At 37.1% G+C, this 72,089-nt stretch overlaps 2 protein-coding genes across 3 annotated transcripts; both read left to right on the top strand.

The window, feature by feature from the left end:
- Positions 1-913: 913 nt before the first annotated feature.
- On the top strand, positions 914-37,348 carry UBE2D1 (ubiquitin conjugating enzyme E2 D1). The gene is made up of 7 exons (XM_010367510.2): positions 914-1,159; positions 27,626-27,689; positions 27,783-27,814; positions 30,223-30,300; positions 31,367-31,472; positions 34,541-34,634; positions 35,325-37,348. The coding sequence occupies exons 1-7, from the start codon at positions 1,136-1,138 to the stop codon at positions 35,368-35,370; spliced, it is 444 nt and encodes a 147-aa protein (XP_010365812.1). The 5' UTR covers positions 914-1,135; the 3' UTR covers positions 35,371-37,348.
- A 14,657-nt stretch (positions 37,349-52,005) lies between these two features.
- Positions 52,006-65,880, top strand: TFAM (transcription factor A, mitochondrial). Of its 2 annotated transcripts, none has more exons than XM_010367512.2 (7): positions 52,006-52,256; positions 52,823-52,941; positions 54,885-54,955; positions 55,365-55,514; positions 57,447-57,542; positions 61,041-61,097; positions 61,613-65,880. In XM_010367512.2, exons 1-7 carry the CDS (start codon positions 52,156-52,158, stop codon positions 61,763-61,765), a joined length of 747 nt encoding a protein of 248 aa, XP_010365814.1. In that variant the 5' UTR covers positions 52,006-52,155; the 3' UTR covers positions 61,766-65,880. The 2 variants fall into 2 exon arrangements, with proteins under 2 accessions (XP_010365814.1, XP_030796514.1); XM_030940654.1 differs by having other exon boundaries at positions 52,024-52,256; positions 52,865-52,941.
- Positions 65,881-72,089: the final 6,209 nt, after the last annotated feature.

The raw sequence follows: 72,089 nt of genomic DNA on the forward strand, positions 1-72,089 counted from the left end.
TGCAACCTCCGCCTCCTGGGATTAAGTGGTTCTCCTGCCTCAGTCTCCTGAGTAGCTGGGATTACAGGTGCCCACCACCACGCCCGAGTAATTTTTGTATTTTTATTAGAGATGGGGTTTCACCATGTTGGCCAGTCTGGTCTCAAACTCCCAACCTCAGGTGATCTGCCCGCCTCAGCCTCCCAAAGCCCTAGGATTACAGGCGTGAGCCACTGTGCCCAGCCAAGAAGCCAAGTTTTAATGGGTACACAAGTGCCCTGGAATTGGAGAGTGGGGAGTGTGAGTTGACTATTAGTCAGGGACTGTCAATGGAAGGGAAGGAGTCAACGATGGGAGTGAGAGCTCTGAACTCGGTGTTCGAAGCGGGTAATTTATGGGAGGGGCATACCTATGAGCAGACAATGCACTCAGACAGCGAAGATCTGTGCATTGGACAGAAGAGACACCTTTTTCCTCTGCAATAAGAACCAAGGAGGTAAGTAAGGGGTCTGATAGATATGAGTTTGTGCATGTGTGCTGGGTGAGTGAGACAATTCATATATTTGAGAAAAGACAGTGAAATATTTAAAGGTAAAAATAATAAAACCAGCTGTGGCACCTATTGGATAAGGAATTACTAACTGATGATTTAGAAATTCCTTTATGTGTGTTAGGAGCTCATTTGTTATCCCCATTTTACAGATGCGCAGCCCCAGGTTCAGTAACTTGCTCTAAATGAGACTGTAGAGACTAACTCCAGCACCCGGCAGCTCTCACCTTAAGCTGCCTGACTAAGGTCAGCAGTAAGTAAACTGGCAGCGTCTGGGGGCCTGCGGCCGAGGACAGGGCTGGAACTACACTTCCCAGTATGCCAGGCGGGGCGGGGCGCGGCGGGGAGCGGCGGGGAGGGCGCAGGCTCCTTCCCAGAAGCAAAAGCGGAAACAAAAGAGTCTCGCCGGCGTCCCCGCCCGCACACTCGCGCTCGGGCGCAGACGGAGCAGGGACCGGCGCCCGGAGCGAGCCAGGGAGCGGCGAACCGGGGACCCACCGCGCGGAGCCAGCTGAGCTGCCAGCGAGCCCAACTCGCGACGACCCACGCCCCCGAGCCCCGCAGCCGACCCCTGCCGGCCGGTGTCCCCACCGCGATCCCTGACCCATGGCGCTGAAGCGGATTCAGAAAGTGAGTGCCGGGGCCGGGCCTGGGGCTGCGGGGCAGCGGCTCCTGCCCACGCTGACTCGGCCAGTGGTCCCGAGAGATATGCAGGGAGAGCACGGGATGGAAGGGTGGGCCGGGGTGCGGGCAGGGAGCCGGAGGCTCGGGCCCGGCCAGCGGGCACCGGACAGGTGAGGTAGGAGCGGGGGCAGGTCCCAGGCGGCCAGAGGAGCTTGAAGGCTGGGGGCCCGTGGCGCGCTCGCGCTGGGGCCGCTCCCGGAGCCCCAGGGTAGAGAGACTCCTCCGCGTCCAGACCGCCCCGAAATCTGTGCTTCACGGTCACGGCTGGGTTTTGCCCTCCATGAGGCTAGTTTTGACCCCTGTCATGCTGTGTTTTCTCCAGGCTGTTTCTTAAGCCTGTCTCTTTTATGTTCTTGCCTACCCGGGCTCCCCGGGAGGGTACGGAAGGTGGGGTGGGCCTGCAGCCTTTCCCCGCGGAGCTGTCGGGTTGGTTCTTTCTCCTCTGCGGTTGGCTCTTGCTCAGTTGCCCGAATGGGCTGGAAAGCCCATTTGCGGCCAAGAAGCCAAGAGAAGGCTCCTGCCCCTTCTATTTTGGTGCCTCTGCTGCTGCCACTTCAGGTCACATAGCTGTAGCGAAAACATAGTTGCTGATACATAACAAGATGACCTCCTGGCTGTGATTCACGGTGAGTCAAGCCAAACAGGTTTTTTTTGCCCCTCAAGATAAACTTAGATGTAAAGTTCGAGACACAACATAAACTGTCGCAAATAAATTGTTTTGATGCTTTGACACATGGGTATAGAATGAGGAAGAAATGTATATCTTCATCCAACAACTGTTCACCCATCTCAACCCTGTGTATGGAATTGTCTTTTTTTTCACACTGTTTATTGCCACCATTTCAGAAGCGAACATCCTTCAGAACTGAGATTCGGGCATTTCTTTCTGTTCATTTTTATTTCTTGTTGGTCTGTGTACTGACCCAAGTTTTAGGTTTTACAGTTACAGTTCACACTGGGAACATTGAGAATGTGTTTGTTAAATAGGGAGTGCTTTTCACTAAGTTAAGCAACAGTGGTCAGTGTATTTTGTAGTTGTTTCAGAAGAAATTAATGCCCACATTTTTATCTACTTTTTTGACCAGGAGTCCATTATAGCAATACTAAATGTAAGAGCAGTGATAGTGACGTACACATTGTATTCCGACTCGCCACTAGTGGCATCTTTAGGTACAGAGGACAGCAACTTTTAGAGCCTGCCAGTTTTTTATTTTCAAATTCTAAATCTGTGCATCACCTGTTATTTGTTGTCCCATTTAAAGGTCGTCTTATTGTAAAACATACAGTTAACAATCAGCATCAGCATTTATTAAGTAATAATGTTTTCTTGTTTGAAGATAGTTCAGTTACACATTGTTTTATATAAATATCCTAATTTTGAAGCCTCAGTCAGCCTCTTTACCATAACTTGCATACTTATTAATGACGACGTAATATTGGTTCACATTTGGATCAGAAAATGCACATCTTCCAAGGAAGTTTTCAAATTCTATTTCCTTCTTGCCTAGTTGTGAGAATTTTTCACATGATTTTGCACATACAAGATCTTTTAAAATTATCACTGTGTTTTTTTAAGAGATGGGGATCTCAGTATGTTGCCCATGCTGGTCTTGAACTCCTGGCCTCCAGAGAGTCTGGGATTACAGGCACAAGTCACCATACCCAACTAACAATAGCGTTTAAATGCTGTGTAATTTGTCCACAGTAAGTGGATATTCAAAGAAATATGAACATTGTTTGTAAATACCATGCTTGGCAGTTCTCGTCAATCACCATGCTGAACTGGTGTATTTGATTTATATTTATAATGTGTGTGTCTAAATCTTTTCCTTTTAGTATTTATTGGTTATTAGTTTATAGAGTTGTTCAGAAAAAAAATTACTTACATAGAATTGATATCAAACATGTGACAAATTGATATTTTGGAGAAGAAATTGGGATCATATGCCATCACATCTCTGTGCGTTCATCTTTGGCTTCCCTTTCTGATATCAGGCAAGTTAACTTACACAAGTCTTCTTTCCATTAATCACACATTCAGACCATTTCCTCAAACCTTAGGGGTGATTATTTTGATTGATTCCCTATTTTTCCTCCTCCTTTATCTACCTCCTTGATTAGAAGCCAATTCTAGGTCAGTTGTGCCACCTGCCATATGAAGAGTTATACCATCATCTTCTTTGATGTCATCAGTATAGACATTCTTATTTGAATCTTTCATGTTCCAACAAATGAAGATGTATACTAACTTTTGGCCTTTATTCTTAAGCTCCTATTGAAGTGTTACTATAGTTTTCCTGTACCTAAAGTGGCAGACTGTAGAGCTGTGTGGAACCTCAGATAAGTCTGCCGTAGTGTAGTAGAGGGTACCAGCACGGGAACAGCTTCTAGGGTGGTGTCTTAGAATCACCTGAGGGACGTTTTCAGTCTGTCATCACTTCTATAAATGGAGAAGTGTTGAATCCCTCAGATGGGTTGGGGTGGAAAGAAGACTCAGAACCACTGATGTTCTGGCCTGTCCTTATTCAAGGAGGGATCCAGAGGCCTGGAATAGAGGAGTGCATTGTCCTAGGATAATCTTTTTTTGTTTGTTTGTTTGAGATGGAGTCTTGCTTTGTTTCCCAGGCTGGAGCGCAGTGGCGTGATCTCGGCTCACTGCAACCTCTGCCTCCTGGGTTCAAGCAATTCTCCTGCCTCAGCCTCTTGAGTAGCTGGGACTATACAGGCACACGCTGCCAGGCCTGGCTAATTTTTTGTATTTTAGTAGAGATGGGGTTTCACTGTGTTGGCCAGGCTGGTCTCGAACTCCTGAGCTTAGGCAGTCCACCTGCCTTGGCCTCCCAAGGTGCTAGGATTACAGGTGTGAGCCATCACACCCGGCCAATAATCTATTAATTGGCTTGGCATATTTGAGAACGTTAAGAAGTTCATGATTTCACATTTCTTCACTATGAAAAAGAAAAAGATGATTGGATTAAAATTATATGTGAAGACAGAGCATGGAGATATCAATGCTTAAAATACATTTTTATACTAGAATATACTAAATATTCTAGAATATACTAAATGATTTAATGCTCTGATTTAGTGTGCCAGTTTTGCATTCCAGCTCATACATTTACGCACCCATGCCCTATTTTTAAATACAGTGAAAGATGTTATCACAGTCATCTAAATCATTAAAAGAAAAACGTTTGAACAAAGTCTAAGGAAAGATACCTAAAACATGTCTGAAAAAAGAGGACAGTTTTTCAGCTAAGTATCTGTTTTCTAGAATTAATTTCTAAGTTGTTTCTTCTATCAATACTGTTTTCATTCCTTGATACACTTTTTTTGGGGGGGATTATTTTTTAAATTACAGATGTTAATAACCCAATACTGAATGTTTTGAAAACTAAAGTGGGAAAAAAGGAAATCCTAAAACAGTCATTATCATCATCATAGATCTTATTTGATAAAGAATATGAGGTAATGAACATCATACTAGCATTATGTGATGTGATGTGATAAGTTTGTTTCCATTTTTGTCTGTCTTTTGAAAAGTGAGGCAATAGAGTTTTGTTTTACAAATATAGCAACCCAGAGAACTATTCCTTGGTGTGTAGTTCTGCCCCCCAAATGGAACATTGGTTGTTTTTGTTTTTTAATAATCAGTGTGATCTGAAACATGTATACAGACATCTAGATTAAAATCAAATTTGATTAATGTTTTGAGCTGCTGAATTTTTTTGATTTGTAAAATTTTATGTTAAACTGTTTATGTTAGTCTAGAAAACCTTAGGATACTTAACCCAGCCCTCTATGGATGGAGGATCAAATGGAAGAAGAAGGTCTGAGGTTTTTTTTTTTTGTTTTTTGTTTTTTGTTTTTAGACAGGATCTCACTTTGTCACTCAGGCTGGAATGCAGTGGCACAATCTCGGTTTTCTGTAACCTCCATCTCTGAGGCTCAAGTGATCCTCCCACCTCAGCCTTCTGAGTAGCTGGGACTACAGGCCCATACCACCATACCCAGCCAATTTTTGTATTTTTAGTAGAGACGGGGGTTTCACCATGTTGGCCAGGCTAGTCTCGAACTCCTGACCTCAGGTGATCCACCCGCCTCAGCCTCCCAAAGTGCTGGAATTACAGCCACCTCATGCAGCCAAAGGTCTGGTTTTTATTCCTGGCCGTGTGGCTTACTAGCTTCATATAATGAGGCTTGTACATATTTTCCCATACATTTCCATACAATGGATATGTATGGATATCCATACATATGAGGCTGCTGATCTCAAAAACCAGGGTGTATGTAATGGTTACTCTGCCTTATAAGTACGTGACATATATTAATTGACTTAATTCTTAGTATGCCCAAGAGGTAGAAAAAGTGTTATTTCCATTTTACAGATGATGACACTAAGGCAGAGAAATATTGAGTAGTTTACTCATGATCGTGTTATCTAGTAAGTGACAATGCTGCAAGTCCAAAACAAACGGTTGACTTCAATTCCATATTCTTTTTTTTTTTTAATTCTAGAATCTTTTATTTAATACCTTCTCATGCCCAGTTAACACAAAAATAGTTGCAGTTAAATATCGCAAATGAAAGCCACCAAACTGCCTATCTGAAGGGAGAGTCTAGGATCTTTCTCTTCCACCTCTGTCCTTAGGAGAGAATGATAGTTTTTGGATATCGAAGAGAGCATTCACTGAGCTTACTGACCTCATCAGATATTCTATAAAGCTTTCTGTCTAATGTAGCCACTAGCCACATGGAAACAAATTGGCTATGAAAATTTAGTTTTCAACCTTGAGCTTTATGAACTCTAAATATAGATCAAATATTGCTGATGAAAATTTAGTATCCAAATTGAGATGTGCTGAAGTGTAAAATATATGCTGGAATTTGAAGACCTAGTATAAAAGTCTAAATAATTGTTACTAATGAGATATTTATAAACAGATATTTTTATATTGATTAAATTTTGAAATGACATTTTGGATAAGCCACCTAGTCAGGCTAAGACTCATTTTCTTTCTCTGTAAAATGAAGGAGTAAACGATATCAGAGTAGATGGTGAAACCTCCTTGTAGGACTTACTTGCCTTATTCTGTCTTTACGTTCAGGTTCTAGCAAGCGGACTGTGGGCAGAACATTTTCCTCCTTGTTCAGGCAGAGCAAATTTGTGGGCTTTTAAAGAGGGTAACATTGTTTCTTAAATCACTTTCCGTAATTTAATGTCAGTAATCTATTTATAGAAGAGAACAGCCACATTCCCTAAGAAAGTTTTATATGACTTTACCTTTTATTTTGCTTTTAAGCTTGGCTGCAATATTATTACTGAACCTGTGACACTTCACTTAAAATGTCAAATCCTTTAGTGGAGAGGGTGTTATTTCCTTTTCTTAATCTTTTTATACGTCAGTGATTGTGCCCCCTAGGCTAGCAAATAAAATCTGTCGATAAACTGACTGAACAATGCTATCCAATAGAAATACAATGTGAGCCACATTTTAATTTTAAATTTTCTAGTAGCCACATTCTAAAAAAGGGAAATAGAAGCAAGCAAAAGTAAATGTAATACATCTTATGTAATTCCATGTTCTTAACCACTTCAGTACATAGCTTCCCTTATCCACGTGAACTCATATCTATTATATTTAAACTGGAAGACATAGAGTCAAATGGGTTTATGGGATATAAGTGCTTTGCAAACTGGAATGTTCTATATGAATGTAAAGTGGTATTATAATTAAGACCTTGGCATATTTAATCATTTTCACTGACACATTGCTCAAATGTATTGATTGTGCTGTGTAAATCTCTGCTCCAAAGTAATGCACGCTGAGATCGTTTAATGTTGTAAACCAGTAATATAACTTTGATCATCTTTGTTTCATCGCTTTGAATTTCTCTCCTCCAAAAGGATTTTGAAACATTGGTTGTAGTTCATAAATACTCTGTCAAAAGTATCATTGCATTGTGAAGTTATTATTTGAGGTAACTGTTTTTGAATGGATAGAGTCATTTAGTTCCTGTAGTGGTTTTGAGTAGTAAACTGTTCATATTACGAGATTAAATCCAAGACTCTAGTTCTTTCTAGAAAGAATGATATAACTTAAAGAAGCACAGTATTTATGCGTTTTGGGATAAATGGTTTTCCTTGAGATGAGAGGGAGATAGTGTTCTTTCTCTAATAAGCCACTATGTAAATGTTTCTTTTAAATCTTTGTAATTAAGCTCAGTCTTTCTTTTGCCTCTGATACCGTATTTTTCTTTCTTCATCACAATAAAGGTGTAAAAAAATGAGGTAACTTATGACAGTTAAAAAGTTCTGAGATTTTTTTCTCTGTGGAAATAAATAGCCTAGAACTAAATAAGACTGTTTATGCCTATTTTAAGAAGCCAGGCACATATGAAAACCAAACCTAGCAGGATGTGGGATTGGCTCCAGGAAAGCAGAATAGCGTCCTTACTCACTTTAGTTCCCTGAAATACGCATAGAAAACATATGGGCCCTTTATTTTCATTTAATGAGTGCTACTAATAGAAATGATAAACCTAATATTTAGCCTATAAAACTAAGTTAATGATCGTCTACTAATGTAATAGCCCCTGCCTTTTTAATAGTGGATAAAGTAATTACATTGAATTAACAACAGGAATTGAGATACTTATCCTCTCTCCTCTCCTGTGAAATGCTGGAATAAATGATACTAGAATATATAATATTACCCATATTTACAGAGTTTGGAGATTGGAGGGGTGGGTCCTCAGGCTACCTTAGCACATATGTCTGAAGGCAGGACAGGTTTTATTTCTGGCCCATCTTGGTCTTGATGATCTCTGAGAAGCTAAGGTGTTTCTGTGCTTAGTTTGGTTCTGAGATGAATCTGTGAAAGTTCAGTTTCACACGTTAGGCAATAACAGGCTGTTGTGTTCCAGGAGTTGTCCTTAGTATGGGGAGGAAGCTGCTATCTAGAAACATACAGTCCAGTGCTGTCCATTCCACCATCATGCTCTGCATCCTCTTGTCTTGCCTACTTTCCGGATTTATTTCTCACTGCCCTCTGTTCATATGGTCCTGTTTGTATGGCTCATCTCCTTTAGTGACACCACAATGCTTATTTAGATTCCTGGTCTTGTTTTAGACTTAAGAAACCTCTCCAATGGGGGTGAGCTGAGGAGCTGGTTCCTTCACCTTAAGCTTCCTCAAATAATAATCTGATTGTTTTCATTGTAGGTGGCCACTCTCCTTATGTGAGCAGAGTTTGGGAGTGGTATGGTTGGATTGCTCTAGAGAAAACTAAGTGGACCTAATGAATGCTCTGGGCTCGTTGTTCTTCTCTTAAACCAGAAAATCTCTGGCTTGTGTTTTTACTTCTCCCAAATTTTGCTGTATTTTGTTTTCACTTAAAGATATTTTCTAATTTTCCTTTTTATCTCTTCTTTGACCCTTGGATTATTTAGAAGTACATTATTTATTTGCCATATGTTTGGGGATTTTACAGATAGCTTTCTGTTACCTGATTTCTAATACCATTATGGTCAGAGAACAAATTCCATTATTATATGACTCCTTTTAAATTGTGGGGACTTGTTTTGTTTTGTTTTGTTTGTTTTTCCCGAGACGGAGTTTGCTCTTGTCGCCCAAGCTAAAGTACAGTGGTGCAATCTCGGCTCACTGCAACCTCCGCCTCCTGGGTTCAAGTGATTCTCCTGCCTCAGCCTCCCAAGTAGCTGGGATTACAGGCACCCACTACCACGTCCAACTAACTTTTTGTATTTTTAGTAAAGGCTAGGTTTCACCATGTTGATCAGGCTGGTCTTGAACTTCTGACCTCAGGTGTTCCACCTGCCTTGGCCTCCCAAGTAGGGACTTGTTTTATGACCCAGCCTTTCAGGTGCTCAACAGCACTTTTGAATGAATGATGGTTAATAGTTCGTAGACTTCATTTTGGTATTTTCTGGTTGGTATCTATTGATGGTAGGTTATTTCTAAGAAATGGATGCCAAACTAAGGTGTACACCTTCCCAACATCTTTTTTTTTTCTCTTTTAGGAGTTTCCGAACAGTTTAGTGAATAATAAACATCCACTTTTTAAAATGGAATGGAAAATATTAGTGCTTTGCATATAGTAAGGGTGTTGTTTCATGAAACTTTTGTTTTGGTTGTGTATGTGTGGCCCTGTGTGTGTGTGTACTAGGTTGTAATGTAAAATATTTTTCACGTTATGAATTGCTGTAAGGAAAGCTGGAAAATCACTGTTCCATAACATAAGATCCTTAGGTAAAATTAACGTCAAAAATACATGCCATACAAACATACATATACATGCATACATATATAGGGAGAGCAAATGAATACATATACACATACATAGAGACACACAAATACATTGATACACATATACATATAATGTAAACTGTTCTAGCCTTGGCAGCATTTCCATTTGATGCAGACTGTATGCATTGTTTCCTTCTACAAGTAGCAACATTTTAGTGACTGATGTACAACCATAATATTCAAGAATAATACTGGATGATACTAACACAGAGTAGAGAATTTATTATGAAACACTTTAAGTGCCCACTATATGCCAGTTATGAGGTATAGAGCTGTAAGAAGCAATATGTAATAACAAATATTTGGTAGGTATTGGTAGGCATGTTCATGTTTTACACGCGTTTTAACAAATGGGCAGCTAGGTTTTCTGTTTTTTCTTCCATCTTTTTTTGGTTACTGTAAATAGTAAGTTTTGATAATGGAGCACTCAGAATGTTCCATTTGCATATTATGTCAAAATTCTATTTAAGTTGTGTTTAATTTCCTATCAAGTTTTTCTTGCCTCTCAGAGTATCTTTAAACACAACTCTCCTGAAACCTTATGAAGTAGTATTCATTTCTAACCTTTTATATGATATAAGCTCCTGAGAAAATACAAGAATTCCTTCTCATTCCTTCACTCATCACACTTTGTTTCTCTGGTGCATAGCTAAAAATGTGCAAGTGGCCTTAATACAGTACTGGAGCATTGTTTGCTTCAGTGTTGGTTGAAAATAATGTGCTCTAGCTGTTACAGTGTTGAGGTGAGTATTGAACTGGGGTAGTAAGAGTGCTGGAGTAGAAGTCAGATGGTCTGAACCTTCGTCCTAGTTTGGCTTTGTGACCTTGGCCAAGAGACTCATAGTCTTTATATTCCTCACCTGGAAATTTAATGGATTGAACTTGGTACTTTATATCATCCCTTCTGAATCATAATTTTAGGCAAACCTAAATAATGTTATTTGCTGTTTTTGTTTGTTTGTTTGTTTTTTGCAGCAAACAGTAGTGATCACAAAAACAAACACTGAACTTTGGCACTGTGCTCTGCAGCTATATTAGACTTAACTTAAAATTCCATTTACTTTGAAATATCAGATTTGAAATAAATGTTGACATCTCTTAATGTATAATATAAGGTCAATAAATCTTATTCTTTAAATAGCAATTATTTATGATGCAAATAAAATGTATTTCTATTATTGCACTGGTAACATAATGTGCTTCTCTAATTCAGTTTAGCTTCTCTGTATTTCACGGGTAGCTTTTGTACTTAAAAGAGTGTTTTATCCACATATTTAGACAACTGCCATACACAGCTGCACAGCTGCCCTATAGGTAATAGTTTTTTTTTTTTTTTTTTTTGAGGTGAAGTCTCGCTCTGTCGCCCAGGCTGGAGTGCAGTGGCGCGATCTTGGCTCACTGCAATCTCCACCTCCTGGGTTTAGGGGATTCTCATGCCTCAGCCTCCTGAGTAGCTGGGACTACAGGTGTGCACTACCATGCCTGGCTAATTTTTGTATTTTTAATGGAGACAGGATTTTGCCATGTTGTTCAGGCTGGTCTCGAACTCCTGACCTCAAGTAATCCACCCACCTTAGCCTCCCAAAGTACTGGGATTATAGGTGAGACCCTGGTGCCCAGCCTGTGTAATAGATTTTTAAGATTCAGTGCTGGGCACGGTGGCTCACACCTGTAATCCCAGCACTTTGAGAGACCTAGGCAGAAGAAACACTTGAGCCCAGGAGTTTGAGACCATCCTGGGCAACATAGTGAGATCACATTTATTAAAAAAAAAAAATTAAAAAAATAGCTCAGCATGGTGGCACGTGCCTGTAGTCTCAGCTACTTAGGAGGCTGAGGTGGGAGGATCACTTGAGCCCAGGAATTCAAGGTTACAGTTGATTGTAACCTTGTTACAATCTGTGATTGTGCCGCTGCACTTCAGCTTGTATGACAGCAACACCCTGTCTCAAAAGATTCAAGTTAATGCATTTATGGAACACCTTCTGATATAAGGCATATACTAAATGCAGTAAGGAGATGCTAGTTATATAGAAAAACAGCTATCACCATTATCTAAGAAATTTAGAATTAATAAGTGTAAGAAAAATCCTGTAACAACTAGATGGATTTAGGAAAGTACCAAACAGAAAATACAATGTATTTAAACAGGAAGGGAGTCAAAGATGGGAGAGGCCAATTTTATTTGGGAAAATCAGGAAAGACTGTGGAGAAGATGGAATTTGATATAGGTTGGGAAGAGTGGATAGCATTTTGAAAGACTTAGGGGAGCCAGGCTCGTAGGGGAAGCTACAGAAATGACACTAGAATACGCTTGGCTTATTTAGGAAGGAGCAGATCATCCTGGTTTTGGGAATCATTCAGAAAGAGTAGACCATAAAGCTTCATATTGTAGACAACCTTGAAGGCCCGTGCTGAGAAATACATACTTAATGCAGAAGATTGGGGAAGCCACTGAAGGTTTTTGAGTAATAGGAACTAATGCTTTTTTTTTTTAGATGGAGTCTCACTCTGTCACCCAGACTGGAGTGCAGTGGTATGATCTTTGCTCATGGCAACCTCCGCCTCCCAGGTTCAAGCGATTTTCCTTCCTCGGCCTCCCCAGTAACTGGGACTACAGGCGTGCACCACCACGCCTGGCTAATTTTTGTGTTTTTTAGTAGAGACTGGGTTTCACCATGTTGGCCAGGCTGGTCTGGAATCCCTGACCTCAAATGATCCACCCACCTCAGCCTCCCAAAGTGCTAGGATTACAGGTGTGAGCTGGAATGAACAGTTGTAGTCATAGTGCATCCTTGCCCTCATCAAACTCAAGATTGTTTACTGTTTGTCATTATAATTTTGATTAATGTCATGAAAAGGGATGCACAGAGTATTCTAGGAATATAGCAGGGACCCATTGAAGGGTTCAGGGAAAACCTCCTGAAGGCAGTGATGTTTAAGATGAGACATGAAAGTAAAAGTAAGGTAGATAAAATGAATGACTGAGGGAGAGAGTGTGTTTTGGGGAAGGGAGGTGATTAAGTATCTTCTGCCTAAAAGGAAGCCATGTTTGCAACTAAAGGCAAGATAACATTTGGAGGAATTAAAAGTCATGGCTGGTGCAGAGAGCACTGGGGAAAAGTATTGCAGATATGAGGCTAGAGAGAATTCAGATCTTGGAAGGTCTGGTAAGTCGTTTTAAGGACTTAGTCTTACTTGAAGGTGAATGGAAAACATCAAAGAGGTTTTACATGGCTCTTCAAGAAGATGATTTTGGCAGCAGTGTATAGGTAGAGAAATAGGAGGCTAGTAGGTAAGTTACGATATTGCACTTAAGTGAGATCCAAAGAGGGTCTAAGCTACGATGTTAGCAGAGGTCATTGAAAAGAGGGGTATATGACAAAAATTACAGGCTGTTTGTACCACCTGGCCCTTTTGAGTTGGTGTGATCTGTCTATGCCTAGACTTTCTTGACCTTTCGAGTCAAGTATCACAGGCTCCCTGGTCTAGGCAATCTCTTCAGATTCCTCCTTCTGTTATCCAGTCTGGTCCCAGATATTAATATTGTCTGCCTGACTGGAACCTTTGGGTTCTTATCCTAAACTACCTCTCCTCTGGCTCATATCAGACTCTTCTGCACGTTGGACCTCAGCTGTCCTATTTGATGGGCCTTCTGGGACCCTTTCAGAGGGAAGGATCTAGACAGAAGGAGAATCTGAACAATTTGGTACTTTTCAAATTGTGAGGGAGTGGGTTGTGAAGAGAGGAATTAGATGGTAACTCCAAGGTTTAGAGTTTGAATTACTGAAACGAATCAATGCATTTTTACTGTAAGACTTCATAAAACAGATTCAAATACAGCTTTTACTCAGCTGCTTTGGATTTGTCTAAAATAGATTTTTATTTATATAATTCCTCTGATGGAAATATTATATGTAGAGAGTGTGATCAAGAGTCTGCCATCTAAATAGGAAGCCATGTTTGAAAGTAGAGGCGAGATAGCATTTTGGGAAATTGAGTCATTATGCCTGGTACAGAGAAAACTGGGGGAAAGTGGTTGAGATGTGAGGCACTGAGTAAATAATGTCTGTAATTCTGACCTCAAGCTTTTATTCTAAATTACACTCTTCCCCCCCTCTCTGCCCCCGGAGATGGAGTTTTGCTCTTTTTGCCCAGGCTGGAGTGCAATGGCACGATCTCGGCTGCCTGCAACCTCTGCCTCCTGGATTCAAGCAATTCTCCTACCTCAGTCTCTCAAGTAGCTGAGATTACAGATACGCACCATCAAGCCTGGCTAATTTTTTATATTTTTAGTAGAGGTGAGGTTTCACCATGTTGGCCAGGCTGGTCTCAAACTCCTGACCTCAGGTGGTCTGCCTGCCTTAGCCTCCCAAAGTGCTGGGATTATAGGCATGAGCCACCATGCCCGGCCCTAAATTACACTCTTTATAGTTCACTTTCAATATATATGACTGATGAGACAAAGTCACATATTATTGCTTTCTTCATCTTCCTTTTTTGTGGCATTTGGCTGCATTATTATTTTTAAATAAACAGCCTTTGCCAGAGAAACTTGATCCAAGGAGACAGCAAAGCAGATAGGACCAGTTTGTTGAAGTGAGTTTGGTTCCTGTAACTTAGTTAATTGGATGTTGTCGGCGTTTTGAAGTCTTCGGGAAGAATCTACATGGTTTAAAATCCAGATGTACTTTAATTTACAGGCTTAAAGATGTTCTGTATTTGGAGACATTTCTGATGATCGTTTGACATCTTTCTATTGAAATAGCTCTAGTCAACTGGATAAGGAGATCAGGGCCTGAACTGTAAGCCCGTGAAATGTTTATTTACAGACAAACCAAATATAGCTCATATATCCTTTTAGAGGCAACAGTGAAAAATGCAGTCCAGTAAGAATCACTGTCTTGTTTTAGGAATTTTGAGGTAAAGATGGTTGTGTCATGTTAATTAATTGCCGGTTGAGCCAAGAGTTTTGAAGTAATGCTTTCATAGGCTTTGGATTTAGTAATTTAAATTTTGGGCTGTAAATCAGTCCCTTCCATGGACTGTTTAATGTCTTTTACTCACACCCCGTGGGGTATGTATTATATCTATTATGGAGATTTAGATCTTCTGACTGTTGAAGCTAGAAAACAACAAAGCATTTTCAGTCTGGTCAGCATAATTTTTTAGGGAATATTTACTGCATTGTGTCATATTAAGTTTTATGGTAAATAAGTCAGTTCTCACTTGTTTGCTTTTATTCCCCTCTGTTCAGATTGGCCAGTTACCCTTCTGGGAGCCAGGAGATTAATGCAGGCCCCTTCTCTTACATTCCCTTCTTTGTTTCCTTTTATTTGTTTACTTTGTTTGAATTAGGCTGCCTCATCTACTTTTAGATTTTAAGTCCCCTAGAGGCAGGGATTGTGTCTAGGTTGGTTTTATGGAGAACACTCGGCATATTGTGGGGGTGTTATAAACATGCCATCTGTGGCAATTTAAAATTCAGTTTCAGACCTCTCAGTACTTTTCTTTGTGTCTAGTTGTTTATAGAAATCTGAACTAGAATAGAGGTGCTTAGCCATGTAAGACTATATAAGTCCATTAAATACACATTTTTGTGGCTTTATTATAAGTGCTTTTATAGTTCTGGTCATGATATAAAGACACTGTCCTTTAATCTACTGATCATTAATATCTTATATTTTTATTTTAAAATTTAGATACTCCTAGCTAGTTTTTTAATTCGAATATTAATCACATTCAAATAGAAAATTGCTTCATTGGCACAGACTACTTTTTTCTGGAACATACTTTTACCAGTTTGATGATATTTATTGCTTGATCTGTTTAGGTATAGAGTTGACTTGTTCTAAGCTTATTTTTGTCTCAAAGGGGAAGAAGGAAATAGAATCAACAAAGCATTTCAATTTTAGATTAAAAGTCACTGGAATGAGACCGAAATACCCACACAAAATATATGTATACTCACACAGTGTTCTTCTATAATGAGTTCTTTTCATATACCGATTTGTAAGTAGTCTCATTATTTGATAGCCATCTTTTCCATTATATAAATTCTATATATCCTTGCCTGTCTTTTTTGCTATCATTGTGTTATTCATTGTGGCAAAATACATTTTAAAAGTTATAATGTAAACTTTTTGTTTCAGTTATACAGACATAAACTATACAGTTTGACCAATTTTTACAAAGTGAATAAACCTGTGAAACCAGCACCCAGCTCAAGAAATAGTATTACAAGGACCCTAGAAACCCTTTCTTCTCCCTTCTTAGCTTTACCTCTGTCCTCAAGGTAAATCACTATTCTGATCTCTATCACCGTACATTACTGTAGCCTGTTTTTGAACATTATTTAAGGGGAATCATACAGTATGTATCTTTTTGTCTCTGGTTGCTTTTGCTCACCATATTTGTAAGGTTCATCTATATTATTGCCTGGAGCTGTAGTTCATTCTTATTGCATGAATATGCTTCGAGTTGTTCATTCTACTTTGGTGGACATTGGGTTGCTTCTGGTTCATTCTACTGTTGATGGACATTGAGTTGCTTCTGGTTTGGGGCTACTACAAATAATGGCATGCATATTCACTTTTCTGTTGGGTATATACCTAGCAGTAGAAATGCTAGGTCGTAGAGTATTTCTATGTTTACCAGTAGTGGTTACTATCAGTTTTTCTCTCCCACCAGGAGTTCCAGAGTTCCAGTTGTTTCAAATCTTTCCCAACACTTGTACTCTCTTCTATTTCGTTTAAATCATTTTGTTGGATATGTAGTGGCATAGCATTTTGGTTTAAATTTGCATATCCTTAATGACTAATGAAGCTGAGCCCCATCTGATATATATATGTATTGGCCATTTGGATAGCTTCTTTTGTAAAGTGCCTGTTTAAGCTGCTTTTTAAAAAGTTGATCTGTAGGAATATCTTTTACATGTTCTGGATGAGACTTTTGTCAGATATATGTAATATTGCAAATATTTTCTCCCACTTGGTGGCTTGTCTCTTCACACTTTTAATGTGTCTTTTGGTGAACAGATGTTCTTAATTTTAATCAAGTCCAAATTTTTCATTTTTTTCTTTTACTGTTAGTACTCTGTGTCCTGTTAAAAAATCTCTGCCTTTATAGGGTTTTAAAAATCTTTATTATTTTACTTTTCACACTTAAACCTATAGTCTATTTAGGATTGATTTTTGTATAGTCATGCGTTGTGTAATGACAGGGATAATTTCTGAGAAATGCATCGTTAGGCAGTTTTGTCATTGTGCAAACATCATCAAGTGTACTTTCACAAACCTAGATGGTACAGCCTACTATACACCTAGGCTATATAGTATAGTCTGTTGCTCCTAGGCTAGAAACTTATGCAGCATGTGACTGTGCTGATACTATAGGCAGTTGTAACACAGTGGGAAATATTTGTACATTTAAATATAGCTACTCATTAAAAAGGTACAATAAAAATATAGTATAAAAGAGAAAAAATGGTATGCCTGTATAGGGCACTTACCATGAATGGAGTTTGCAGGACTGGAAGTTGTTCTGGGTAAGTCAGCGAGTGAGTGGTGAGTGAATGTGAAGGCCTTGGGCATTACTGTACACTGCTGTAGACTTTATAAACACTGTACATACACTTAGTGTATACATATTTATGTGAAAAATATTTTTCTTCAATAATAAACTTACCTTACTGTAACTCTTTCAGTTTATAAACTTTAATTTTTTTTTTAACTTTTGGACTCTTTCTGTTTTTTTTTTTTTTTTTTTTTTTTTTTTGAGACGGAGTCTCGCTCTGTCACCCAGGCTGGAGTGCAGTGGCCAGATCTCAGCTCACTGCAAGCTCCGCCTCCCGGGTTTACACCATTCTCCTGCCTCAGCCTCCCGAGTAGCTGGGACTACAGGCGTCCGCCACCTCGCCCGGCTAGTTTTTTGTATTTTTTAGTAGAGACGGGGTTTCACCATGTTAGCCAGGATGGTCTCGATCTCCTGACCTCGTGATCCGCCCGTCTCGGCCTCCCAAAGTGCTGGGATTACAGGCTTGAGCCACCGCGCCCGGCCCTGGACTCTTTCTTAATAACACTTAGCTTAAAACACAAAACACATTATATAGTGATATAAAAATATTTCCTCTTTTATATCCTTGTTCTGTAAGCTTCTATTTTAATTTTTTCACATTTTTTCACTTTTTAAGCTTTTTTGTTAAAAACTAAAACACAAACACACACATTAGCCTAGGCTTACACAGGGTCAGGATACTCAGTATCACTATCTTCCAGCTCTACACCTCCCCATTTTGTCCCACTGGAAGGTCTTCAGGGACAGCATGGAGTTGTTGTCCCCTCTGATAACAGTCCCTTCTTCTGGAATATCTACTGAAGAACCTTCCTGAGGCTGTTTTGCAGTTCTTTTTTTATAAGTAGAAAGAGTACACATCAACATAATGATTAAAAGTATAATGTAGTAAATACATGAACCAGTAACATAGTTGTGGATTATCACTGTCAATTATTATGCACCGTACACAGTTGTATGTGCTATACTTTTATAGGACTGGTAACACAGTAGATTTGTTTACACCAGCATCACTAAAGCATATGAGTAAGACATTGCAGTGCGATGTTAGGATGGCTACAAGGTCATTAGGTGATAGGAATTTTTCATCGCCATTATAATTTAATGTGACCACTATATATGCAATCAGTTGCTTGAGACGTTATGTGGCACTTAACTGTATATTATTTGAGGTAGGGGGATCAAGGTTGTGATATCCTCATATGGATACCTAATTGACTCAGCACCATCTATTGAAAAAAAACTTTCCCTCTACTAGAAATGTCATTGTTTTCGCTTTTTAATTTTTGAGTTCTGGGTTTGACATTGGTTTTTTTTTTTTTTTCTTTTTATTTCCATTTTCAACACATTGTCACAGTAGCTAAAGGTAAAATAAGTACTCTTGGTCCCATTCAGATGCCAACCACCAAAACTTTTGCTTCCACATCAAAAGTTCTATTTGTTTGCCTGAGATGGTGATAGTATGCTAAGTTAGGTTTAAAGGATATGTTCATTTCCTATGTGCAACTTTCTGTATTAAGGCTTTGCAGAGCTCCCAGGGAGCAACACTCACTTTGGGGCCTGTGTGAATGGTGTCCTTTATTGTCGGTGGCACACGGTCTGTGTGGCAAGATGATAGCAGCCCTGAGTCCTACTTGTAATAACTGGAATATTAAAAAAACAATCATGGGTGTGGCAATATGCACCTGGAATCCCAACCACTTGGGGAGGGTAGGGCGGGAGGATTGCTTAAGTGCAGGAGTTTGAGTCCAGCCTGGGCAGCATAAGGAGACCCCCATCTCTTAAACCGAAAAAAAAAAATCACTAACTTTTTCTATGCCCCCAGCAATCTACCATTTCACAAATAAGGGTACAAAAGTGTACCCCAAGTTTAAAGAGATGGATAGGAAGTAAACTCTGAGGCAATCCTTGTGACTTTTCAGAATTTACCACATCTTATCACCTTACTTTGTAATGTTTCATGTATCAGTTTCTGTTTTTGATTTAGAAGGTAGTTTACGTCAGTTATTTTTACTAGTTCCTTACTAGATCACTCTTCTGTCCTAGGATAAACTTTCTTTCCAGGGTTCCCTACAGTATTCTAAACTTTAGTGACACATTCAGAAGGGGACCCCTGAGGCTTATAACTACTCTTACATGTGTTTCCTTGGAGGTACAACTTCTGTAGCTACTTTTAAGCTTCTAAGAACCTAGAGGACCTCTTTCCTATACCTTTTAAGCTACATCTTGTAAAAATATTTTTTCCACAAATGAGTAAGTTCTCCTTTAATTTCATGCCCCAGTTTAATCATCAACAATGTGCCTGACCAGTGATTTATGAGGATTTTTATTAGCATCATAATCTGATACTGTTGCATTAAATCTTTAATGCCTTGGAAGGGTATAGTTGGGATGAAAGTATAAAATCTGAATAATGCCTGTTAGGAAGGATGTAGAAATAGTTGATAAGTTTCTATATTTAGCCCATCTGGTTAAGTGAACCATGGAATAAACAACAAAATTTCTGTCCATGCCACAGACTGCAGCCCTGTCTGTGGGCAGCTCTGTCACTAAGGATTGCCAGTGGTTAGAAGACGACTTACTTTGAGATGAGGTCAGCTCAGCACAAACCCCTAACTCCCTTGGAAAGCAACCCAAAGCTGTGTCCTGAAAGTCGGTCAATACCATCCTAAATAAACAATAAGGAATGTTTAGAGCTTTGAGATCTTCTAAACCAGAGAAATGGAAACAAAAATTTAACAGGAATTTTGTGTAGCTTTGGATACTTTGCTAGAATATATAATACATTCTATAAATTGAAAATATTTGTGATAATGGTATATCTTAATAATTAATATTTTGATATTCATTTTCGTATTTCACATGTTATTTAAAAGCTTACCATAGTGTTTTCAAGTGACCTGCACTATTGTAACACCTGTTATACTTTTTACCATATGCAATCTACATGTCTATATAAAAGAATAATTTATTTGGATTCGATTATCAGATCTAATCACTTGCATTTGTAAAATATTGAAATTTGAGATATTCATGTTCTACTGATGACATTTGTCTTTAAATTTTATTGCTGATTCAAATAATACCAAACACCTTATGTGAAAGGCATTGTGCTAAGTATCATGGAGGGATCCATAAATAAAGTGCATAAAATTCTTAGTTTTAAAAAACATTCCGGTAGATAAGGGAAAGTTAGCATCTATTAAGCATCTATTATACATGTCAGGTATTAAGCTAGGTGCTTTACCTATGTATTTTTATACATAGGTATGAAATTTTAATTCTCAGTACAGTTCTTAAAGGTAACCAGAGATGTCCCCATATTACATACGACACACTTGAGACTCAAAGAGGTTAAGTAAATTGCCCAAGGTCACACAGCTAGTAATTGGACTTTGAAAAGATAGCATTAAGGAAAGCAGGTAAAATTTGAGCATGGGAGATGGAAGGAAGGTTATTTTAGAAGAAGGAAAATTATAAAGGCCAGAAAACTTAACTGTATCTAGGAAACATCCAGGTAGTCAGGTTATACCTGCAGTTCTTAAACTTTTTGGTCTCAGGACCCCTTTAATTTTTTTTGTTTTTGGTTGTCACTGAACAAATTAACCTTTTATATTATTAAGTGTTGTAGAATCCAAAGAATTTTTTGTTTCTGTGGGTTTATATGTATTATTATTTACCATATGAGAGATTAGAACATTTTAAATATTTGGCCGGGCGCAGTGGCTCACACCTGTAATCCCAGCACTTTGGGAGGCTGAGGCGGGAGTTCGAGACCAGTTTAGCCGATATATAGTGAAACCCTGCCTCTACTAAAAGATACAAAAATTAGCTGGACATGATGGTGCATGCCTGTAGTCCCAGCTACTTGGGAAACTGAGACAGGAGAATCACTTGAACCTGGGAGGCAGAGGTTGCAGTGAGCTGAGACTGCACCACTGTACTCCAGCCTGGGCATGGAGTAAGAGCAAGACTCTGTCTCTCAATTAAATAAATAAATAAATAAATAAATAAATAAATAAATAAATAATAGAAAATAAAACATTTTAAATATTTAGTAAATAATTTAAGAATAACAAACCCACTGCATTAACACAAATAACATTTTTATGAAAAATAGCTATATTTTCCAAGCACAAAAGTAGAGTGGCATTGTTTTGTGTTTTCATATCTCGTTATAGTCAAGCTTACCGATGACAGCTGGATTCTCACATATGCTTATGCATTAATCTGTTAAAATACCACATGTCATTAAGCCTCTGGAAAACTCTACTATATACTCATGAAATATTGAGAATGAAAAGACAGATAACATCTGAGTTTTATTATAAAATTAATTTTGATCTCATAGACTTCCTGAAAGTGTTTTAGAAAACCCAAGGGGGTTCCTTGGAGAATCACTGAGCACGTTTGTGAAGGGGAACCCACATGAGAGTGTAGGTTTGGGACTAGATAATGAAAAGATGTTCACTGGGGGAATTTGGTCTTTACTAAGCAATGGGGAGCCACTGAAGTAAAGTAGAAGAGTGAAATAAAAGGAGCTGTGCTTTTAGAAGATTTTTTTATATTGCAAGTAATGCCTAGAGTATTGGAAGCAGTTACAATTGAACTGTAATTGATGTTTGAGGTAACTGTGGTAAGCAACATAATGGGTTTAGAAGAAGAATAAATATATATATCTATATATAGTACATCTGATTAACAATGAAGGACAAAGAGGGAAGTCAAAACAGTGCTGAGATTTTGAGCCTCATGACTGGTTGGCTTATGTCCCATTAACAGGCATGGGGAGTACAGGAAAATAATTAAGCTTGGGAAAGAGAGTAGGGAATTAAGTTTTGGATTGTATATAAGAAGTTTTACTTCTAACATTTTGAAATAATTTTGTCTTACAAAAAGTTGTGAAAATAATAAGGTTCATATATATCCTTAACCTAATTTCCCCTAATACAACTTATATAACCATTGTGCAGTTATCAAAACAAGGAAAGCAACCTTGGTATCATGCTGTTAACTACACACATAATTCAAATCTCACCAGTTTTTTTTTTCACTAATGCCTTTTTCCTGTTACAGAATCCAATCTGGGATCTCACACTGGATTTAATTGTTGGGTCTTCTTAGTAACTATCCTCCAATCTGTGACAGTACCTCAGTCTTTCTTTCATTGTCTTATAAAGCATTTTTAATGAAAATAGAAGATGCTTAATATATATGTAGAGGAAAAAAACATGATATTTTATCTTTTTTTTTATATTTATGTATTTATTTATTACCTCCATTCTCTCAGAGTGTGGGGTATTTTATCTTTTAAAATGCTTAAGAACCTAAATGAAAATCTTTATTTTTCTTTAAAAAGTTACAAAAGTATTATAAAAAATTAAATGGTGTAGAATACATAAAGAAGTAACAACCCAGTCATATCTCCCAGAGATAACTCCATTAACAGTTTGTTGTGTATCCTTTATTTATTTTTGCATCTAGAGTTTATATATATGAGATAATAATGGGCATACTGTCCTGTAACTTGTGTTTTTCATTTAATCACTATATTCACCTAACATGTTTCAATGTCAACATATATAGATCTGTTTCACTCTTTTAAATGGCTACTCAGTATTTCATAATATGGCTGTATCATTTCATGAAGCCATTCTTTTTGATGGACCTTTAGGTTATTTCAGTTTTTCATACTTATACAGGCTGCTGCAGTAAATATCCTTATATATGTATCTTTAGCTACCTGGGCAGTAATTTCTGTGAGGTGAAATTGCTGGCTCAGAGACCATATGCGTTTTCTACTTTTGCAGTTATTACCAAATTTCCCTCCAAAACTCTGTGTCAGCTTACCCTCCCTCCAGCAGTGAGTGACATACTTATTTCCCAACAAAGCTGTGAATGGATGTATTGTAATTGACAATGGTTTGGTCCAGGTATGGTCTTGTGGGTGCTTAACTATACATTGCTCTCTCTATTTTTTCCTACAAATCATTGCTTTGCTTTTGTAATACACATATATAAATAAAATACTTAATGAAAATATTGAATGCTTTTAAATCTTTTGTCTTTGAGATCTTTTAATCCAGCATACGATAAAGACAAAAGCATGGCCATGAAGAGTTCTTGGCAGGAGGCCTGGGAGGCTTACGAAATCGTTATTGGGAGGCTATTTGTAGGGTTCATCTTAGATTTCTAGGTAGTGGTGGAATAGGAAGAAATGTTCAAGAAATGTGACTCTGGGGTATATAAATTGTCCTCAAGAGGGACTTCTGTTAGAGTGAAGAATGTGGAATTAAGCCCTGGCTCTTGTGAGGTTCCTATGGTCTTGAGCAAGTTGTCTAATTCAGTGTTAATTCTTATATGGTGAGTAGGGGGAGAAGGGCAAGGAATTAGAGTACTAATCCTAACATATCCTTTTGGAATAATATAAAAATCATTAAATTATCTTTAATACCCCATATGTAGCAGTGGTGCTAAAACTAGATAGATAACTAAGAATGGCAGTTATAGCAGAGAAAGTGTAAATCAGACAGTAAGGCATTTCCAGAAAAACTTAGAGTAATCTAAATCAAAAGAAAAAGTCAACAAATAAAAGTGATCCTTGATTTTGTCTGTCATCTAAAAGTACACTGGCTGCTGCATAGACTAAGCAAAAAGAGTGGGGTTTTCGTTTGTCTAGTTGTAGTTTCTGTTTGTTTTATATTTTCACCTCATTAACACATCTCAAAATTTTCCACCATATCTTCATTTTTCTTTTTTCAAATTTAAGGTCTATATTTTTGTGGGCCAGAGTGAGAATGTGTTGTACCTTTTGTTTTCTGTAGGTCATTCTATCTGCACATATGCATCCTAGTTTCAGTTACGTGTTTCCGAAAAAATAACAGGACATATTTCCAGACACATGGATTGACAAAGAGATAGAATATTAGGAATCTAGACCCTCCTAAAAAGTCTAGGTTATGTAAGTCTCCTCCCCAAAGCATTACTATAATTATTTGTAACAAATAATGATCCATGTCAATATTAAGGATGTTTGATACACTATCAGCTGCCTCTTTCCTATGTGGATGAACTGTAATAAAGTGACAGTTGGAGAACCTTTTCAGGTGTGTGTTAGATTTTCTCTCTCTTCCTTAGCCTTAACTTCTAACAGAGGAGGTAGAATTAGTACATCAAAAATAATAATAATAACAAGAACAAGATAATCTTTGCTTTTATATATAATATAATATTTTAAAGGGTTTTGAAGAACAGTCTGACATGTGAAATTTGAATATGGTTCAAGCCTGTTCCAACTAAAACAAGGTTTTGATTTTTCTTGTTAATGAAGAAAATATGTATTTGTGCATATGTATGCTTTATTCACATACACATTATCTCTGTAAAATATATACATGCAAGTCATTAACAGTTTTTTAAAACTACAGAGACTGTCATTTTCTGATTAACTAGTTTTCTAGTTAAAATGAGGGCAAAGAAGCCCCATTTACACTAGTGTTTAGAAAATTCAACATGACGAATAATTACAGAGGCAATTTCCTAAAGCCCAAATTAGAAAACTGTTATAAGGCACAGCCCTTCTAAAATGGGGCTGTGATTTGGGAACTGTTCCTCCCTCAGTCATTTAAACTATTTTAATAATTGTATTCTGCTCCTAGAGAATTGGAAGGTTGTCAGTTCCCTTTATTTGAATGCTTACTATGTGCCAGAGACTGTGCTGTACACTTGACATGTATCATTTCACTTGGTTGTCATAGAAACTATGGATGGAGGTAGTGCCACTTGAAAACTGAGCTTTGGAGAGGAAAAAAAGATTTTTCCCAAGATCGTGTGTGACGTGAGTGGTGGCACCGAGACTTGAACTTCAAAGCCTTGCTGCTTTTAACCAGTATAGTTAAGTCAAAGTCTGAAATCCATTTCCTTATTGCTTTTTCTTTTTTTTTTCTTTTTTTTTTTAAGGAGGTCTTGCTCTGTCACCCAGGCTGGAGTGCAGAGGCCCGATCATAGTTTACTGCAACCTCGAACTCCTGGGTTCAAGCAACCCTCCCGCCTCAGCCTCCCAAATAGCTGAAATTACAGGCATGAGTCAGCCTTGTCAGTCCCTTATTACTTAACTCTAACATTGACCAAAGAAGCAGCTAACCCTGTTAGTTAATTCTTATTAGGAAGAGAAACACCGTACCAGCTATTAAAAAAAAAAAAAAAAAGGCAGCAAAACAAAAATGCAAGTACCAAGGTATACTGGAAAAGAACATTGAGCTTGGAAGGAGACCTGAGTTTGTACTTGGCTCAGTTACTCAGCTCATGTATCACTTTCTTAGGAAGGCCTTTCCCTGTCACGCCCTGCTTCTTGTTTGTCTCTATTAGAGCACTGAACTCATTGCCATAATTACCCTATTGCAGTGATACTAAGGTGCACGTCTTTCACATTTTAACATTTCTAAAGTGCGGATGCATTTTATAATTGACGGTGTTTTAAAATAAATTGGCAGCATTTTTTCTTAATTATTGGTACTTAAAATAAGGATGTGATGTACAGTTGATGACATCTTAGATTTGATTAAGTGCATATTTATTTTTGTGTGTTCCCACAAAAATGTTCATATCATTCTCATGGTTTTAAATATCCGGTATATGCAATGATTTTCCAATTTCTAGCCTTTTTTAAGGTCCACCCTTTATGTTGAACCACATGGTTTCTTCATATCACAGGGATTACAGATTCAACATATCTACTCTCCAGATCAGTTTGTCTTCTGTTCTCCATCTCAGTGAATGGCATCCATATTCGTACATTTGTGGAACTAAAATGTGAGATAATCGCCTACCTGGGTTTGAATCCCAGTTCCACCCTATAGTAATTACTCAAGCATGCGGTGAAGTATGTCACCTTAACTCTTCACTTGTAAAATGGGGAACATAATAACACCTATCTCTGAGGATTGTTAGAATGACTGAGACATTGAATAGATGTTAGCTGTCCCTAATCTTCATCATACATATCTATGACTTCTCTCCTTCCTCTGCACATGTAATTCATCAACTCCTGTGATAGGCCCTTCAGAGTATCTCAGATCTACCACTTCTATCTTGTTGCCACTTCTCCAATCTAAGCCCCCATTTTTCTTGCCTATGTAGCAACTAATCTTGTAGCTTCTCCTCTTTCCCCTGTCTAATCCAATCAGAACCATCCATTAAATCGGAGCATGCCACTTCTTAAAACCTCCCTCACCCCACACTCAATGCATTTGGTATAAAACACCACATCATTAATGTGGTCTATATGGTACTCTATTTCCTGCCTGGCTTCTGCCTACCTTTCCAGCCTCATCCTCTGCCACTCTGCCTCCCAGCATCACTCTTTTCCTCCAAAAGTAACTCCTACTCATCCTTTAGATTTCAGCTTAAATGTCACTTCCTCAGAGATTATTATTGATCTTCCAAACTAAATTAAGTCTTCAGTTATAGTCCTTTATATTGAATGTATACCTTTCTTATTTGGGATGATCAGTTTCTTCCAAACTGTGGCTAAAAAAGTGAAGTAACTTCCACAAGGTCAAAGGGTGAGAGCTGTTAGAACTGGAATTATATCTGTTAGAGAAAAAGAAAAAAAAAAAAAAATCCAAAAAAGAGAAAAGAAGAAAAATCAAAAGAACTGAGATTACAACCCAGGGATGGGGCGAACTCTAAAGCTGTGTCTTTTCTGTGATCTTTGCTGCTTTGAGGGCAGGAAAGAGGGTATGAATCAATGTTCTGAGTTTCAAAACATGGCCTGACTTCTGCTCATTTATTTCCCATTTCAAGTTGTTCTTTAATGAGCTGGGTGCAGTGGCTCATGCCTGTAATTCAATACTTTGGGAGGCCGAGGCAGGTGGATCACTTGAGCCCAGGACTTAGAGACCAACCTGGTCAACATGGCAAGACCCCATCTCTACAAATAAAATTAGCTAGGTGTGCTGGCACGTGCCTATAGTGCCAGCTGCTTGGGGTGGGGGTAGGGGTAGGGGCCTGAGGTGGGAGGATCGCTTGGGCCCAGGAGGTTGAGGCTGCAGTGAGCTCTTGTGCCATGGCACTGCATCGTGGGCGACAAAGTGAGATCCTGTCTCAAAAAAAAAAAGTTATCCTTAAATATTATTCTTTCTGAGCCTTCTTGCTTCCTCAATAGATTGTAACCTGTTAAAGTAGTACCTGTTTTCTGATATGTTATCAACCTAGCACTTACATAAATTACCTTGCATACAGTAGGTACTCATTAAATAGTTTTTCTCTTAGGGATATTAAAGAAAAACAGTATTTTATTCCATTTAATCTTTTCAAGGTTTGAAGCTGTCTCATGTACCTTATTCTTTCTACCAGTCAATGACAAAGTCCAGTTTATGTTTTTATATTTTGAATAGAACTGCTTTAAATGTTTTTAAAGCTCAGCTAATAGTTTGTATGTTAATGGATCATTACCCTTGTTTCATTGGGAAAAGAAGGAATTAACCTTACATATTTTTGCTTTCCTTCAGGAATTAAGTGATCTACAGCGCGATCCACCTGCTCACTGTTCAGCTGGACCTGTGGGAGATGACTGTAAGCTTTGCTCTATTTCTGGGATTATGCTACCATTAAAAATGTAGGTTTGAACATTTGTTAATGACTCCAAAACTCCTTTGTTTGTTTCAGTGTTCCACTGGCAAGCCACTATTATGGGGCCTGTAAGTATGATTCATATCTATGAAATTAACCCCCTCAGCCATACTTCATTCTTGCCATTTCACCTTTGATCAGATGTTTGTGACGAAGGTTGAATATTGTACTTTGAATCACCTAGGAAGCAAAATATTATTAAGGATTTACAATGATTTTCTAAAGCATTGGTGGCAAATATTTCCTGGATCACTGTTATGTTTTCCTTTGTGGAATCCTAGATCATTGCACATAATGGATTGCCACAGCTCGAAACCAGGCTGTGTGTTTATCTTTTTTTTTTTTTTTAAAGTCACTGAGAGTCAGTTGTAATTAAACATAATCGTTCTCACATCCGCAGTTTTGGTACATTAGAAATTAGACTAATGAAGCCAATAATTGAATTGCAAGTAACAAGTGTCAGTTTGCCATAAGTCTCATCACCATTCTTTTTTGTGAAAGAGAATAAATAAAATATTACAATGGGTCTATCTTTGCCACCTTATAAATTTGCTGCTTTTAATTTTGTTGCATTGTCCTAAACACAGAATTATCTACTGTTTGATAATTGGCTACTCTCAGTAGTTACTACTTTTGTTAAAATTATTTCTTTCAGTACTTTTAGAGGCAGTTTTAAGACTTCAAACAGGCTTTTTCTTTCTATGAGCAAAAATCTGATTGCATAAGAATGAGCACTGGCAGCTCAAATCTACTTTCTGGGTGAGAGTACATTAGTAACATGTTTTCATGAACACCATTCTCTTCTCCCTCCCCTGAAAGAGCTTTATCTAGTGAGTTACAGAGTTTTTAATCATATGGCCTTGTGTTTAACTTTAAAACACACCAAAACTACTGAATTTCAAAGCGGTACTCTGGGCAGTTGTCTCAAATTATTGTTTTATTAAGTTTGTTTTTTAAAAAGGTAAAATACAATGTATTTATATAACAACTTTCAATAAGAATCCATTTATTTGTGTTTGTTTTTAATTAGTTACTAAGAGCCTTCAAAATACTCTCATTTAAAGGCCCACCCTTACCTTTTGAATTATGACCTTTCACAAATATTTTTTAGGTGAATCACATGTAACAAATGGTTATAATTATGTTATTCATAACTCCCTTACTTTGGTAATGTAAATATTTACTCTACAGTACACTGGACCATATCTATCATTGTAATTTATCTTTGTTTTCTGTATTTCTTACAATTTTTGATAAACTAGAATTAAACAACATATAGAGTAAGAATTATTATCGAGTAAAGTCCTGTAGCATATATGTGGAAACTTAAGGAAGTAATAAGTCTTGGTGTTATTACCAGAATGCTGATATAACATGATATATTTAATGAAATATGAAAGAATCAAAATAGAATTTTAGGTATATTTTGCTAGCATTTTTCTTTTTTCAAATTTTTTTTTGTTTGTAATGTTCTATTTTCTTTTTTTTTTTTTTTTTTTTTTTTTTTTTTTTTTGAGACGGAGTCTTGCTCTGCTGCCCAGACTGGAGTGCAGTGGCCGGCTCTCAGCTCACTGCAAGCTCCGCCTCCCGGGTTCACGCCATTCTCCTGTCTCAGCCTCCCGAGTAGCTGGGACTACAGGCGCCCGCCTCGTCGCCCGGCTAGTTTTTTGTATTTTTTAGTAGAGACGGGGTTTCACCGTATTAGCCAGGATGGTCTCGATCTCCTGACCTCATGATCCGCCCGTCTCGGCCTCCCAAAGTGCTGGGATTACAGGCTTGAGCCACCGCGCCCGGCCTGTAATGTTCTATTTTCTAATGGCCATAAAGAAACATGGTTAAATCTAAATTTCTTTAGTAAAGTTGATTCCCAATTTGATAGTAGCATGAATATATAATTTTGTTTTGGACTTTTTTGGTTTCTCTACATTATTTTATAAATAATTACTAAACAAAGATTTGGGAGATAAATTGTGTAGCAGGGTCCTTAGCATTTTCTTTTCATGACAGCCTCTTCCGTTCATCTCCATTCTTGGTCATTAAGTGAACATCAGAACTTAAGTTTTACTAGCTTCAAGCCTTTTTCAAAAAAATACTGATTACAGCTGCAGAAAATGATCTGTTCCCACAGCAGTCTTGTGTGTATACTGATCTTTAACAATTTGTACTCATAACCAGATTTGTTTGGACAAGTCACACCACTGTGTGTGTCCTGTTTTTGTTTTGTTTTAAATTTTATGATGTCGGCATAATTGTTGGAAAATCCTCCTTCGTACCTGCAAAGAGAAACCTGTTCTCAAGGTAAATGATTTGAACTTATGACAAAATGGTTGCATTTTTTTCAAACTGGTAATATTTAATGAAATTATTTTAAACACGATGGCATTTTTTTCAAACTGATAATATTTGGGGGAAATAACGTTGTCATTATAAATAAATATAGTAATCAAATGCTGATGCAAATCTTTTGTAATTTCAGCCTGATAGCGCATATCAAGGTGGAGTCTTCTTTCTCACTGTACATTTCCCGACAGATTATCCTTTTAAACCACCAAAGGTATTTTTATTTTTATGATTGATGTGACTCCCATGTGAGGGATTTTACTCTTTATCTAGAGCTCATTTTGTATGTCAAAGACTGGGGGGGAGAGTAGCATTTTCTGTTTTATAAAAAATACTGAATCTAAAATCTGATTTCTTATTGAAAGACTTTATTAAGTCTATAAAACAAAAGTCAGTATCTGTCATGCTATAAATTTAATTCCTTGCTTTTCTTTCTCTTCTTATTGGATACGTGTAGTTTGAGAAATTTTTATGATTAAGAGTCAGACTTTCCTATTCATGGGATTATCTTTCCAAAGTTGATCCTTATTTGTCTTTTTTTTTTTTTTTTTAAGTATTTAATAAGCATTCACTGAGTACCTACCATGTTCTTCTACACTAGGGAAATCCAAAAGTAAATATGAAACAGTCCCTTAATTTAGTATGGTAGGAGAGAGAAACACATGTTAAATTTAGATTTGCTCTAAAGAGGAAACAAATGATGGGGATTTCAGGGAGGGGAAAAATGAGCAAATTCTGTCACTCAGGAAATAATTATTTTAAATAGTTAAAAACAGATTAACATTGTATTTATGAAATGGTATGACAACTCTTGTGGAAAATTAGGGTTCTTGATGGATTTCTTAGCTGAGACCCCTCAACTTTGCCCTGAAACAGCGTCAGCACCCTGGTTTTAGATCCAAGTGTTACTTCCAGGTATCACCAATAGTCAAATCAAGAAAGGGATTACTTCTATGTATGATGAAAGCCATGGTTAATTACTTTAGATGCTACTCAACCAGTCATACCAGCTACTAGAGACTTATTTATTACACTGTCCAAAATACTTTTCAGTTCCTTGGAGGGGGAAAGAAGGAAACTGACTTGTTTTTGTTCACATTCTCACTAGCTAGAACTATGTGTAGCACAAAGTAGATAATTATTTGATTTGTGCTGAAGACTTTTCTCCTCTAACGTTATGTAAAGTGGAACATATTTTACCCTAGAGCAAATTGGTTCTGTTTTATTCATAGTTGATTCAAAGGTGATTGTCATATTTTGTTGTTTTGTTTTATGTTTAGATCGCTTTCACAACAAAAATTTACCATCCAAACATAAACAGTAATGGAAGTATTTGTCTCGATATTCTGAGGTCACAATGGTCACCAGCTCTGACTGTATCAAAAGGTAATTTCATCGATCAGATTTAAAACAGTTGATAACAGTGAGACAGGAAAAATCCAACAGAATTACCTGTGGACTAAAATTTTAAAACAACAATCAACTGTGCTTTCTCTGGTTTTGATTTTGTTTTGCTCTCTTCGCTCTTGTGTTACTCTGGCTTTTGGCAGTTAGCTTTGGTTGAGGGGAGTGTGGATGGACAAATCTAAATGATGAAATGAGAAAAAACTTAAAATATCAGAGCTAGAAATTTGGGGATAAACCTATTGACATTTTATCCTTTTAGCTTGGGTGTTGTCTTTTAAAAAAGAGAGAGTACCCAGGCACTGTGGCTCATGCCTATTACTCTAACACTTTGGAAGGCTGAAGTAGGAGGATTGCTTGAGCCCAAGAGTTCAGGACTGACCTGGGCAACATAGGAGACCCTGTCTCTGCAAAAAAAGAGAGAGAATAAGAGATAGTAAAAGGAAGATTTTGGGACTAGTTGTCCCATTCATTAAATGGAAATGTTGACAGTAATAAAGCTTTACAGCTGTTTTACTTCATCCAAGAAAAAAATACCAGATTTGATTGATAAATGATTTAAAATGGAAGACATTTCACACTGTAGGATAATGCAATACATACAGCATGTTAGTCTAAACTTCGCATCATCAGGAGTGTTATTATAGTGACTGACACAAGATCTGTGCTGATTCTCAACTTTTACAGGTGTATAGGTGTTCTTTGCTGGATTATCAGGGGTATACATAGGCCATCTGAAGCCATTTTATTTCATTAGCCAATACTACTTACTGTGCTAACACTCTTAATTTATATATTGTTTCTCTAAAAGAAGAGAACCTGACAGTTGGAAAATATTGTTTAGGTTAGAAGCAGCTGCACTGAAGTAACCATCAAGTTTTCCGTTTTTATAAAATTGAAGAAAATGTTTCCCTTGAAGGGATTTATGGAAGCAATCTGGACTCATTTTTTATTTTTAATAATTGCTACTTGAATATACAACATGTTTTTAAAAGTAATAAGGTTTATAGGAAGCAGGATCCACAGCCATAGCTCTTTCAAATATTAGATAAATAATAGCTCTTTCAGTTCCATTATTTATGAATGGTAGTTTTTCTGACCTCAGATGCTCATCTACAGTATTCATATAGATTCTCATATTCTTTTAAGAATCTTTCACACAGTGTAACTTTCATGCATTAGATATATGAAAAATTCTGTGTTGAAGGGTAATTCAAGTTCAAATGCTGTTTCCTGGAATGGTGTCACAAAATGAATCTCACTTGGCATAAACCGCTAAGTCCTTATACATATAAAAGAAATGGCAAACTGCCAGATACTGAGTACTTATATTCTGACATTGGTAGCTTTTAATAAAGAATCAGTAGTGTTAGATTCTGGAAACCATCCTGTGAGAAATGAAACAGCCTCAGTTTCCTTGTAAGTAAAAATGGGAATTCTTACAGTGTTACCATATAGGGTTGCTATGTACCTAATACATAGTGGGCACTTACATCAATGTTAACTGTTACCGTTTTCTTTACCTTAAGGGATAGACATTGTTTGTGTGCATGATAGTGAAGTTGGGGCAAATGGCTCCTGGCCGTAGGGGTGAGCAGAGGAGGAACTTCCTTCTTGCTTACTTTTTTATAAGATAGATCATACCTTGCTCATTTGTTTGTATATTTTTTACTTTTCTATATATATATTTTTTTAATGTTTAATTTGTTTATCTTAAAAGATTTTTTTTTAAATTAAATATAGACAGAGTCTTGCTGTGTTGCCCAAGCTGGTCTCAAACTCCTGGCCTCAAGTGATCCCCCTGCCTTGGTCTCCTAAAGTGCTGGTATTATAGGTGTGAGCCACATTGCCCAGCTTATTATTATTATTATTATTATTATTATTATTATTATTATTATTTTTGAGATGGGGTTGCTGTGTTGCCCAGGCTGGTCTCGAATTCCTAAGCTCAAGGATCCTTCAGCCTCAGCCTCCCAAGTAGTTGGCATTATAGGCACATGCCACCATGCCTGGAGCTTTTCCATATTTTAAATGTCTTCTTTTGCTTTTTATCATGAGGTTAGTCTGGAAGCATTCTGGGGCTGTAAGTTAGCCCTGAAAATCTACCCTGTTGGTTTAATATACAAGGCTTTAAGTTTCATTGGGCAGATAGAAGATAAGAAAAATGAATAAAATATTAATTTTTTCTTTAGTTCATAACATCCCCCCTTTGCTTGTAATTGTAAGAGTCAACTCTGCTCTATAAATCCACCTTTGGACTTGAAAGAGTAGGAAAATAGAAAGGAAACGCAGTGGGGTGGGGGCAAGTGGAAATGGGAGGTTGGTCCAGAGGTTCCATGAACCTCCTCAGAAGTGGTGGCATGCAATTGAAGCAGACAGTTGAGGAACCAGAGTCCTTGTTCCCTCTTATTTCAGATAATTAGATCATGTGTGTGTGTGTGTGTGTTTTAGTGTAGCTATTTGCATTAGGATTTTGACATACTGGAATAACAACTCCTTTTTCAATTTTCATTTCTATTTTAAAATATGCAAGCTATGTAAAGATAGCTGTTCACATTATTTTTAAATGCATGCAATACGAATAAAGTACATGAAGTAAAGATTCATTGAAAAAAATTTTACAAATTTTTCTTCTTTATAGACAGACTATAGCTCTAAGCCAATGTAAAAGAGTGTATGAGCTCAGTATCCAAAATGGTTTGGACTATTAACTGTAATTTGATTGTTCTGTAGAGAACTCTCAAGTTAAAAGGTTGCTAATAGCTACTTTGGAGGCTCACATTTTTTTAAATAAATGGATACTCAGATAGAATTTAAAACTTCAAAAGCTAAAATAATTTTGTATTTTAAGCATCCTACGGTAATTTTATAACTTTAAAAATTAAAGATCAATTTGCTGTCAACCAAAGTAGAATAAAATGTAGTTTGATGTGTTCGTTTTATTTTTTTCGTAAGTACAGTATCTATATTCACTAAAATTATTTTCACATATGTAATTTGTATGAAGTAGGAGGGTTATTGTCTAATATGATGTTCTCTTTTAAATCTAGTTTTATTGTCCATATGTTCTCTACTTTGTGATCCTAATCCAGATGACCCCTTAGTACCAGATATTGCACAAATCTATAAATCAGACAAAGAAAAGTAAGTGTTTACTTATCTTAGTTTCTGTGTGGATACATTCCTATATAGTATGCTAAAACATGAATGTTATCAATAGGTTTTGAGTAAATTTAATTACGGTTGTTATGTGTATATTGTTTATCTTTTTCCAATGGAGTAAACCTTTCTTTTAGAACTGTTAGACCTTTTACAGTAAATCTTGTTCCTTCCCACTTACTGTTCAGTAGTATATACTCTGTATTTGAAAAATAGGTATTTATATTCTAGGTGGTAAATTAAAAATGAAAAAATTTAATCATTGGAAAGTATTAAATATGTATTATCTTCTCCAAGGAAGAGGAGTTCTATGGCCATCCAGACTGACCTAATTCTCAAACTGCTTCATTTTGCTAGTACTGTAGGTTTATTTGCAATTTGTAGATAATGCTCCTTTAGTATTGGCTTTTGTAAATTTCTGTCAGAAGCTGGTTTCTGTATTTTGATTTTTGTATAGTTGGATACATTTTCATATAGGTTGCAGAGAAATCCATGAGTTAAAAAATATTTTTCCTGTTTTATTTCTGCGTGAACCTAAGTCACATTGACCCAATAATTAATATATGTGTGATTATTACAATTACGTATAAGAAGGTAGAATATATAGTTTTATATAGATAGATGCTTCTGAAATATTTTGTATGTTTTTACTATATCCTTTTTGTATATTTACAGATACAACAGACATGCAAGAGAATGGACTCAGAAATATGCAATGTAAAATCAAAAACATTTTCATATATACCAGAGTACTGTAAAATCTAGGTTTTTTTCAACATTAGCAGTAAATTGAGCACTGTTTACTGTTTCATTGTACCATGAAACCATTTGATTTTTACCCATTTTAAATGTGTTTCTGAAGCAAGACAAAACAAACTTCCAAAAATACCCTTAAGACTGTGATGAGAGCATTTATCATTTTGTATGCATTGAGAAAGACATTTATTATGGTTTTTAAGACACTTGGACATCTGCATCTTCAGCTTACAAGATCTACAGTGCAGCTGAAAAGCAACCAAATTATTTTTTGCTGAAACTAGATGTTTTTACATGAGAAATACTGTATGTGTTGTCTAAGATGTCAGTTTTATAAATCTGTATTCAGATTTCATTCTTTGTTAGCTCACTTTATAATTTGTATTTTTTTACTGTATAGACTAAATATATTCTATTTACATGTACGTCGACTCATTAATTTTTTCCTGTGAACAGTATTGAAAAACCCCAATGGCTGATAATTAAGTGAATTAACTGTGTCTCCCTTGTCTTAGGATATTCTGTAGATTGATTGCAGATTTCTTAAATCTGAAATGATCTTTACACTGTAATTCTCAGCATACTGATTATGGAGAAACACTTGTTTTGATTTTGTTATACTTGACTTAACTTTATTGCAATGTGAATTAATTGCACTGCTAAGTAGGAAGATGTGTAACTTTTATTTGTTGCTATTCACATTTGAATTTTTTCCTGTATAGGCAATATTATATTGACACCTTTTACAGATCTTACTGTAGCTTTTTCCATATAAATAAAATGCTTTTTCTACTATTTGTCTTGATTACTTAAAAAAATAAAAATATAAGTAAGGGTCAAAACTCTAAAATTTTGCATGAAAATTACTTCCAAATTGTGAAAATCAGATCTATTTTGTTTGCCATTAGTCACCATTAGTTATATAAATTTTATTGTTTTAGGTTAGTATCTCTTTACCAAATTGTCAGTCTGTAAGATGATATATATTGATCCCTTGCTGCAGAGGAGAATTTAGAGTAATTTGGGGTTTGTCTTGGATTATATCTAAATGGATTATTTGTTAAAAGTACTGAAATGAGTATAAGGCAGTATCACCCATCCTAAAGAAAGGTCTTTATAGACCTGCACAGTCACTAGATTAATTCATTAAAATGCCCCCACCTCGATGTAACTGACATTACATTTCTTAACATTTTAAAATCTAGAATTTCTAAAATGGAATTTAATGCCATCACAATTTGAAAAACTTGTTTTTTTTTAAGCTACAGAAGTTACAGAGGAAGTTCTAAAATTATGCCTCCCTCTGTTTTTATAAGTTGCCATCGAAAAGTGATTTAAATAAGCAGGTTATCTTTATAGATTTTAAAGAAAACTAGAACGTCTTAATGTTTTAACTTGGGGAAAAAATACATCTCTTTAATGTTTAGCATGCTTGTCAACCTTGAGTGAGTGTCATTTTGAAGAACAGTTGTAGCCCTTCTGATTATTGCAGTAGCTGTAGAAGTGTGTAAGAATATGTGATGGGTGTAGTCATTAGCAAAGCATTTAAATCACTTGAGTATTTTGTCATGGTTAATTACTACTAAAGCACAAAATAACCTATTGTTAGAAAATATGTGTTTTTATAAATGAATATAAAATACTTAAATGAATTGTGAAATGGATGTTTAAGAAAATATAGGCTTAAAAAGTAAATATATAAAATGATGTCTTAAAACAGCCATATCATGAAAACTTATACTTAGCTATATTATTATAAGCTACATTTGCCCTGAATTTGAACACTCAACATCATTAGATTTAAGTATTTAGTATATTTTGATAAAGGGTTTTGTTTCTTCAATATCTTCATTTTAAACAACAACAAAAAACTTCATTTGTGTGGCATTTATTTTTGGAAGTGTCTTCTTTTTTTTTTCTTTATTAAAGTTTTTGAAACTTGCCTAACTCGTTTGCCTTTGCTTACATCTGGATTGTACTAGATTTGAGGAGTAAGCAGAAGTTCTCATAATTAGCTAAAAACCCTGAGTTCCATAGTGGCGTCATGATCAGTCAGATCACCATTTTGGGTATATTATTTTTGCTTAACTCTAAAAAGGAGAACATTGGTTACCTTTTAAAACTATAGATTAAAAGCCAGGGCCTTTTTGTGGATTAAGCATTAATTTAAGGACTTCTTGGACTGAGAGAAATGGGTAGTCTTTTGGGGATTTAGGATCCCACCTCTTGAAGTTGCATAGTTGAAAACCATGTTCAAATTGGATTCTGAACACTTATAACTGCCATTTACAGCAGTTACCCACATCAGTGATATGGGTTGTAAGGGCAGCCTCACCACCATCCTCCAACTATCTCAAAAGCATATGATTCCTGAAGCACAAGCTTTACATATATGCCTCTGTCAACCGCATTTAATTATTCATTTTTGCATTATTTCCCTGTTTCACTCCTCTTAAAACTCTGATAGGGAAAATTAAAAATTATAAATGAACTACATATCAAGGACAACTCTAAGTGCTAATACTCAAAAGTTACTTTTCGTAAGAAAAAAATAAAAATACATTGTAGTTTTAAATTTTTATTATCATTGTGATCTATCTAATGATTCAGTCGTTGACGTTTGTCAACATCCTGCTCTCCCACAGTTCTGTATTTTTCAAATGGAGAGATTAAGGAAATTAATTTTCCTCCCAAATTAAAAGAGATTATTGGTGATGAGACTGTATCATGTCTGTTTCCTGGTAGTCATTTTGAACTGCACAAAAGCCCAGCCCACTTGATAATGCTTTAAAATTTGAGTTCTGCAGTAGAATCATCAGTCCTGTTACTCTATCTTCCTAGGACCAGCCATGAAAGATGTGATCAGTGCTTTAGCCATGGCCATAAAAACGGAGCCTCATTGTATTCAAATTGTTGAAAGTACTGTTTATCTTTGTTTCAGTCTTTTAAGTGATTATTAATACAATAAAAAATCTGATTAAAAATTAGTTTTATTTTCAGCTGTAAAGTAGGGCTTTCACTTTTTTTTTTAAAGCAGAGGCTTAATCACAATTTAATAGCTGTAAAATGTAATACAGATTATTTATGAAAGGTCTTATATCCTATAATGCCTCTCTTTCATCGTTCTGATGGTAGTGTTGCATAAATAGGGCAGCAGGTAGCGTCTCATCTAATTTCACTTATAAAAGTTCCTATGTGTAGATAACTAGTCATTTCTACTCTCTTTTTGAACTTAGTAATGTGTCTGCAAGCTCTTCTTAAACTGTGTAATTAATACGTTTTCCCTAGCTTTTTTCAGTAGTGATGATAACTGAAAATTTGTAGACAGCTGATAGTGTCCTGGTGACAGCCTAATAGATGTTATATCCTTATTTGTATTTTGTTACATTTACATTTCTGCTCCCATTATCCTGTTATATGTAAGAATGTGGCTTTAAACTGTAAATGAACTGAACTAATAGGAAGAGAGAAAATTTACCTGAGAGTATTAGTATTGGGGGGTATTTTGTGTAATAAGAAACATTTCTCTAAAAACTTGGCTAGCACTCTCAGGTCCTACTGTTGTCAAGGGAGAGATGTGCCTTTCTTCTCTCATGAGGAGGTTGCTTTTATTATACTGGCATATGCTGAAGGTCTGAACTCTCCTCATAGAATTCACTTCGCGGGAAAAACTGTTAAGATCTCTTGAGTGCAAAAGATCACTATGGGTTGCATATGAAATATTTCAGTATAAACTCAATATACATATTGTGGGAAGTTGTGACACCACTTGTGTTAGCACTTTTGGTACACTTGTTTTGGCAGTCCCACACATTCAGCGTGTCAATAGAAGAATGCACGGGACTCAATATATCATCATACTCAACAGTTAAGATTTATTACAGCCACCTGGCAAGGATACACAGTGGGGGCAGTAAGGGGGAAAGACAGACCAGGCAGTCTGGAGGAATCCATGTGCAGGCTCCCTGTGCTCTCCCTGCAGGGGCCACAAGAGTAAAGCCTTCCTCTAGTAGTAGCATGGGCATAGTGTTTCTGCCCAAGGAAGCCAGTGTGAAACTCAAAGTCCAGGGTTTTTACTGGGGGCTAATCACGTAAGCATCCTTTGTTTTCCAAAATTCTAGTCTCCTAGAAGCAAAGCAGGTGTTAACCATAAATCATATTGTTTATTTAAGAAGTCTAGTCAGGCTAGCACAGCAAGCACATCTTATCACTCAGGGATGGTTTCAGAAGCCAGGTTTCTAGATGTCAGCCAAGGGCGAATCTTGTAAACAGGCCATTCTAAAGATCAGGCCTGTATAATTTGTTGAAAAAACTCTTCTTTCCCTTTGAATGGCCTTAGTACCCTTGTTGAAAACAACTGACTATATAGGTTTATTTCTGGACTCTCAGTTCCATTCCATCAGTCACTATGCCTTGCCCCCAGTATGACACTGTTTTGATTACTGTAACTTTGTAGTAGCTTTTGAAATGGGGAAGTGTGTGCCCTCCAACTCTGTTCTTTTACAGTACTGTTTTGACTCTTCAGGCCCCTCGTAATTCCATATATATGTTAGGGTCAGATTTGCCATTTGTCCTGAGATTTAATTGGGATTTATTCAATCTGCAGAGCAATTTTGGTAAAGTTGACTTTTTTTGTTCTGGTTATCTACTGCTGAACAATAAACCACCCCAAGCTAAGTAGTGTAAGAGAACAACCATTTCTTTATGCACATGGATTTTGTTGGGTGAGGAATTGGGATGAGGCACGGGAGGGATGGCCGGTCTACTCCACGGTACTTAGGGTCTTAGCTCAGGATGACTCAGATGACTTGAGGCTGGAAGCATTTGGAGGTTTCTCCACTCATACGTTGGCACCAGGACAGGTATTATATTCTAGGTCACTTATTAAGGGCCTTTCTAAGTGGTTTGATCTTTGCACAACATGGCTGCCCACTTCCAAGAGGGAGCAGTTGGAGGTAAGTGTTCCAAGAGAATGAGGTTACAGTAAGCTGCCTTTTTAAGTGTAATCTAGCCTTTGAAGTCAGACAGTGTGTAGTTCATTGGACGAAACAGTCACAAACTCACTCAAATTCAAGGAAAGTGGACATAGACCCTTTTCCTTGGAAAACAATTTGGGGTCACTAATATGTCTTGTTGACTGGTCATTACAATGTACATGAATCACTCAATGTACTTAGGTGGTCTTTAATTTCTAATTGTCTAAGTGTTTTTATAGGGTAATTGTTTTGTAATTCTCTGTATAGAGGTCTTGCACATTTTTCATTGGATTCATTTCTATGTATCAAGTTTTTAAAACCTATTATAAAGTTATTTTTCATTTCATATATTTATATTCTTTATAGAAAAGCAATTTATAATATTCAACTTATATCCTGCAACGTTGCTAAATTTCCTTTGAAGTTTGTACAATTCTAAAGTTTTCTATACTTACTTATAATCATGTCACCTGCAGATAGAGATGATTTTATTCAAATCTATATGCCATATTTCTTTTTTTTCCTTTTGTTGCCTTAGCCTGAGCTCCAATATCATGCTGAATAGAAATAGTAATAGCAAGCATCCTTTCTTGATTTCCAAGGGAAAGCTCTTATATGTCAATATTAACAATGGTGTTTCTTTCATATCAAGGAAGTTTTCTATTCCTAGTTCTTAAAGCATTTTTATTACTACTGAGTTATGAGTTGAATTTAATACTTTTTCTTCATTTATCAAGATTATTGTGATGTTTATCCTTTTCTTTGATTAATGTCGTGTGATGAATTACACAAATTGATGTTCACATGTTAAATTATCCTTACATTTCTGGATAGAAACCCACTTTGAGATGTATTTATTTTCCTTACAAACCACTAGATTCTATTTGCAATTTTTTTTTAGGATTTTTGCAACTGTGTTCATGAGAGAAATTGGTCCATAATTTCCTTTAGTGAATATCTTTGTCAACTTTCATACCTCAAGTTATGCTGGGCTCATAAAAAGAATGAAGAAACGTTTCCTTTGTTCTCTGGAAGAGCTTGTATAAGATTTGTGTATTTTTTCCTTAAATATTTTGAAGAATATTCTGAAGGCATAATGTCTAGAGTTTTTTTTGTTGTGGTGGTGGTTATGGGAAGATTTTAATAATAAATTATATTTTCTTTATATATGGACTAGATATATTTTTTGTTACTTGGTTTTGTGTTTTTCAAAGAATTTGTGCATTTTATCTAAATCGTTGATCTATTTGGCATAGAGTTGTTCATGATATCCTCGTCTTTTTGAAGGTAATATGTATCTGTAGTCATACATATCTCCTCACAGTTTTTTTCCTCGGTGAGTCTTGCTAGAAGACTATCAACTTTATTAATCTTTCAGAGAATCAGTATTTTATTTTTTAAAATTTCTTTTTACATTTGTTTTCCGTTTCACTGATTTATATTATTTATTTATATTTTCTTTAGTTTTTTATTTTGATTCATTTTTTGTAGCTTCTTGAGATTGAAACATAATTTTTAAAAACCTTCCCTCTTTTCTGATATATGTATTTAAAACTATGTTTCCCCCAAGTACCACTTTAGCTGCATCCTACAAGTTTTGAAATATTGTATCTACATTGCCATTCAGTTAAAAATATTTTCTAATTCTTGTTTTGATTTTTTTATTCACTTACGAGTTATATATAAGGATGTATTGTTTTATTTCCAGGCAATTAGGCTTTTTTTTTTTTTTTTAAGTTAAATTTTTGCTCTTGATTTCTAGCTTAATTTCTCCGTGGCCAGAAAACATAATATGAATAGTTTCAATTCTTTGAAATCTGCTGAAGCTTGCTTCATGGCCCAGCATATGGAAATTATGATAAATGTATCATATGCATTTGAAAAGAATATGAATTTTTATTATTAGATTCAGTGTTTATATGTGCTAATTAGATCAAGCTTGTTAATTGTGTTTATAATTTTTATTTGCTTATTCTCACAGCCATTAAGGGAGATATGTTAAAAGGTTTCCCATTATGATTGTGAAATTGTCTGTTTTATTTTTACCTTATATATTTTGAAATCATATTTTTGGATACTATCTCTTACACACACACACACAATTGTGATATCACATTAAGAAACATCTCTATCTGTATTAATGCTTTTGCCTTAAACTCCCCTTTATCTAATATTAGTATGGTTTCTTTTGGCTAGTATTTGCAGTGTATATCTTTTTCTATTCTTTAATTTTTGACCTTTCTGTGTCCCTTTTTAAATGTGTGTCTCCAGTACTCATTTCAAAGTTGGGTTCTATTTAATTTGGTTTTTATCCAATCTGACCATTTTAGTATTTCAATTAGAGAATTTCACTCTTTTGCATTTAAAGGAATTACTGATATAGTTGGATTTATACCAACTATGTTCCCATTTTTGTTTTGTTTTTTTTTTCTTCTTAACCATGTTTTATTTTTTTCCCCTTTCTTTTTGCTTTCTTTTGGGTTATTCAGTTTTTATAACAGTGTCATTTTCTTTCCCTCTGATAAGTTGTTAGACATTCTTCGTGCATGTGATTACTCTAAATTAAAAGATCTATCTCTGATTATGGTTTAATATAAATTATTACTTGTACCATTTTCCCTGTAATGTGAAAACCTTAGACCACCTTGATTCCATTGTCTCTTTCCCACCTTTTCCTTTATTATTATTGTCATGTATTTTAATTTGATACATATGGTAAATTCCACAAGACACTGATGTTTTGTATGTCAGTATCATTATACCTAACTCCGATTTTACTTTTTCCAGTATTCATTGCTTTCCTGTTTCATTCTGGGATCATTTGCCTTTTAACTAAAGAACTCCCTTTAGAATTTCGTTTAGTGTATGTCTTCTGGTGACAAATACTCTGCTTGGTTTTGCTTTTCTGAAAATGTTTTTATTTTGCCTTCATTTTTACAGGGTATTTTTACTGGGAATAGAATTCTAGATGGGTATTTTCTTTCAGCAATTTAAAGATGTCATTCCATTGTGTTCTGGATTCCATAATTTATTGAGAGGTCAGCTATTATTAGTCTTTTTTTTTTTCTTCTTTTTTTCTTGAGACGGAGTCTTGCTCTGTTACCCAGGCTGGAGTGTAGTAGTGTGATCTCGGCTCACTGCAACCTCCACCTCCTGGGTTCAAGCGATTCTCCTGCCTCAGCCTCCTGAGTAGCTGTGCCTGCCATCACGCCCTGCTAATTTTTATATTTTTAACAGAGAAGGGGTTTCACCATATTGGCCAGGCTGGTCTCAAGCTCCTGACCTCAAGTGATCCTTGGCCTTGGCCTCCCAAAGCACTGGGATTACAGGTGTGAGCCACTGCGCCTGGCCTTATTAGTCTGCTTTTTAAAAAGTAATATGCCTATTTTCTCTGACTGCTTTTAAGATTATCTTATTTTCGTCAGTTTTACAATGGTGTTACAAGGTGTAGTTTTCTTTGTCTTTATCCTGCTTGAGGTTCACAGAGCTTCTTGAATCTGTGGGTTGATATATTTTCATCAGTTCTAGAAAATCTCAGCCATTATTTTATGGAATATTGCTTCTGTCCCATTCTATTTCTCCCCTTTAGAACCCCAGTATAAAAAATATATATTTGATCTTTTGACTGCATCCAACATGTTTTCAAAACTCTTTTCTGTGTTTTCCTTTTTTACCCTTTGTCCTTCTGTGCATCAGTTTTGTATTGACCTTTTTTCCAGCCTTAATCCTATTTCCTGCTGTTTTCAATATGTTTTTAAACCCATCAACTCCATTTCAGACATTGTGGTTAATACTAGGTTTATTTTTCAGTTCTGAGTTACCATTTGATTTTTTAAACATATTTTAGTTTTTTTGATGAGTTCCTAAATTGTTTTATTTTTTTCCATATTTTTCTCTAGTTTTTGAAGTTCTTAATCACAGTTATTTAAAAGTCTTTGCTAACTCTAGTATCTGAGTTACCTGTGGGTCTGCTTTTATTGAAGGCCAGACATTGTGCAAAAAAGCTGTGAAGACTCATGATGTTTTCTTCCACCAAAGAGGTTTCATCATGTGCTCTGCTAGTCAAATAGAGTGTGAAGATGACCACCTTAATGCAGTCAGGGCCTTTGCTTAGTTGAGGCTGGCTTGCAGTTTTATTTAGACCCAAACTGTGTCTAGTTTATCTTTGTTCATAGTGCATAACCCTCTTCGACTGTCTTTGTCCCTCAGCACAGACAGGCTATAGGAGATTCCACCTTGCTTTTCAGTCCTTTTGATTCACAGTTTTAGGTTTAGGCCTGTTGCTCCTGGGAGACTCAGACTTTGGCAAACATCTTGAGCAAGAAACCCGCTATCTCTAAAGCCCTTCAAATATGTAATTATGTTACATTTGCTATATGCAACCACCAAACTTCTACTGGTTCTTCTGTCATGAAGTGTAATAAGGGATCAAGCTTGAATCCTTAGCCTTTAGCCACATCCAAATCAATAAGTGCTGCAGGGAGAAGAAAAGTTGTAAATCATTGGTGTTAGTTTAGTTCACAACTTCAGTGTTTTTGCTCCTAGGCTGTTCTTTGGGGTCTCTTTCCTCTGTCAGGCTATTGTCTTCTCAATACTAAGAGAAGAAAATTACACGATGTTTTTTCAGAAATTTAGCTCTTTAGCCTGCTGCCCAACAAAATGAAAACTTTGGCTCTTACTTGCGGGGGAAACTAGTTAGTTGCATGTTGAGGTCCCTTAAGTCTCTGGTTTTGTCACTCCAGCTCTGTGCAACCACAAATAACTCTGTCTGTCTTTCAGCAGTGCTCCTCTGCCTGCACAGAGCCCAAATTCTCAGCCTCTAACCTGTACTCCAGGAGAAAAATGACCACAGATACTCAGTTCACCTCTGAAAGTCTCATGACTTCTGCAGCATTCTCATACTTTCTCAATTATAAGTTTATTTTATCCAGCTCTTGTGATTCTCAGTGGAATTTCTCAAAGCAGAAATCTCTCTCTCTTCATTTTTTGATGGTACTACCACAACGTCCTATCTTTTCCCTGCCCTCAAGTCCATCATTCACAGAAGTGTGAAAGTATTCTCTCTAACCCCAAGTCTGATCTTGAGGGTTATCAGCTTTAAAAATTTTAAATAGTTCCCCACAGCCTCAGCAGTGGTTTTGCAGAGGGACCTATGGAAAAAAGAAGGGAGATGCTAATGGTTTAGCCTTTGGACCTTAACTTTAACTCGGACCCATTTTAACTTGAAACAGTGAAGCTCATTTCTATCTGATATGTATATCAGGACCCTTTGGGTTCTCAGGTTCTTTCCCTTTGTTTCAATCATGAACCAACAGAGTAAATTATCAAGTCCTCAAGACTCTTGTGGTTTTAACTTGCATCTCCAGTCTTATCTGCCATTCCCGACTCCCACCAAACTGCCTGCAGTTCTCATTGAATCCCAATCTCTCCCCACTTCCAGTATAGAATGGTGCTTCTCATTCTCAGATTTTGGTCGAATTGTTCATTCTGCTTAAAATGCCCTCTTTCCCTATCCTTTAAATCTCTAATTTTTATGTCACTCCTTTTCTTAGCTGTTGAGGAAATAATAGTTCTCATCAGTATTACCATGATTCCCAGTGTGCATCTTTATACTTGCTGGGATCTACAGTGTCTGGTACACAAGTACTTAAATATTTGTTCACTAAATGAATGAATGAACTAGGCTTTGGAAGATACTTAGGGTTCTAATTGGCATATTTAAGTGGGGAAGGCATTAATGAAAACAGGAGAATCCAAACAAAGGTGATAAAGTAGAAATAAGTGAGAATGGCATTGGCAGTCTGTGTGCAATGAATGAGAGAAAAGATTAGGTGGAGAACATAGATCTGCTGGATATGAAATCTTGGTTTGATAGCAAATAAGAAGTGTGTAAGTTTTTAACCAGCCAATGATATAATGAAAGCATTTGCTTGGGGATATTAACTTAGTAGAGTATGCAATTGGAATTGGAATAGTCTATCAAGGTAGAATCCTTAAAGTCATTCTTGTGTTCTATGTACTTAACCAGTCAATGGAATCTTGCCCATTATACTTAGGCCTTTGGAGTATGAGCCATGGCACCATGTTACTTCAGAATCTCAGACCCTCTTTCCTGGATTAAAGCAATAGTCTCCTCACACCCATCATTCTCTGTGCTCCTACTAAAGGGATTTTTATAAAAACAAGTTAATTGTGCCTGTAACCTGCCTAAAAAGTTGTTTGGCTCTATTTTGCTAACAAACTTAACAAATTATACATAGTCCTTTACAACCCAACCCCACTCAACCTTAAAGAGGTTTGTTTCATACCACTCCTTTTCACATATATTTTGTTTTCATATGTACACCATGCCCTCATAAATATCTGTGACTTGCACATACTGTTTTCCTTTTCTGGAAGGCATCTCAACCTTTCCTCACTTGAAAAAATAGTTCAAATGTCACCTACTCTATGAAGCCATCCCCGACTTTCCCAGGTAAATTTAAATGGATGATCAGGCTTTAATCATATTTGTATGTATTATTTATTTATTTTATGAAGACGGGGGTCTTACTGTGTTGCCTAGGCTGGTCTCAAACCCCTGGGATCAAGTGATCCCGCCGTGAGCCACTGCGCCCAACCATATGTATTTTTAGAACTTAGCACGGTGTCTGGCACAGTATTGGCCTCTCTTAGGAATTGAGTTTTTAAAAAATCGTTACCAAAAGATTAATATTACTATTGTGTTTTACAAGAAGACTAAGATAATATATAAATTAAAAAATGGGTACCACCCACGCACTTCTGCAATACTCAGATACAATCACTATTAAACCAAATTTTGTGTACTATTCTGCAGTCATTTATGCATGCACACTCATGCATATGTGTGTGTGTAGTCCTTTAAATTCAAGCCTATGTTTTTGGGTGACTGAATACTAATTAAGAGAAAGGGTCTCGCTATGTTGCACAAGCTAGATTCAAACTTCTGGGCTCTAAAACAATCCTCCTGCTTCAGCCTCCCAAGTAACTGGGACTACAGGCATGTGCCACTGCCCTGGCTTAAGGTATTATTTTAATAAGCCACTCAGTTAAATAAGAAAGTATTTATGGGGACTGGAAAGAAATAATAGAATGTGAGCAGGTGTTTAAGAAAACTACAGCTTCATGACTGATTTGCCTATCCTGTATCTACATAGAGTCATATAACTTCAAAGCTGCAAACTGTGGATTCAGAGGTGGCAATTTTTGTTAACATGCTAACAAGGAAGATATCCTTCCTATTATCTATATATCTGAATACCAGTTTTCATAGCTGTACAGTAGAAATCATAGCACCTTAGAGGATTTATGAAAGGATTAGTGATAATGTATGTAAAATACTTGGCATGTAGTTGAGCAATAAATTATCACCATTTGTATTGATCAGGTACTTTACCATGATATGAGGGCAGACACATTAGGTTATATTGTCTTATTAATAGCATTATTCCTTCAATACAATCATTCTGGATTTCTTCCAATCTTTAAGTCAGCTTTCAGTAATATGAAGTCAGCTTTCAGTAACATCCAGTAATATGAATTGGGGTATTATACATTTGCATAAAATTATAGCTGTTCTTTTTGCTTGTCCTCCCTCCTGCTGACTCAGAATCAGCTTTAAAATAGACAAGCTATATTTATTTTTTGTAATGCTGCTATAGCAATGGCTTAAAATAATTCTGATATGCACTTAATAATTAATGCAGACTTTGTTCTAATTGAGAAATAATTTACAGATAATAATAATTTTGGGTAGCTGGGAACTATTAACATGCAACAGGTCTTTCTTCTAATTTCTCTATTTCTCTTTCCCTCTTTTTGTATATTGATTTTAAAGGCCAACTCCAGTGGCATGAAAACAGACTATGTCAATAAAAATGGTTTGAAAGAAAAAATTTTACAAGTAGTTTTCCATACATAATTTATTAAAACTTTGATTCACAGAAAAAATAAGCTAGGAGATATTCAAGGTGTAAAATTTTTTCTCATTTCTGCAATGTACTGTTATACTTTTATTCTTTTTGTGTCTTTATGCTTTGTTCCCCCATTCACAGTGTAAGCTCTTTGGGACAGGATCAATGTCTTATCCTTTTTGTGTCCCTTTCAAGTGCTTATCACAGTGCTATGTAATTGCTTATGAGGAAATTGTCTTTAAATGTGGTGTTCATAGTATGATTTTATTTCCAGAGAGATTTTACTTACAAGTTCAGAATCACATCTATTTATCCTGCTAAAACCTATTAGGTAATTGCTCCTGTTGTAGCTAAATTATTTATCTATTATAATTACAAAAGCAAGACTGCTTTCTCTTAGCAATATTTTTTCTTCATTTGAGTGATCTGTGTGCATCTAACTGCATTATTCAGCAGGGAATTATCCAGGTTTCTGGTTGCTCCTGCTGTTTCTTGACACTACCTGCTGCTTTACCAATGTGCAAGTCTCAATGAACCATAATCATTACTTTCATGGATGTGTATATTTCAGAATTTTACATGGTTTCCATCTCCATATACTGGCAAATGTGTCCTTCTGTTGGCAAATGACACTTCTAACAGGTAGTTGTTCTCTATGGGGCGAAATTTATATATAAATAATTTGTGCAGATGGTAATCTTTTCACACTATTCATCTCTCTGTATGTATCTGTATATCTGTCATCTATCTATCTATCTATCTATCTATCTATCTATCTATCTATCTATCAGTTCATCCATCCATCCGTCTGTCTCTTCATCTATCTATCATGCTTAGTGTACTGTGCTAGGTACAACAGGGGATAAAAGAAGGCATAAGATTTAGTCTTTTCCTAATATAACTTACCATCTATTGAGGAAAAAAATATGTATACATAGAGAAAAAGATCAGAAGCCAGAGTGGTACATGATGTCACAAGTAAATGATATGAACTCACACACTATAGATGATCCAATAAAAATATTTTGGGCTGGAATGATGCGGCATGTTCACTGAGTCTGAGTGATCTGATACAAACGAAAAGCACAGTACAATGAATTGCAATTTTTACCTACACAACTTACTGTTGGAACCTTATGAGTTGGGCTTTCTGAACTTCATTTTTCTCATCTGGAAATTGGGAATAATGATCATGACAATACCTTCTCTACCTTTTTTTTTTTTTTGATTTGTGAATCATACAATCAAATAAAGTTATTTTAAAAGTTCTGAAAATATTAAAGTGCAACCCAACTTCAGGGTGTGTTGTTTTAATTTTTCATCAACTACCACAATGTTTCTGCTCAAATATTACTAATTTAAGAAATACTAAAAGTTCAATAGAAAGAGAGGAGCAATGCTGGTTATGTAATATGTGTGTTTGCATGTTAATAGGGAAAGAAAAATTTGTCAGTAGCATGAAATCTGCCAATAGTGGGAGTATTTACACCATAGAACTCAGCAAACACTACAAATTGGGGCTTTCTTTTTTGGAGAGCTATTAACCAGCACATTACTGACCTGAACAAAAGCAACAGCAATGGGACTGGAGAGGAGGGAATACATAGTAGAGGGATGAATGAGGTAGAATCAGCAATACTCATCATCAGTTGGTTAATGGCAGGTGCAGTGTCAATGGGGAGATTCTAAAATGATTTATCAAGTTATTGGCTCGGATGATTGAAGAGGAAAACTTGTGCCTCTTACCAAGTAAAGGACTTCAAGATGGGGGAAAGATAGTGAATTTTGTTCAGGGAATGTTGAAATTGAAGTACTTGTGGGACATGATGGTGAAAATGTACAGAAGACAGTGGTTATATGGATATGGAACTCAGAGGACTGGATTCAATATGGCAATCATGAGGCTATAACTAATAGCTGAAGTCATGGGATTAGACGAACTTCACAACAAAGGGACCCTGGGAAAGACTGCAGTAAGTCTTCATGTTTTATAAAGTAATTATAAACCATGTCTTTTTGTTAAATGACAGTTTTAGTGGATAAAGTTATGTTTCTTTGCAAATTCTGCTTTTAGAAGTAAAATTATCACTGCAATGTAAGTGAGTTTTAAGGAAGATTGGTATCTGATGAAAAATGTTATGGATTTGATTTTTAAGGTATTTACAGCAAGATTTATACAAATGAAAGTTGCAAACAACAAAAAGTTTGTTTAATATCCAAAAGAAGTTTATGTCAAACATTTGAAAGAACAAAAATATTCTAGAACAAAGAGGGAAACAAGTTATTTTAGAAATCAACTTAAATGTAACTTCTATCTTGGCCCCGTGTTGTAATTATTTACTACTTTACCTTACCCTTTGGGGCTGGGGGCGGGGGTGGGCTGGGGCACAACACTGTGTCTTTTATCTATGATTAGGGCGTTGTACATAGTATACACTCAGGAAGAAAACCTGTTTATTCCATGCCAGAATGGGAGGTTTGAACAGATGACCTGGAAGGTCCCTTTCAACCCTGAGAGTCTATAAAAGGGAAGTGGTTATTACCGCTTAAAAGAAGTAGGCTTAGTCCTACTTCCAGAGAGCCAATGTTTTCATAGTTACAGAAAGGTAATAGACTGTCAGCTCAATATGACACTGGTAAGAATTTTCTAATGATTATGGCTATACAACAGAAGAAAGGCTGTCTCGGAAGGTGGTTAGCTCTGAAACAACTGGTGTTTAAGGGCTGGAAGGACCCTTAGATATCTTTAGGTCTTCCTAATTTTTTTCATGCCATTGCCTATACAGAAAATGGTATAACACAAATTTAAAAATTGTACAGCAATTTTTGACACATCAATGTCTCAGGCATACTTGACACAAGTTCTCAGGGCTTTGGTTGGGAAAACTCTGATTTAGTCTAACATCCTCGTTTGCAGAGGGGGAAACTGAATCTTAACGAGGGAATGCAATAATCCCAAGTCAAGTCGTTAATGTTAATAGTGGAACTAGAATTGAGACTAGAGACTGTGGACAACTAGTCAGTTTCCTCCGCTCAAATTAAGCAGGCTGGAGGCCAGACTGGAAGACTGCAGTAGATGGCAGAATAAACAGTCTAAAGCTATATTGCTTTAAATGTGGTCCCAAGACCAGAGACATTAGAACTTGTCAAATTCTGGGAAACTCGCTAAAATGCAGATTAATGGGCCCCACACAGACACACGGAATTAAGCTCTGCGGTAAGGGCTTGGAATCTGCATTTTTAAGTGTGCGAATCCCCTCCTCTCCCGGTACTATTTCTGAACTCCGAGCTCCCAGGCCTGGCTTGAACTGAGACGCTGCGCTTGGCGCGCAGCACCTGCCGATCGGACTTCGGGGTCCTGGATGCAGGACTGTCTGTTACGTACAGCCTTTGTGGCCGTCACGGGCTGACACCGGCCAACGCCGGGTCGGGGTGCGTCCAACAGGGTCCCTCCATCACCTTCCTGGCCCGGCAGAGGAACCCCCTGCTCCGGGCCGTCGGGGCCAGAGGCGGCTCAGCAGCGCCCCCTCGAGGCCAGAGCCCTCCAAAGGCTAGCGGGTTGCGGTTTCCCTTCATGTCCGCGGCGCCTCTTCCTCCCACGCAGTACCGCCCACCGGGGGACCCTCTCCCGCGCCTGCGCCAATTCCGGCCTGCCCCGCCCCGCCCCCCATCTACCGACCGGATATTAACAGATTTCCCATAGTGCCTCACTAGTGGCGGGCATGATAACAAACTCTGGAGGGTAGCACGCGGGTTCTAGTTGTGATTGCTGGGGTTGTTCTGTAGTGTCAGGAGGTTCTCCGAGATTGGGGCCGGGTCACTGCCTCATCCGCTGGAGCAATGGCGTTCCTCCGGAGCATGTGGGGCGTGCTGAGTGCGCTGGGAAGGTCCGGAGCGGAGCTGTGCACCGGCTGTGGGAGTCGACTGCGCTCCCCCTTCAGGTAGGCCCGCTCGCCTGTGCCCTAGGGGGCGGCAGGGCCCAGGAGGTCCCGGGGCTGGAATGTAGACTCCATCCTTCACTGTCTGCCCCTCCTAGGAGTTCAGAGCCACCCTGGTTCTTTGATTCAGACCTCGACCTTGCCAAGGGGACGGTGGCTTTGAGATCAGGCCTTTACTTCCTTAATACCCCGTACCTTGCTTCTTGCTGCCCTCCACTCGCTCCTCCCCCGCCTCCTCACGGTGTAGCTTTGGATCCGTTCCGCCGCCTCTGCGAATTCCTTCGGAGTCTCCTGCCACCATCTAGGCATTGAAGAGGCGGGGCCCAGGAGCTGGAGTATAGACCTTTCCTCCACTCCCTGCCCTTCCTAGGAGGTAAGGGCTTTGAGACTTCCGTCCTGCAGTCACTCCCCTCCGTTTAGGACAGGGTTTTAGCATTCTTGTTGAAGGCGTTGGAGACATAGGAGTATCTTGATGACATCTCTTATTTGGGATCTATGTTCATTATATACATATGAATATTGATAGTTAAACATCTGATACTGGTTATTTTCTTTTTATTCATATGTAGTTTTGTGTATTTACCGAAGTGTTTTTCATCTGTCTTGGCAAGTTGTCCAAAGAAACCTGTAAGTTCTTACCTTCGATTTTCTAAAGAACAACTACCCATATTTAGAGCTGAGAACCCAGGTAAGGAGTTTGGGGGCATGTACCCTTTTCTCATGTAATAAAAATGCCATTAAGCAGTTAAATAGCAATGTTGAATTGCAGTACTAAAGCATTCAGTGACTGCAGGAACAATCATTTGATGTCTGTAAAATAGGAAGTTCTATTTTATACCAAATGAAGATACTTTCAACATAAGTGAGAACTAATAAACGGTATTTTAAAAATAACGTGTAGTGTAGAAAGCACCCTAGGAAGAGGATAAAAAAGCTGAATTTGGGGCCTGGTTGCCTTTGGTCTAGAGGACCACTGATGAATTATTTTCTCTTGCTTAGCTCCTCCTTTTTCTGCCTCAGGGAATTGTTAATAAAGTTGCAGCTTCTGTGGAAGCATCCATAAACTGTGAAGTTCTATGCAAATTACTGCTACTTTCAGGAGCTTTCAAGATAAGATAACATAAACCTTTCCATCATAGGAGTTCAGAGCCACTCTGGTTCTTTGATTCAGACCTCAACCTTGCCAAGGGGATGGTGGGTTGTAAAGGATAAATCCTTTCTTGTCTTGGGTGCCTGAAAAAAAACATTTCCAGGTAGGATGTTTGTTGACGCCCTAGAAAGCCTGTAGGGCTCTTAGGTTATAGTGTAAAGATAATAGCTATTTTTTTTCTTACGATTTCTAAAGCATCACAGGGCAGTTGTGAAAATCTAACGAACTATAATAAAAAATGCTCACATTAGGCTGGGTGAGGTGGTTCACACCTGTAATCCCAGCACTTTGGAAGGTCAAGATGGGTGGATTGCTTGAGCCCAGGAGTTTGAGACTAGCCTGGGAAACATGGAAATCCTGTTTCTACCAAAAATACAAAAAATGAGGTGGGCGTCGGGACACAGTGCCTGTAGTCCCTGCTACTTGGGAGGCTGTGGTGAGAGGATCACTGGATCCCAGGAACTTGAGGCTGCAGTGAGCCATGATTGCTCCACTGCACTCCAGCCTGGGTGACAGAACGAGATCCTATCTCAAAAAAAAAAAAAAAAAAAAAAAAAAAAAAATTAAGAAAAAAAAAGCTCACATTATAGGTAAGGAGTTAGTTTCAGAGACATGCTTAAGTATCCACATCTTTTAAATGTAAGAGTTAGTACTAACATTTTTTTAAAAAATCAATTAATTGCACGCCATCATTCCGGTTAAGATGAAGAAGAAAGTGGAGAATAACAGATTGAATTTCGAATAGTTTGTTTCCAAATGATATTTCTGTTACTGAAATACGAGGCAATGTTATATGAATCGAGAATGTGTTTTGTCGTTAGCTTTTATAAGTTTAATAATTCCTCAAAGACTTGAAACAGTGTTTTGCTTGAAATATGGAAGTAAAAAACTTGAAGCAATTGATCATCCAGCTTCTTAAACTAGTAATCAGCCCGGTGCAGTGGCTCATGCCTGTAATCCCAGCACTTTGGGAGACTGAGGCAGGTGGATTGCTTGAGCTCAGAAGTTTGACGCCATCCTGGGCAACATAGCGAAACCCTGTCTCTACAAAAAATACTAAAATTAGCTGGACATGATGGCGCCTACCTGTAGTCCCAACTACTTGGGAGGCTGAGGCAGGAGAATCACTTGAGCACAGGAGGCGGAGGTTGAATTGAGCCGAGATTGTGCCACTGCACTCCAGCCTGGGTGGACAGCCTGGGTGATGGACCCTGTCTCAAAAACAAAAAACAAAAAACACCTGTTTTTTGTTTCAAACTGTTGACTGTTTCTGGTGGTATATGATACACTCTTTAGTTGTTAGATAACAGAGTTTTAATGATGTTGGATAAATTACTTACATTTAAATTAGTTGGATACAGAAAAGTTAAGTCATTATATTAAGTTATGTGTGGTATGGATTGTGCTTTCCTGGATATCTTTAGAAATTATCCTGAGATGTAAAATTGTGGCATCTTTTTTCATTTTATTTCATTCCATAGATGCAAAACCTACAGAACTAATTAGAAGAATTGCCAAGCTTTGGAGGGAACTTCCTGATTCGAAGAAAAAAGTAAGCACATAAGTTTTCAACATGGCTGACCAGTTATTCTGCAGTTAGGAGCAATTGTCATGACCTTTAAAGGACCAGATGGATCAGACTTTTTAAAAAATAATCTGTTATCTACAAAGAAACTTTATGTCTTCTCATCTGCATAAATAGTGAGAATATGGATGTATGGGGTGGAGGTTAAGAAGGGGCAGCAGTTTGAAAATGGAGGCTGATTACTAAACTCTCACCTTGATTAGTATGTATAAGGAAAATGTATGTTTTAATCCATATACGTCTCATCCTAGAGCACATTTCCACCTGGTGATAAAAACTGTCCATCTGAAGTCATGCAGTTGCCTTTCCCTGGCATGTGCTGTGTTGAATTTGCCAGCAATAGTTTGTTGACTTGATTTGGGTTTTTTATTTATAGATATATCAAGATGCTTATAGGGCGGACTGGCAGGTATACAAAGAAAAGATAAGCAGATTTAAAGAACAGCTAACTCCAAGTCAGATTACATCTTTGGAAAAAGAAATCATGGACAAGCATTTAAAAAGGAAAGCTATGACAAAAAGAAAAGTGAGTATCATTGAAATACTTTTTTCTTATGGTAAAGAATTGAGATTTATGTAACTATGAATATAGGTAGTTTTCTCTTAATAATAATAGGCAGATACAATATGGTAGAATGTCATCAGGTATTCTTCAGTTAGGCAGAAGTGGGATAGTTCTCTTCTGAAAAGTGAGATAGTCACTAGGACCACTTGCCATTGAGTCTGTTTGGAAATCCTTGTTGCTACTTTCAGATGTATCCACGTTTAAGGTGTACAGTTAGTAGAACAGTAATGAAAACTACAGGAACAGAGTTATGAAACAGTCAAACCAGGAGTAGCAGTAATCTTTGCTTCTGAGTCTTCTCTAGAATAACGTATTGATTTGAATTATTCTGTAGATTATGGTGAGTTTGATATGGAATATTGCTGAGTAGACTGCATTAATTCATTAACACATCAGGAAAATGCCAATTTTATCTAATCAATTAAGTGCCTTTAGAATGGAATTCTTTTTTTTTTCTTCAAAGAAATAATTATTAAAAACCTCACATGGTTCAAAATTTGTAGTTCCCAGCTTAATGTATTAATTCACATTAATTTCATCGTTTGAAAGTTTTACATTTTTTTAATAGAGCCAGTATTGGTTGTGAGGTGGTCAGTTTGCTAGTCGTGTACCTACACTATTACAAAATGATCATCAGAGTTAAAACTATTTCTTTGAAAGACTAGATTACACCCTTGAATGTGAGACACCAAAACATCTTTCCCTGACCCTAATGTTTTAAGCTGACCCGCCCAGTTTTGAGACCATGGTGCTGCTACTTTAGGGTGGCTGATCTAATCAGTAAAAGGAAGCCAGAAACATACTAAGAGTGAAAACTAGAGTGTCTACATAAGGATGCTGTTTGGAAGAATGATTACTAAAGTATATCCTCCCTCTTTCATTCTCCCTTCCTCCTTAATGCACCCAGCCGACTGTGCTAAGAGTAGAGAACCAGAAACGAGAACTGGACATTTATAAAGTTTCCCTTTTGATTCTCTCTTTCTTTTGTAATTGTTCTTGACTCCCAGTACCAGCTAGTTCAGAGATCAAGTGAGAAGTGTGAGGACTAGGAAGTTACAAGTAAAACCCTCAGGAGAGAAATCCCTAGTGATAGCTCTAGAAACAAAGAGGGAAATAGTTGAGTTTTAAAGTGCTTGGGGTCTATAGTAGTTTCAATAGGCAGTGACTGAGAGATTCGGAAAGAAGAAACTAAATCAGAGGAGTCCTACTTATAGTTATGAATAAAAGTTGAATTTGTTACTGATTATAGCCAAATTGCTATTAAGAGCCACAGAATTTTATAAATTACAGGTACTACTTACCATCCAAATTCAGAAACTTATGTATGATAATGCAATATCACTCCCTGAACTCAGAAATTAAACTGATAGTAAGGGATACTTGTATTCTTTTCCATAGTTTCTTCCCTTTTGGTAACCAGTAAAACGAATTTAACACAATGATGGAGCTTTAAAAGTGGAGATATTCAGGGAATGGAATGAGATGAAAGATTATTAAACAGATAGTCCATTGTTCTTAGGTTGTGGTGAAAGCATGCAGTGATTTGGTCAAGGGGATGGTAGTGTCTTGCAAGGATGCACCTGAGATAGTTTTATCTTTTAAAAAGGTTTTGTACATATATATTCAGTTATATATTTCACGGAGACTATGAAAATAATAGGTAAAGGAAATGGTTTTGTATGGAAAACAACTGGTGAAATCTAATATAATTTTCAAAATAGTGCTGTCAAAACAATTCTGACCACAAGATGTAATAATCACACTATATAAGAATCATAACATTCACTTTAAGGAATAATCTGTAATGCATGGTAGTGAATAAAGTTTCTGTAGGTAAAATTAAGTCTCATGGAGATTAACACTGTTTCTGACCCTCCAATTTTTTAAATTCAGGAGTTAACACAGCTTGGAAAACCAAAAAGACCTCGTTCAGCTTATAACGTTTATGTAGCTGAAAAATTCCAAGAAGCTAAGGGTGATTCACCACAGGTAAAGCTGAAATACGTTTTTGTTTAACTTAAAAAATACTTAGATAGGAAAAGTCTAGAGTGCCATATGTCAGGTAGTGAAGAAAAGTAGTGGATATCCAGACAGTAAACTCTTCTGATAAGGCCCTCTTTTAAGAAAAATCTTTTTTCTTACCACATACAATCAATTTGGGTATGTAGTTGCCAACACATACATACATACATTGCCAACTTTTAAAATTTAAATGCTTAACCTTTTTTTAAATATGTAGGGATGTTAAAGTTCTTCTGGAGGCTTTTCTGTTTCAGCAGTTCTTAACTGTTTTACAGTTAAGAATGAGAGTAGAGCTGCAATATTTTCTATGGGGAATTGATTGTAACCTGTTGCGTCATTTATATCTTTTAATAAAATTTTGGTTATGCCCATAGGGATGTGTTATACTTAGGAATGTCATCATATCAGTGTGTCAAAGAAAACAGAAAGCTTGTCAATCCCTGCTGTGGCTTAGTCTTTCCTGTTTGTTTGCTTCTTAGAAGCTCCAAATGGGCAGTTGCTTTTTTTCTTGAATCATATGACATGGTAAGAGAAATGGATGTTTAGATCCTTAACCCATGTTAATCTAAGATGGAGTTTTTGGCATTCTGCCTTCGGGATTATTATATCTGTAGTTCACTTTACAAATTCTGTTTCCGTATCCCTAAGTAACATTTTATATTGTTGCTTCTTGATTTTTTTTTCAACTTTAATCATTGTTTATCTTATGCTTTAAGCATTACCTACCACCATTTAAGCTAGACATTTAACTGTCATCTTACGGTTCTCATGTTTCCATTCCCCTACCTCCCAATATAGTTAAAATTTTGGTTAGCTCGGTATTGTGTCTTTATATTATTAGGTTGGTGCAAAAGTAATTGTGGTCTTTGCCATTAAAAGTAATGGCAAACATAGCAGTTACTTTTGCACCAACCTAATAGTATTATGATTATGATTATGTAAGCTTATTCACAGCTAAGCTATGTCATATGCTATGATTATTTTTTCTTTCTTACGAAACTTATTTTCCCTGAAGTTGCTTATGTCTTTGTTCACTTAAATTTGTTTTTTTTTTTTGTACTTACCAATAGTTCAACCTCAAACTCCTCAGTATTCACCAGCTTTTAGTAAATTTAGGATGTATTTTTCTTTCAGTTTAACTCTGAAAACTGGGGTTTGTTCCAGTGTGACTGTTGCCTTCTAATCCTAGTATACAGCTAACATCTTGAGATCTCCTTCATTATCCTTGTGGTGCTGCTTTTGCTTCTGTTGTTTACTTTCTCGGTTTTCTCTGATTCTTGTGTAGCATCTTTCCCAGTAAGGGTGCATGGGAAATTAAGTTTTTGAGTTTTGCATGTCTGAAAATGTCTGTATCCTCACATTCACTTGTTAGACTGGGCATAGAATTCTAGTTTGGAAAACATATTCCTTCAAAATGTAAAAATTCTTTTTCTTCTACCTTTTTGTACTGCTTTTGAGAAATTTAAAACTTGTTTTGATTATTTGTCCTTTGTATGTGATCAGGTGGTTTTTTTCCTCCCCTTTAGAACTCCTGCTACTTGTATATGCATCTTCTGAGCTAGTGCTCTAATTTTCTTATTTTTTCCATACTGTTTTCCTTTAGCTTTCTTTCCTTTTTTTCCCCCACTGCACTGCTGGATGTATTTTAACTTAATCTGTCTGCTATTAGCATGCTACCATTTCCTTCAACTGTACCTGTACCTGGTTTTCACAGAGTGACACTATTTTACTCTCTAGAGAGGATAAATGTCCTACAATTTGCCATGGTAGAAATTTAACTTCTTTTTTTTTTTTTTTTTTTTGAGACAGGCAGCCTGTTACACAGGCTGGAGTGCAGTGGCACTATCTCAGCTCACTGCAGCCTCTGCCTTCCGGGTTCAAGCAATTTTCCCACCTCAACCTCTTGAGTAGCTAGGTCTACAGTCATGTGCCACCAAGCCTGGCTCATTTCTTGGGTATTTTGTAGAGACGGGGGTATCACCGTATTACTTCAGGCTGGTCTCGAATTCCTGAGCTCAGATGATCCACCCACCTCAGCCTCTCAAAGTTCTGGGATTACAGTTGTGAACCACTGTGCCCGACCCAACCTCTCTTTATTTTTTTTGAGTCAGAGTCTCACTCTGTGGCCCAAGCTGGAGTGCAGTGGCATGATCTCGGCTCACTGCAACCTGCGCCTCCCGGGTTCAAGCGATTCTCCTGCCTCAGCCTCCCTAGTAGCTGGGACTACAGGCACGCACCACCACACCTGGCTAATTTTTTGTATTTTTAGTAGAGATGGGGTTTCACCATATTGGCCAGGCTGGTCTCGAACTCCTGACCTCATGATCCGCCCGCGTCGGCCTCCCAAAGTGCTGGGATTACAGGCGTGAGCCACGACACCCGGCCCTAATCTTTTTTTTAAACAGTCTTTCAGCCAATCTTGTGTTTAACCTTAGCTTCACCTGTTTTGTACCTATCTGGTGCTGCCAATTCCTGAGATACTTGAGAATTCTGTATTGTAAATCAGTTGCTTTTAGGTTTTCTCCACTGTCCGTTTAACAGTTAGCTTTCTTTTGTCAGTTAAGTCAGTTACCACTAATGCATCTGCTTTTTAGCTTCCAGAATTTTGTGTTGATAGTGCCCTCTTCTGTTGTCTTTGTTCATGTGGGTTTATGCCTTAAAAGGTTTCTTTGTTTAATGGGATTTTAGGGAGAGCAAAAATAAACATCTTTGGCTGGGCACGGTGGCTCATGCCTGTAATCCTAACAATTTGGGAAGCTGAGGTGGGAGGGTTGCTTGATTCCAGGAGTTCAAGACCAGCCCGGGGCAACATGGTAAGACCCTATCTTTATAAAAAAGGTTTTTAAAAAATTAACCAGGCATGATGGTGCACACCTGTGGTCCCAGCTACTCCAGAAGTTGAGACAGGAGGATCACTTGAGCCCAGGAGGTCAATGCTGCAGTGGGCTGTGATCATACTACTGCATTCCTGCCTGAGTGACAGACCTTGTCTCAAAAAAAAATGACAACAAAAAATTTCTATCCCTTTAATTTTATAAATGAAGAGCTAAGCCCAAGGGAGGTAAAATAACCTTTTCCAGGTCATATAATTAAGTTCAGCTAAGTAGACTTACTGGACTTGTGTTGTATTGTTCTTATTACTGTATCTAAACACTGAAGCACAGATTTTCAGATAAAACCTAACGCTATAGGGAAGGAATAAAAACAGACTTTGAAGTTAGTTTATGACAACATATAGATTATACCTGAATATTAATATTTCTGAATCAAAAATGTATACCTTCATTCAATTCATTTTTGGAAATTGTAACAGTTTGATCGTTTTTGTTTAGAGAGAAAAGATGTTAAGAATTGATGAGGCTTTGCCTGTAATTCTTGGTATCTGAGTTTTTGTTGTTGGAATGAATAATAAAGATGACTGTAGTCTCCATATCTACCTTAACTTAAACATGTATTGTTTTACAGGAAAAGCTGAAGACTGTAAAGGAAAACTGGAAAAATCTGTCTGATTCTGAAAAGGAAGTGAGTATTATGGTTGTTAGTCTCAAGTGTCTAGTTAGGATATCTGTGAGAGAATGTATTAGGGCAAGGGTTGATTCATGTGAAGACAACCTTGTATTACTAATAATACAGGTATTCTAAAATTATTTTCATATTCTCAGAACCAGTTTGGCATTTTTCTCTTGGTAGTTTTTGTCTGCAAATAAAATTAGTATTTGAAACCACAGCACTCATAAGCCTGAGTGTCCACTGTATTTTATGGCAGTCATACCCTGCTGTTGCCTCCTTCCTGCACCTCAAGATCTGAACTTGTAACAATTTCATTCAAAGAGATCACAGTCTATCTCTTAACATTTTCCTCATCTAACTTTTATCTCACAAAAATATTTCTTCTCCAGTCTGCCTTTATACATGTAGAATGGTAATGTAATTTCTAAAGTATATACAGAACCTTTCCAGAAATTAATTGCTATTTTAAATAATCATTTTATCTCAAAAAATAAGTAAATCATTTTAACAGTTATCCTTTTTCTCAGTTATATATTCGGCTTGCTAAAGAGGATGAAATTCGTTATCATAATGAAATGAACTCTTGGGAAGAACAGATGATTGAAGCTGGACGAAAGGATCTTCTACGTCGCACAATAAAGCAACGACAAAAATATGGTGCTGAGGAGTATTACAAGTAGATGACTGAGATGTGTTCACAATGGATAGGCACAGGAAACCAGTTAGGTCTCAATACCTGAAGCTATTGTAAAATTAGAAAGGATAAAGTTGGTAAACCTCTTATGTTCAGTATGTTTTTCTTTGGGTCATGGACTTCTGCCAGTGTAATACTTGCTTTGGAAAACCCAGATAAAGGTTCATGCAAAATTTGTTTTGTGTTTAGGAACTACTGAGAATCAGAGTAATCCAGTGCAAATGTGAATCATTTTACCTTTGACAAAGGTAAATCAGACTATAAAGTTTTTTTTTATACAGGATGATGACTATGGAAAGAGTATTTTTGCTTCCTTATATTATGGAGGCAGGAGTTTCCTTTTCAAAATTGTTACAAATTGTAGAAACCATGTTCTGTGATATAATTGTGCATTTTTCAAAAAGCAGGCAAAACTCATCTTGGTAAATTACAGTTCCTAGGTATAATTCATATTATATTCAGAGTTGATGGTTGTACACGTAAGTGATTGCTGGTTTCAGTTGCAACTTTGTATAAAAGGGACTGAGAAATTTATAAACCTTTTTGTTAACTGTCTTTTTTCTAAAGTAAAAACTGAGAAATTATGTACCAGATTTATGCATATTATTTTGTTGCATAGAATAAAATTTTTAATCTTTAATTTTACATTTCCTAAATATATTTTAAGACGAAACGTTTGTTTTACAGCTTTTCCCTTTTTTTAAGTAAGGATTTTATTTTTTTCTGAATTATTTTCTCTCACGTAAGTATATTGATCCAGAAAGAAAACTTGTATTATATATGTTTTAAAATGAGAAATCTAAAAAATGAAAAGTCTCCAAAGTCTCTGGAATTTGAAACACTTTGCATAATGTATAAAAGCCTGTTTAAGAGGCAGCCAACTATGGCCTGTGGGTCAAATCCAGCCTGCTGCCTGCTTTTTATGACCTGTGAGCTAGGAATTGTGTTTATAATTTTAAATTTTTTTAAAAAGACTTTTATGATACATGAAAATTAACATGAATCTTTAGTGTTCATAAGTAAAGTTTATTGGAACACAACCAAGATCATTCTTTTACTTGTCTATGGCTGCTTCTGTGTTACAATGGCAGAGTAGCTGCCACAGAAACTATAGCCCACAAAGCCTGATACTTACCGTCTGTCCATTTATGGAAAAAATTTACCAACCCATGATCTATAGTATAGTGTGATATGACCACTTTTCCAGTGTATTGAAGTGTTGGGATAGTTTTTTCAACTGTTTTCAGATGTTCTTGTTTTAGAATCATTGTCACCTTTAAGAGGAAAAAGGTCATCACTAGATATGCTAAACAAATTGTTGCTTCTCAGTGTTAGCAAGGAAAATAATCTAGTTTCAAATTACATTGCAGTATAATGAAAAAGATCCATATACTGTGGAATGATATTCTTTTAAAATTATTTGCTATGGCTTAGTAAAAATGTACCTTTTCCAGTTAGCATATATCACAAAAATCTCACTGTAGTTGAAAGCGATCTTTCTTTAGCATTTGTTTATCCTTTTAGGAGAGTCAAGCAAAGGTTTTCACCACCTGTTTGAGCAGAATAATTCTCATCAGTTCACAGGTGTAGGATAACTTAATTTATATGCACTTTATGTGTTATGCAAAATATTTAGAAATTGTAGATTCTAGATCTCCAGAAAGACTTTGAAGACTTTGATGTCACAAAAAGATGACTTGTTATATGCTGAGCTTGACAAAGGTAGGAACAGAAGAGAAAAATAATAGCTTATGAGGAAAGATGAGGCTTTAAATATATAAAGTTGGATATTTTAAAATAACTTTTCCCTGTGGGTGCTTCTCGCTCTCGGTGCAGACAGGACAGTGTCAGTCATTGGTGAAATAGATAGGATGGGTTTGAGGCCAGAGCAGTCTGGGAGTAGGGGGAAAGAGAAGGAGGGGGGCTAGTGTCTATCACAGGCTTTCTCAATTTGGTTTTCAGGAGAAAATTCAGCCCTAAGTCCCTGTGTCATCTAGAATGGTACTAATTATGTACAGTCCTTAGGAGAATGGAGAAAATCGTAACTCAAATCATCGACTCAATTCTGTTCTCTTCAGATGAGCTCAGAGAGCACACAGGAGTGTTTGTAATGGGTAGTATGTAATGATTGAGATAGAGGAATGAGTTACATAAACATCTCAGGACAAATGCAGCATGAAAAACATCTCTGTAGTTACCCTGCAGGGAAATTTCCTCTGAGTTCTTTTAACATGAACTACCTGTATTATTTTATACTTAACATTCATATCATACCTTCCCAAATATATTGGGAAGTTCAGTGTTAAGTATGTTTCTCAAGTACTTACACAACTTAATATAGGGAGGAAAGATGTCAACAGTGAAAAAAGAGCATAACTATTTTATGGTAATTTTATGGTAATATCAAATTGTATTTGGTTCTCTGTTTCTAAAATAATGTAATTGTTAAATATTTTAAATAATAGGATAAGCTGGTTTCCAAGCCTTTTTTCCCCCCTGACATCCAGAATACATACTGGATCCAAGCCTTTCTTAAACTTCAGTACATGTGGAAGACTGGCATGCCATATACCAAATACCATTCAGCTGTAACAGTATACACAGATTTTCTCTTACAAAGAATAAGAACATCATAACCAATGACCATTCATGTAAAGTCTTATTATTGTGTGTGTGTGTTAGAGTCTCACTATGTTGCTCAGGCTGGAGGGCATGGTGTGATCTTGGCTCACTGCAGCCTTGACCTCCTGGGCTCAAGTGATCCTTCCGAGTAGTTGGGACTACAGTAGTTGCACACCACCATGCCTGGCTAATTTTTGTATTTTTTTGTCCAGATGGGATCTTGCTATGTTGCCCAGGCTGGTCTCAAACTCCTGGCATCAAGCGATTCTCCTTCCTTGGCCTCCTAAAGTGCTGGGATTATAGGCGTGAGCCATCATGCTTGATCATAAAGCCTTACTATTTTTTTTGGAGACACAGTCTTGCTCTGTCCAAGCTGGAATGCAGTGACGTGATCATGGCTCACTGTAGCCTTGAACTCCCAGGCTCAAGGGATCCTCCCATCTCAGCCTCCTGAGTAGCTGGGATTATAGGTGCAAACCATCACAGCTTGCTATTAGTTTTTAGACTTTTCTTAATTTGATTCAACAAAGTAGTTGCTGTAGTAGCTGAGTGTTAGAAGGAAAGATGCTGAAGAAATGAAATCAAGCAGGGTGTATACTGTCATGATAGTCATAGAGTAGTTTTTATACTTTTGTTCTTTGGAATACCAATATTAGGTTTTATGAAAGTAATTTGATGAGGGAAGAGAGGGTTGTGTATTTATTTTACTTTCTGATGTTTGCTTAAATAATACTGTGTACATATTCAGCTTACTATAATTCTGTAATCATGCTATTGCATTTGGCTAACTCCTTTTTTGGAAACGTCTTTTTTTTTGGACAAAGCATATGTTAGTTTTTACTAATTGCTCTGAATGTGTATATTTAGATTTCTGAATTGAAAAAAAAAATAGTAGCACACAGTAAAGTAGATTTAAAGTAATTAGAACACTTTATTGATTTTTCTGATGTTTTCTGTACCTAAAATTTATCACCACCAGGTTGTGCTAAAACAGCAGGAAGTTTTTATATTGTGAGTGACAGTACCCACTATTTCTCTTAATTTTACTAACATTTACCTATAAGAATATTCTGTCCCTCTTTTCTCCACTCGCAGCCACTCTCCTCTTCGTCACATCAAGCTATCACAGACAAATCTGAAAATGTTACAAGCACAGACTATGTTGTATGTTTCGAAATTTTAAAACAGTAATGTTCTTTTTAAAATTGAACTTCTGCAAGAATAAGAAAATGAATACATTTATTACTTTAAATTTGTAAAGCTTTCCAAAGTAAAACCATACAAAGCTAGTGTTAGTCTTTCTCAACGTTCACAAATAAAGAACTTTTGTTAATTAAGTCACTTACTATATTTGATATGAAATACATAAAACATACAACTATTCTCTAATACATTTCAGAATGTTTCACTGGTTAAGGAGCCAGTAAATAAAGTTGACTCTAAACAAGAATTTTAAATAAACTAAACATTTTTTAATCACTGAGCATCATTTATATATTGGTTTCTGATTTACATATGTGATATCAAAAGAAAATCTCTGACTATTCTTTTTTGCTTGTATTAATTTAAAATGTATCTTATTTCATTTCCCCTTTCCCACAAATCAGGTATACAGTGTGGGAAAGGGGAAAGGACTGCATGGTTTTGACACAGTGACCTTTTATTATATAGGTTACCAACTGCTAGCCTTCATATTTTTAGAAAGGGCTGATTTGATTAGGCCCATCTATGAGGTTCTGTTTTTTCTTACTGGAAATTTCATGCATTAAATGTTGGGTAGGATTAAGTGATGAGACGACGGGTCCAAATTTATTAATCATTGAGAAGTGTTGAAGTACTACCAACCATCTTACTCATTTCTCTATTTTTTCCCCTCAGTCACCAGTCAGAACAGGTCATCAGTAGTTGTGTAACTAAGATGAAGAGGAACTTTGGTGTCAGTTGATACTTAGTGATGCCAGTAGTTTTTCCAAGCTTGAATTTATACTGTGACTAGCAGGCAATATTTAGATGGGGGTAATGGAGAATTTTTAAAGTAAAGGAATTTTCTCTTTATGTTGACATAAGTAACATCTGATGCTGTAGAAGCTTAGTATCAAATATTAATTGGACTGAAATAGAATATTTTTCCAAAATGATTCCTACCACTCAGTTTTTACTTTTGCAAAGCTTCTACTTACAATTTGTAGTAATCTGAATGACAATAAAGTGGTGAAAAAAAGATTTGAAAATGGTGAAACCGCCTTCTTCCAGACATCAGGTGACTAAAATGCAAAACCAAGTACAGTAGACAAATAATAGCAACACTAGAAAACAAGAAATACTACCATCAATAGAGCAGCAGTTTCTAGGCATTTTTGGAAGACAGGGGGGACATAGGGATTGACAGATGTTTGTTGGTGTCAGTGTGAGCAAACCACATAAGATGAGTGAAGCAGAAATGGAGAGGTCTCACTAATTTTGAGTAGTGAGGGCTAGTAACAAAGATTAACCCTAAGGTGGGTGGAGATGGGTGTAGAGGACTACGTGCTTGCAAACGTTCCCGATAAGTCCTGCTCTTGCAAATGAAGCAGGGCATTCCTTCCTTGCGAACAGGGAGGACAAAGGAGCCAGCTGCTAACAGCAGACCCTGGGAGCTTGTTTATGTGTAAACATCTTGAAAATCCAGAAAGTCAGGGGAAGGTCAGAAAAACAACAATGTGTCTTGTGACTTGGCAACATTCCACAAACGACTGTATAAAATAAAGCAGAGCACGCCATTCAGGGCAGCCGCCATGTTTGTCTTGTCTTGTGTTGTCTTGTGTGTTCATTCCTTTGTTTAGGAAACACGCAGACCCCAACAGATGGGTATGTGTGGTGGCTGGTTCCTGTAGTCCCAGCTACTCAGGAGGCTGAGATGGGAGGATCACTTGACCCAGGAGTTCAAGTCAAACCTGGGCAACATGGCGGGACCCTATCTTTAAAAAGAAAAAAAAGGCCCTTAAAGTGGTTGGAGAGAAATTACAGGATCCATGGGGCAGGATAGGGGTATGTGTGAGTAGACATGAGGTTTACTTTCTTTCTCCCTGGTGAATATTTTACTCAAACTGAGGAAAGTAGAGTGATACGCTACTGCAGGATAGGTTTTTTTTTTTCAAGCCAAGTGCTGTGATTCTCAACTACGGCTGAGTAGAATCAACCCTCAATGCATGCAGATACCTGGGCCAGTATCTGGAGGGTAGAACTGGCCATTTAAAAAAGTTCTTTAGTTTAAATAATATGGAGCTTGTGTTGGTGGGACTCGGAGCTTCCTAACTTCCTAAGCTGGCAGTAGTGACTGAAAATGAGTGAATCACGTATATGGCAATCTTACACTTGTTATTGTATGTCTTTGTTATAGCCATTAGTAGGTGTGAAGTATCTCATGATTTTGATGTGTTTACATTCTGACTAATGATGTTGAGCATTTTTTTATGTGCTTCTTGGCCGCTTGTATGTCTTTGGAAAAACGTCTATTCCAGTTCTTTGCCCATTTTGAAATGGGTTATCTCATTTATTATAGAGTTTCAGGAGTTCTGTATATATAATAGACACAAGGCCACTATAAAATAAATTAATTACAAATATTTTCTCCCATTCCAGGAGTTGTTTTTTCAATCTATTGATGGTATCAGTTGCAGCACAACAATTTTAATTTTGATGGGGTCCAGTTTATCTATTTCATTTTGTTGCTTGTGCTTTTGGTGTCATATCCAACAGACCATTGCAAAATAGAAGATTATGAAGATTTACCCCCAGTATTTTCTTCTGTTTTATAGTTTTAGCTCTTAACATGTAGGTCTATCCATTTTGAGTTAATTTTTGTATATGATGTCTAGCTTCATTCTTTCACCTGTGAATATCTGTTTTCCTAGCACTCTTTGTTGAAAGGATTATTTTTTCTCTGTTGAATTGTCTTGACACCCTTGTGAAAAATCAATTGACCACAGATCTATGAGTTTATATCTGAAGTCTCAATTCTATTACATTGCTTTATATGTCTTCTTTATGCCAGTACCACACTGTCTTGACTACTGTAATTTGTTGTAAGTTGTATGATAGGAAATATGAGATCTCCAACTTTGATTTTTTTGAAGAGTGTTTTAACTATTCTGGATCTCTTTCATATTCATATGAATTTTAGGATCAGCTTCAGCTTGTCAATTTCTGTAAAGAAACCAGCTGGGTTTTGATAGGGATATGTTGGATCTGTAGTTAAAGTTGGTGCTTTTGTATATTAGCTTCCAATATTCTGTGTCATCAATGCCATCTTCATATTAACTTGCATATGGCAGATTCTAAATTTGTTCTCTTTATAATTTTGGAGCATGATTGTGGGCCAGCCTGCCAATGAGAGTGGCTACTGTGCAGCTGATAGTCTTCTGTATTTGTGGAAAGGCAGGAGGAACAGCATGTTCAATTGCCTCATGTTGGGATGGAGAGAATTTGGTTGAAACGAGATATTTAAGAGGTTGAATCTACAGGACTTGTTAATTGACGGAGTGTGAGAGATAAGGTAGGGAAAGATAGAAAAGATTATGCTTGAGTTTCTTTGGGCAGCCAAGATGGGGAAGGTTGAAGAAGGAGCTGAATTCCTTCAACTTGATCATTTCTCTACCTAGACCTATAGATTTCTGGTCCCTCTAGGTTATTGTATCCAGGGCTCCAGAGGCAGAACAAGGCCAGGATTTAGGATGCAGGCATGCATACAAAAATATGTTAAAGCTGCAAGGGTTGATAGAGTTACTACATTAGGCATAGCCAAGGCTTTATTTGTATAGAGACAAACATAAGAACTCTGAATGCATCCAAAGAAATCAGAGCTTGTATCCAAGGACATCAATGCTACTGGGGACAGAAAGGTGAGACATCAGTACTGTAAGTGACAACAGACAACCTGAGATGTCAGTGTAGGCAGAAATTAGGCTGGGGTCTCCAGAATCAGATGTTCAACTGACAGCAAGTGTGAAGGACGACTTTGTCAGGGCGAACTGGGATCAGTTTCCAGAACCAGGAGAGTTTCTAGAATAAATAACATCATCTACCTGGAGTCTGAAGTTCATCCAAACTAGTGTTTCTCAAAGAAGTTTTAAGAATCATCTGTAAAACATGTAAAATGGAAATTCCTGGATCTCTCAGCAGGTCAACAAGAAGTTCAAGTGATCCTGCCACAAATGAAATATTGATCGTAATTTAAGAAACATTGATGAAACTAAAAGACCAATTTCATGATGAATCAGCAAGCTACTAGGACGTATGTCCTCTGTTGACATCTAGGACAAATCTTAATGTATGAATAGAGATTGGGGTTATCTACCAGGAGTGGAGCTGTTACCAGAAAGAGGATCTTGATCCAGACCCCAATAGAGGCTTGGATCTTGCACAGGAAAGAATTCAAGATGAGTTGCAAAGTGCAGTGAGAAGAGATAGTTTATTGAAAGCAACTCCTTTCCAGAATAGGACGTCCTCAGAAAACAAGCAGAGGAATGCACCGTCTTTAAGTTTTTCTTATATAGGGGTCTTCTCTATGTAAAGACTAAGGTGTGCGTACAGGTGGATAGCATGAGAAAAGTTAGTACTTTATTGATTTAAAGAAATCCATCCTTGGCCAGGTGCGGTGGCTCACGCCTGTAATCCCAGCACTTTGGGAGGCCTAGATGGGCAGATCATTTGAAGCCAGGAGTTCAAGACCAGCCTGGCCAACATCGCGAAACCCCATCTCTACTACAAAATACAAAAATTAGCCAGGCATGGTGGCACACACCTGTAATTCCAGCTACTCAAGAGGTTGAGGAAGGAGGATCGTTTGAACCTGGGAGGCGGAGGTTGCAGTGAGCCGAGATCATGCCACTGCACTCCAGCTTGGGTGACAGAGCAAGACTCCATCTCAGAGAGATAAATAAATAAATAAATAAATAAATAAATAAATAAAATAAATCTATGCTTGATATCTTAGTGTGTAAGTGCATCAAAGCATAGCTGTAATTCTTGGAAGCATATATTGTTACGAGTATTGGGACATCTGGACTTTCTGCTGTAGGAGTTTGTTCTTACAGGTGTCTAAGCTGTTTTCTTAGCTGTGACCATCTTAGGACCATGGGTCATGACTGGGAAGTTTAAGATGGAGTTGATTTTAAAATGGTGTCACTCTGGCTCTTCTAGGCTTCTGCTTCCCTAATACAGTCACACTAGATAGATCTTTGGCCAGTCATGTCCTGTCATCCTCTAAATGAGGATTTCTTGACCTGGTTGGCAGGGAGGGAGGGCAGAGCAGTTTGCTTCAGAACATTTGGCATTATTCTGAGAAATACATGATTGTCATCACTGGGGAGGGTACCACTGGCATCTAGTGGGTAGAGGACAAGGATGCTGCAGAGTCATCCCCATAGCAAAGAATTGTCCAGTCCTAAACATCAGTCTTGCTGCTGTTGAGAAAACCTGCTTTGTATCCTGAAGTGATACAGGATCTTGTGATAAAGAGTAATTGCTTGCCACATTCAAGAGACATGGCTAAGGTAGTTCTAACTGTTTTTTTTTTGGGGGGGGGGGGGTTGCTACAATTAGCAATATCCACAGCACTACAGAAAGAAATACTAAACTTTTTGGAAAGAGAAGGATTAGGGAGAAGTGTGTGCAATGAGACAGGAAAGCCCCAGGAACTCCCCTGAAGTCTTTTCCATGAAGACTGATCCATGACCACAACTGTGTGCATGGTATTAGAAATCCCTGTGGAGAGTGAGCAGTAAAGAGAGCTTGTATTTGTGTAACAGTTTAGTTCAAAAAGCACTTGTATATTGCTTAGCTGCTTCTTTGCCTTGGGAAGTAACCAGGATTACTGGTTTCCTGTGGCTGTTGTAACAGATAACCAGAAATTTGGTGACTTCAAACAACATAAATTTACAATTCTGAAGGGCAGAAATAATCCTGGCTCATGCGTGTAATCCTAGCACTCTGGGGGGCTGAGGCAAGAGGATCACTTGAGCCAGGGGTTCGAGACCAACTTGGGCAACATAGTGAGACCTCATCTCTAGTAAAAAGTTAGCTAGTCATGGTGGTGCACACCTGTATTCCTAGGCTACTTGGGAGGCTGAGGTGGGAGGCTCGCTTGTGCCAGGGAGTTTGAGGCTGCAGTAAGCTGAGACTGCACCACTGCCCTCCAGCCTGGACAACAGAGCTAGACCTTGTCTTAAAAAAGTAAACAACAGTAATTTTAAAAGGCTAGATGTCAAAAATCAAGGTGTCAACAGAATCACAATCCTTGCAGAGGCTGTAGGGGAGAATCTGTTCTTTGTTTCTTCCAGTTTCGGGTGCTGTTAGTACTCTGGCTTGTGGTGGCTGCAGCTCCCTCTGCTCCATTTTCATATCTCCTCTATGTGTCCCCAAACTCCCTCTGCCTTTCTTTCCCAAGGAATACATGTGATTTCATTTAGGGTCCTCACAGATAATCAGGAAAAACCCTTCATCTCAAGAAACTTAATCACATCTTTTGCCATACAATAATACTCATGGGTTGCAGAGATTAGGGTACAGGCATTTCCTTCTTGGGCCTACCATTCGGCCCACTATACAAAACAACCATGACACCCATCTTATAGATTATTTACTAGGTCACATGGCTAATTAATTGCAGAATTTAGCATTGAGCTCAAATCCTGGTTTCAGGATCTTTC

The sequence above is a fragment of the Rhinopithecus roxellana genome, chromosome 11, assembly GCF_007565055.1.
Source record: "Rhinopithecus roxellana isolate Shanxi Qingling chromosome 11, ASM756505v1, whole genome shotgun sequence".
Taxonomy (NCBI): domain Eukaryota; kingdom Metazoa; phylum Chordata; class Mammalia; order Primates; family Cercopithecidae; genus Rhinopithecus; species Rhinopithecus roxellana.

Coding starts and splice junctions, on each gene's coding strand:
- UBE2D1 (XM_010367510.2), top strand. CDS start 1,136: ATGGCGCTGAAGCGGATTCAGAAA. Junction 1,160..27,625: donor CGCTGAAGCGGATTCAGAAA/GTGAGTGCCGGG, acceptor GCTTTCCTTCAG/GAATTAAGTGATCTACAGCG. Junction 34,635..35,324: donor TATAAATCAGACAAAGAAAA/GTAAGTGTTTAC, acceptor GTATATTTACAG/ATACAACAGACATGCAAGAG.
- TFAM (XM_010367512.2), top strand. CDS start 52,156: ATGGCGTTCCTCCGGAGCATGTGGGGCGTGCTGAGTGCGCTGGGAAGG. Junction 57,543..61,040: donor CTAAGGGTGATTCACCACAG/GTAAAGCTGAAA, acceptor ATTGTTTTACAG/GAAAAGCTGAAGACTGTAAA. Junction 61,098..61,612: donor TGTCTGATTCTGAAAAGGAA/GTGAGTATTATG, acceptor CCTTTTTCTCAG/TTATATATTCGGCTTGCTAA.